The following is a 70,200-nucleotide window of genomic DNA, read 5'->3' as shown; positions in this document are numbered from 1 at the left end:
GAGGAGGACAGAAACGAGCAGATGTTGTCACACTGGAATATTTCCTGGCCAAGGAATGTGAGAATCCCCAGGCAGCGAAGGCTCCAGGCAAGAGGTGACGCATTCAATAATGTTGGCGCTCGTCAGGGCATGCCAGGTATCTGGCCCACGACATCCCGGGCTGGTAACTGGTTTCTTGACTCTGGTGACTCCAGAAAGTGGACTGTTAGACTGCCAGTTATACTGGAAGAGTCCAGTGATGACAGCGACAGTGCTGCCAGCACTGCTGAGGGCACGCTGGATGCCAGAGACAATGCAGTGAGAGATGAGGGCATGCACCCGCCCTCCTGTCCTTGCCCTTCAACACTGGAGAATGTGGAGGAAGACTGGGGATGTGACTCTGAGGAAGATGCTGCATCAGAGGCAGTCAGCATCACATCCAGCACATCCGATGAGCCATCTGGTGAGGTGGAGGCCATTTCTTCAGCTTCATCTGTAGCTGCAGATCCCATGACTGAGGAGCATGTGTCAGCATGTGAGGGAGCAGAAGATGTGGGCCCTCAGCATGAGGTGAGCAAGGTCAGCACCAGGCATGAATTGGAGGCAGAGGCAGGAGTGGTGCCTGGAGTGTGCGCTGTGGGGAGATGCCTGGAGATGCTGTCTCCTTTCCAACCAGCTCCATGCATTAGGGTGGACAGCCTCTCTGTTATTCCTGCCTTGCCTTCAATCAAAGGGCCTGGAAAGGGGATCCCTCCCCTGGACCCCTGGCACCCACACCATCAACAGCCAGTGGTATTACAGGTGTGTGGTTTTGTTCTCTTCACACAGGTTTCTGCAGAGGCTGAAGAACGTGCACAGAGCTCCGTGTGCTTCAGAGATGCACCGGAGGATGGCCCAGGTACATCCCCAGACAGAAAACAATCCCAGGGAGGGACCTGTCAAGCTCAGATGGCCCACCAAGCGGCATGGAGGCTGACAGCGTTCCATGCGCTGCCATATCCAGGCCAGTCCTCCCAGGGAAATTCCATGGTGGTGGGTGGCACGGCCAGACACCTACCTAGAGGAGACCAGGAGTGTCCCAGCTGGATCAGGGCTCCTCAGGTGTCTCACTGCAAAGGCTTGGGTATTCCCTACATTGACATCATCATTCCCCCTTATGAGGATATCATCAGTATACAGATAAATCCGGACACCGTGGTCCAACGTGAGCTTCTCCAGCTTCTGTGCCTATGCTCCAAGCGCCAGAGTGGGCGAGTGTCTGTACCCCTGGGGTAATCAGGTGACTGTGCCTTGCACTCCCTCCAAGTAAATGCAAAATTGATTGTCCTCCACCTTCTTCAAGGGGACCATAAAACAGCTGTCTTAGGCATCAATGGCAGTCAGAAAGGGATGAGCCTGTTCCTGTAGGGCAGTAATCAATTCTGAAACATTTGGGGCAGCTTTTGCTGAAGGGGCAGTCTTGGCCTCCAGATGCCTGTAGTCCACTGTAAGGATCGTGTCTGAGCCATACTGTGTGGGCACGCCCATGCTTCTCGTGCTCCAAGCAGCAGATGACGGGGCCAGTGCTGCCGACACTGCTTGGGGCATGCTGGACCTCTGCAACATGACATCGAGGGTGGATGGCCACTTCCCTGCATCTTGTGCTTCCCAAAGCCAGGATATTAGAATTAAGTACACACAGTAAGAGACCATTGACAGTGCTGCCAGCGATGCCAGCACTGATCACGGCATGCTGGATATGGATACCAGGAACACTGCAGTGATGGCTGAGAGCACGCCCACACTCTCCTGTTTTTGCCCTGATACTGTGGAGGGTGTGGAAGAAGAATGGGAAGACAGCCATGAGGAAGAAGCTGCTGAGGCAGCCAGTGTGCCACCAAGCATTTCTGGTTCTTCATATGGTGAGATGAAGACCATGCCTTCAGCTTCCCCTGTGGCTGCAGGACCCAGACCTGAGGGACATTCATCTGCATGCAAAGGAGCAGAAAGTACAGTCAATTTCAAGCACAAGGTGAGGGAAGTCCATGTGGTCAGGACCAAGTGTGAAATGAAGGCAAAGACAGGAGCTGTACTGGAGTGTGCACTGTGGGGAGATGCCTGGTACTGTCTTCTTTCCATCCAGCTCCATGCAGAAAGATGGACATCCATAACCCCCGGCTTACCTTCATGTGAGGGGCATGATTGACAAACCAGGAGAAGATAACCTGGAACTTGGAGTATTGCTGGCAAGGAACCTACAGGGCTGGTTTTGCTCTCCCCTCACAGGTTTCCGCAGAGGCCAGAGGAGGTGCACAGAACTCCAGTCGTATCAGAGAGACATCAGAAGATGTCCCAGATATGTCCCCAAATGGAGAGCCTGCTGAGCCTGATCAGCCTTGTGAGCAGCTCGGAGGCTGGCAGCACTCCATGCGCACCATTCTGCTGTGCCCAGGACAGCTTTCCCTCCCAGGGAAAAGCTGTGCTAGGGGAGCACGCAGGTCCTTGCCTGGTGCCCACCCTGCCCCTTGCCTATTGCTATCTGTCTCCCATAGCAACCGCTGCCAGACCACATGCTGCCAAGGTTTCTGCAGAGGACAGAGGACCTGCACAGAGCCCCAGGTGCTTCAGAGAGGCACCGGAGGATGGCCTAGGGACGTCCCCAGACAGAAAGCCATCCCAGGGAGGGCCTGCCCAGCTCAAATGTCCCACCAACTGGCACGGAGGCCAGCAGCGGTGTGCGCCCTGCCATATGCAGGCTCATTTTCCCAGGGAAAACCTGTGTACAGTGCAGGCAGGGCCTCGCCTCTGCCCCTTGCCTACAGCTCTCTGTCCCCCACAGGTACCACTGCCGCACCACACACAGCGGCTCGCCGCCGGATGCCAGCTGTCATCAGGAGTGGGCTCCCTGCTCTGTGCAGGGTTTGCACCTGCAGCTGCATCGGGGGACAGCGAGAGGAGAGGCACGAAGCTGCAAACACCAGGCAGCTCCCAGGGATGACAAACTCAGTCCTGTAGATGTAAAATTCTGATTCAGTGTTGTCTTTATTCTCTCCTGGTTGAGTGCTGGGCTCAGAGCACGGGGCAATGGATCCGTGTGTCGGTGGTGGCAGCAAGTGCAGAGAGCGAGGGCGTGCAAGCCATCCCAGGGAGGGCCTACCCAGCTCAGACGGCCACGAAGCAGCACGGAGGCCGGCAGCACTGCGTGCCCCGCCGTATCCAGGCCCACCGTCCCAGGGAGAGCCTGCAGCGGCCCCTGCCTGCAGCGCTCCGTGCCCCACACGCTGCCGCGACGTGCCGCCAGTGGCCCGCCGTCATCAGGACGACGCCGAGCCCCGGGCAGCCGGCTGCCCAGGCGGGCGCGGAGGGCTGCCGCAGTGCGCTGCGGAACCCGCCGGGGCTCTGTGACGCGGGCCGGCGTCGCGCCCCAAGGCCATTGTGACGCGGGGCCGCCGCGAGGGGCCGGAGTCCCCCGGAGAGAGTGCCGCTCACTCTCGGGAGAGCGGCTCCGCGAGGAGGACGCGGCTCCCCCGGGTGCGTGCGACCGAGCGTCTGCGCGAGGACGCGGCGATGAGCGAGGAGCGGGAGAAGAAGGACGACCGCCAGCCCGACGCGGGGCTGCCACGCGTGCGCGACCGCCGACAGGTGCGGGCCGGGGAGGGAGGCGCTCGGGCTCGGCCGGGCCGCCGGCGGCCGTCGAAGTCGCCGCCGCGGGGGACGCCGGCCGCGCCTTCGCCGCCTCCATCCCGGTTCTCCTTCTCCCCGCAGGTGGTGCCGCCGGGCGGCCGGAGCCCGGGCTCGTCCCTCCGCGGCGTCCGTCTGCCGCCGCTGCCCGGCCCGGAGAGCGCGCGGGCCTCCGGGAGCCGCCGCGCACAGGTAGGGAGCCCGAGGGAGGCGGGGCCGGACGTCTTCCCGCGCCGCGTGGGGACCGCCCTGTGCCGGTGCGGCTGTGGGGAGCGGGGCGGCAGCCGCCCGCGGGCTGAGCGCTGCCCTCGGTGCTGCGTGCGGCGCGAGCGGCGAGGACCGCGCTCACTCGGCCTTTCTCCTCGGCTTCTCTTGCAGGCGGGCGGGCGGCAGTTCCTGGAGTCGGCGACCGGCGGCGGTGCCAGTGGCCAAAGCAGACAGCCTCAGCCACCCTTGCTGCCTCGCTTAAGGCGGGCGGGGCTGCCGGCAGCAGCACCCAGGCGTGCAGCAGCAGCTTCTGGGGTCTGCAAGCTGCCTGCTCTGCCAGCGGCAGCCTCTTCCACAGCATCTCCAAGTGGCAGAGCACGTGCCGTGGGCATCAGGGGCAGCAGACTCCCAGTCCTTGCCCCGAGACCTCCGGGAACCTTGCATGTCCAGGACGGGACAGCAGGGGCTGAGAGCCGGGGTCCAGCCCTGGAAGTCCCCTCAACTGTTCTCGTGCCTCGGCATGCCAGACCCATTAGAGGCAGCAGACTCCCAGTACTTGCCCCGAGACCTCAGCACACACCGCAGATGTTGTCCAGTTGCAACACACGGTGGGCAAACTCTGTGAGCGTGCCCAGGCCCAGTGCTGCCAACACTGCTCAGGGAAACCTGGGCGTACGCTCCGCGACATCGAGGGCTGAGGCTCAGATTCCTGCCTCTGGTGGTTCCCGAACCAGGGATGCTGGAGTGCAGGTTGAGCTGCAAGAATTAGAAGAGACTGCTGAGAGGGAATCCGCAGGATGTTCACCTGGCAAACTGCGGAGCGCATCTCTTGCCTCACCTGATGAGGCAGGCAGCATGCCTTCGGCTTCTCTTCTGGCTGCGGACCCTGGGCCTGGAGGACACCTTGAGGCTTTGGCTGTAACAGGTCCTGAAGATGGGGAACACTCAACTTCTTCCAAGGCTGAATACTTTCCAGAGGAGGCCAATGCAGCACCTTTTTTCTGGAGAGCATGCGAGGGAGAAGAAGAAGAAACGGCTAGCACCATGCCTGAATTCTCCAACCAGTCTCTGGGAGAAGAACAGAGGTTGCAAGATCCCAGAGAGGTCTACGGGGAGGCATATGGATATCCTCCAGTTCACCCAGCAATCCAGAGAATCCGGGATGAGGCAAAGAAGGACCAGATGCTGTCCAACTGGAACATCTCCTGGCCAAATAGCATGAGCGTGCCCCCGCTGCTAAGGCCCCAAGCAACAGAAGACAGTGCCAGTGCAGCTGACAGTGCTCAGGACACGCTGAGCGTCTGCAGTGTGACATCGAGGGCTGAGGGCCAGTTTTCTGCTTCTGATGATTCCTCAGCCAGAGGTGTTATAGTCCAGGACTCGCAGCTAGAGTTGGAAGAGGCTGCAGAGATAGAAACGGCAGGACAGTCATCTGGCACCCTGCAAGTTGCATCTCTTGCCCCATCTGATGAGGTACGCACTGTGTGTTCACCATCTCTTCTGGATGCTGAGCCAGGGCCTGCAGGGCACCTTGAGCCTTTACCTGCATCAGTGCTGGAAGATGCAGAAAGCTCAGATTCTTCCGAGGCTGCAAGCTCTGCAGAGGAGACTGATGCAGTATCGCTCCCCTTGCCAATGTCCGAGGGAGGAGAAAGAGAAGAATCAGTTATGGCCATGCCTGAATCCTCCGGACAAGGTCTGGGAGAAGCACGGAGACTGCCAGATCCCAGCGAGATCAACAGGGAGCCCTCTGGGTACTCTCCTATGATCCCAGCAATGCGGAGAATTCGTGAGGAGGACAGAAACGAGCAGATGTTGTCACACTGGAATATTTCCTGGCCAAGGAATGTGAGAAGCCCCAGGCAGCGAAGGCTCCAGGCAAGAGGTGACACATTCAATAATGTTGGCGCTCTTCAGGGCACGCCAGGTATCTGGCCCACGACATCACGGGATGGGTTTCTTGACTCTGGTGACTCCAGAAAGTGGACTGTTAGACTGTCAGTTATACTGGAAGAGTCCAGTGATGACAGCGACAGTGCTGCCAGCACTGCTGAGGGCACGCTGGATGCCAGAGACAATGCAGTGAGAGATGAGGGCATGCACCCGCCCTCCTGTCCTTGCCCTTCAACACTGGAGAATGTGGAGGAAGACTGGGGATGTGACTCTGAGGAAGATGCTGCATCAGAGGCAGTCAGCATCACATCCAGCACATCTGATGAGCCATCTGGTGAGGTGGAGGCCATTTCTTCAGCTTCATCTGTAGCTGCAGATCCCATGACTGAGGAGCATGTGTCAGCATGTGAGGGAGCAGAAGATGTGGGCCCTCAGCATGAGGTGAGCAAGGTCAGCACCAGGCATGAATTGGAGGCAGAGGCAGGAGTGGTGCCTGGAGTGTGCGCTGTGGGGAGATGCCTGGAGATGCTGTCTCCTTTCCAACCAGCTCCATGCATTAGGGTGGACAGCCCCTCTGTTATTCCTGCCTTGCCTTCAATCAAAGGGGCCTGGAAAGGGGATCCCTCCCCTGGACCCCTGGCACCCACACCATCAACAGCCAGTGGTATTACAGGTGTGTGGTTTTGTTCTCTTCACACAGGTTTCTGCAGAGGCTGAAGAACGTGCACAGAGCTCCGTGTGCTTCAGAGATGCACCGGAGGATGGCCCAGGTACGTCCCCAGACAGAAAACAATCCCAGGGAGGGACCTGTCAAGCTCAGATGGCCCACCAAGTGGCATGGAGGCTGACAGCGTTCCATGCGCTGCCATATCCAGGCCAGTCCTCCCAGGGAAATTCCATGGTGGTGGGTGGCAGGCAGGAGCTCGCCTCTGCCCCTTGCCTACAGCTCTCTGTCCCCCACAGGTACCACAGCCGCACCACACACAGCAGCTCGCCGCCGGATGCCAGCTGTCATCAGGAGTGTGCTCCGGGCTCTGCGCAGGGTTTGCACCTGCAGCTGCATCAGGGGACAGCGAGAGGAGAGGCACGAGGCTGTAAACACCAGGCAGCACCCCAGAGATTGATTCCATCCTGTCAATGTAGAATTCTGATTCCATCATGTCAGTGAAGAATTTTGATTCCAACTTGTCAATGCAGAATTCTGATTCCATCTTGTCAACATAGAATTCTGATTAAATGCTATCTTTATTCTATCCTGCCTGAGTGCTGTCTCATCTGTGCACTCGTGCATGGTTGGTCTCTGAGTGCGACTACTGGGCTCAGAGCACGGGGCAATGGATCCATGTGTCGGTGGTGGCAGCAAGTGCAGAGAGCGTGGGCGTGCAAGGGAGAGTGATTTGTGACTTGCAAAGTGTGAGCTGGCTGAGCCGGTGTGTGTGTGAGGTGGGCTGTGATGATCGGGGTGAGGGGCTGTGAAAGGGGCAGCCCTGGTGGGAGAGCACCGGTGTGTCTGTAGGGGTGCGAGCACAGCCAGGCACCTACTGAGAGGAGACCAAAGTGTCCCGGCTGGCTCAGGGCTCCTCAGGTGTCTCACTGCGCAGGCTTGGGTATTCCCTACGTTGACATCATCATTCCCCCATATGAGGATGTCATCGGTATACAGACAAACCCAGACACCGTGGTCCAACGTGAGCTTCTCCAGCCTCCGTGCCAATGCTCCGAGCGCCAGAGTGGGCGAGTGTCTGTACCCCTGGGGTAATCGGGTGACTGTGCATTGCACTCCCTCCAAGTAAATGCAAATTGATTGTCCTCCACCTTCCTCAAGGGGACCATAAAACAGCTGTCTTAGGCATCAGTGGCAGCCAGAAAGGGATGAGGCTGTTCCCGTAGGGCAGTAATCAATTCTGAAACATTTGGGGCCGCTTTTGCTGAAGGGGCAGTCTCGGCACCCAGACGCCTGCAGTCCACTCTAAGTCTCCATTTGCCACAGGGCTCCCACACTGGCCATACAGGAAAGTTACAAGGAGAGTTTGCAGGTGCTGTAATCCCTTGATTGCATAGTTCAGCTACAAGGGGGGGCTGTGCCTTCCTTAGCTCCTAAAGGGAGTGGGTTGGGCTTCATGTTTGTTGTCTTGGAAGGAAGTGGGGCCGGGGCTGCCTACAGTAGTCTAAGAGTTGGCCTAGAGGCAGAAGGCCTCTTCCCTCCCCAAGCACTTCATCAGTGCTTCTGCCTGCTGACACTGCTGTTGCTCCTCAACCAGCTGCTCTTATAATTTTCCTACTTCCTCCTGCAAGGAGGAGATAATGCTGGCTCCTGAGAATCATGGCTGCCCATAGTACTTGTGAGTGTGACCAGCTGTGTCCCGAGTACTGCACAAACCACTGCTTTCCCTCTTCTTCAGCGATATTTGTATTCTGCCCTTAAGTCTGCTACCCAGTTGCATACTGCCTGTTGGTTCTGGGCAAGAGAAGAATCAAGGTCCCTCAACATTTTCAGAATATGCTCTGGGCTATTAGGATTGCCCATCCCTCCTTCCATGCTTGGCGCCAGCTACTCATAATGTACTTCAACAAACACTTTTTTTTTTTTTTATTCTTTTCTTTCCACATCCCTTGTTGAACTTTATACTGTCTGCGCCTTGGCCCTCCCGATGCCATCCCTGCACATCCAAACAACATCCCTCTGTTCCTCCCTGGCCACCTATCCCCACTTCCACTGCTTCCTTCTTTTCCCTCAGCCTTCCCAGCAGCCCCGTGCTCAGCTGAGCTGAGTTTCCTGCCACCCCTGCCTGATTTCTTTTTCTGGGGGATGGAGAGCTCTCGTGCTCTCAGAAGCATGTTCTTAACTGTGCTGCCAGCTGTGTTCCGTTCCTTTGTGCCTAAGGACAGTTTCCTAGGAGATCTCATTCAACCATTCCTTAAACAGGTCACTGAAGTTCACTCTCCTGAAGTTCAGTGTCTTGACTCCACTCTTTGCCAGGCCCATGTTCCTGGAGATCGCAAGCTCAACCAGGGCATGGTTGCTGCAGCTCAGGCTGCCTCCAATCTTAACGTCTTCGACCACCTCCTCTGCACGGATGAGCACCAAACTCGGCAACCACTGGTGACCAGCTGGTCCCCTCTGGTCCTGACCTGTCCAAGTCCGGTACCAGAAAGTTACCATTATTGGGCTCCAGGAGTCTCCTGGATCACTTGCAGCTAGCTCGCCATGTTCATTTCCCAGCAGGTATCTGGGTGGTTGAAATCCCCCAGAGGGATCAGAGTCTGGGAGCACAACAGCTCCTGCAGCTGAAGGAAGAAGGTCACACCTACAGGCTCCCCTTGATTTGGTGGCCTGTAGTATTCCCCGACCACCAGCTGTCTTTTGTTGGTCTCGTCCCTGGTTTTAACCCACAGGCTCCCCACGTGTGCCTGACTATTTCTCAGAGGCAGCTCTTTGCAGTCTGTCCTCTTTTTGTCGTAGGCGGCAATTCCCAACCTCTCCTACCTTGCCTATCCCTTCTAAAAAGCGTATAGCCCTCAATTCGGGTTACGCAGGTCATAGAATCGTGGAATTGCTCAGGTTGGAAAAGGCCTTCAAGATCATCAAGTCCAACCACAACCTAACCGTCCTACCCTCACTCTAACTACCCACCGCTGAATCATGTCCCCGAGCACCACATCCAAATGGATTTTAAACACATTCAGGGACGGTGACTCAACCACCGCCCTGGGGAGCCTGTTCCAGTGCTTAACACGCCCTTCTGTACACAGGATTTCCTGTGTTCCAACCTAAACCTCTGCTGGTGAAACTGCCTGCACGGCCTGCACTGCCAGCATTGCCAGCACTGCCTGCGCCTACAGCACTAACTGCCAGCACTGCCTGCACTAACTGCCTGCACTGCCAGCACTAACTACCAGCACGAACTACCAGGACTAACTGCCAGCACTAACTGCCAGCACTGCCTGCACTAACTGCCAGCACTAACTGCCAGCATGAACTACCAGCACGAACTGCCAGCACTAACTGCCAGCACTAACTGCCAGCACTAACTACCAGCACTAACTGCCAGCATGAACTACCAGGACTAACTGCCAGCACTAACTGCCAGCACTAACTGCCAGGGCCGAGGGCGGAGAGCAGCAGGGCCGGGCTCGGCCGGGCCGCTGGCGGCCTTTGAAGTCGCTGCTGCTGCTGGGCACGCTGCTGGCGACTTCGCCACCTCCATCCCACGCCTCCTTCTCCACACCGCCGTGTGTGAGGCAGATGCCGTGCGCTCAGCGTCGCTTCTGGCCACAGAACCTGGGCCTGCAGGACACCCTGAGCCTTTGCCTGCATCAGTGCCTCGGTATGCAGAAAGCTCAGATCCTCTCGGGACTGCACACTGTCCGGAGGAGGTCAGTGCAACGCAGGAATACCTGCTGTCAGTGTGTGCGGGAGGACAAGGAGAAGAAACAAGCGGCTATGGCCGTGTCTAAATTGTCCACGCAAGCTCTGGGAGATGCAGCGAGATCGCAATATCCCAGAGAGACCAACGGGTGGCATGTGGATATCCTCCAGTGCACCCAGAGATCCGGAGAATCCGAGATGAGGCGAGGAAGGAGCAGATGTTGTCCAGTAGGACCACATCCTGGCCACACAGCTTGAGCATGCCCATCTATGTCTCCAAGTGCAGAGCCGTCCCAGGGAGGGCCTGCTGGGCCCGAGCGGCCCGGCGAGCAGCTCCATGTACAGAGTCCTGCTGTGCCCGGGCCAGCCCTCCCAGGGAAAGCTGCGGTGCTTGGTGGCAGGCAGGGCCTTGCCTGGTGCCCGCCCTGCCCCTTGCCTACAGCTCTCTGCCCCCACAGGTACCGCTGCCACACCACACACAACATTCCTGCGAAGGCCACAGGAGGTGCACAGAGCTCCAAGTGCTTGAGTACAGGACTACAGGAGGATGGCCAGGGTACATCCCCGGGCAGAAAGCCTTCCCAGGGAGGGCTTCCCAGCTCAGATGGCCCACGAAGCGGCACAGAGGCCGGCAGCACTGCATGCCCTGCCGTACCCAGGCCCACCATCCCAGGGAAGACCTGGAGTGGTGGCGCGCAGGCAGGGCCTTGCCTCTGCCCCTGGCCTACAGCTCTCTGTCCTGCACACGCTGCCTCACCACACTCTGAAACTCGTTGCTGGTGGCCCCCAGCCAGCTGCCCAGGCATGCGTGCAGAGCTGCCACAATGGGCTGCCGTGCCGTGGGGGCTGCCATGTGGGGACCAGCCCTCCTCTGCTTCAGCTCCTCTGCACTCAGCTGCCCGTGGGCTGAGGGCTGCCCTCGATGCTCCGTGCAACGCGAGCGGGAAGGACCTCGCTCACTCGGCCTTTCTCCTCAGCTTCTCTTGCAGGCGGGCAGGCGGGAGTTTCCAGTGTTGGTGACCTGCGGCGGTGCCAGTGGCCAAAGCAGACAGCCTCAGCCACCCTTGCTGCCTCGCTTAAGGAGGGCAGGGTTGCCAACAGCTGCACCCCGGCGTGCAGCAGCAGCTTCTGGGATCTGTAAGCTGCCTGCTCTGCCAGCAGCAGCCTCTTCCACATCTTCTCCAAGTGGCAGAGCACGTGCCGTGGGCATTAGAGGCAGCAGACTCCCAGTCCTTGCCCCGAGACCTCCGGGAACCTTGCATGTCCAGGACGGGACAGCAAGGCCTGGGAGCCAGGGTCCAGCCCTGGAAGTCTCAGCTGTTCTCAGGCCTCGCCATGCCAGATCCAGACAAAACTGCGTGGTGTCCCTGAGCTGTGCTGCAGCCGCAAGCTCAAGCGTCGAAGTGCAGCTGGCAGTTCCAGGGTGCATGGCGCCCTGAGACCACCAGCAGGAACGGCCCAGGTGCTGTCCACCAAGGCTGGGAAGGTCCACGCAGCTTGGAGAGATGCTCAGGAGGGCAGCAGCGACACTCATGCTGCCACTACACCATCTTCCAGAGCAGCTCAGAAGGGCCCAGAAGGGCAGGCAGGTGGCAAAGAGCGAGACAAGGAGCCCCTGCCTGCATTAGTGCCTGAAGATGCAGGTAACCTAGATTCTCCCAAGGCTGCACACTCTCCAGAGGTGGCCAATAATGCAGTGCTGTTCCCAAGAGTGTGTGAGGGGGAAGAAAGAGAAGTAACTGCTACCACCGTGCCTGAAGTCTCTAGACAAGCTCTGGGAGCAGCACTGAGTCTGCAAGATGCCAGAGGGGTCAACCAGGAGGCCTACAGATGTTCTCCGGTTCACCCAGCAATCTGGAGAATTCAGGATGAGGCGAGGAAGGAGCAGATGTTGTCCAGCTGGACCATCTCCTGGCCAAACATGAGCATGCTCAGGCTGCTAAGACCCCAAGCAGCACATGCTTGTGCCAGTGCTATTGACATTGCTCAGGGTATGCTGGACACCCGCACCACAACATCGATGGTGGAGGGCCTCTTTCCTGCGGCAGGAGAGCTCCTATCCTGGGATGCTGGAGTGCGGGATGAACAGCATAATGTGGAAGAGATTGCTGAGACAGGAACTGCAGCACAGTCATCTGGAGAGCTGCAGAATGCATGTCTTGCCCTGTGTGATGAAGCAGAAACTGTGCGTTCAGCTTCTCTTCTGGGCGCTGGTCCTGGGCCTGCAGGACACCTTGAGCCATTGCCTGCATCTGTGCCAGAAGATGCAGAAAACGAGACCACGCACTGTCCAGAGGAGGTCAATGCAGCACCACTCCTCCAGTCAGCAATGCAAGGGAGGAGAAGACGAGATAGCTATGCCTGTGCTGGAATTGTTCAAAGAACCTCTGGGAGAAACACCAAAACTGCCAGATTGCAGAGAGCTCTACGGGGAGACCTATGGATATTCTCCAATTTTCCCAGCAATTCGTAGAATTCGGGATGAGGCGAGGAAGGAGCAGAGGTTGTCCATCTGGAACATCTCCTGGCCAAGCAGTGAGAGCATGCTCAGGCTGCTGAGACCCCATGCAGCACATGACAGTGCCAGCGTTACTGACACAGGTCAGGGAATGCTGGACACCTGCACCACAACATCGAGGGTAGAGGGCAACTTTCCTGATCTAAAAAATTAAGCTGTAACATATCCTTAGAAATAACTGATGCGGAAAGTAAGAATACCATATACATGTGAGTAACATTTTTAGAAACATAATTACCGAATTACCTAACAAATTATTTCCTACAAAACTGCTGTAGATTTTAAACGTTCTAGACAGTGTGGATATAGTATTGTGAACTAGGAAACACATTGTAATGTTGTTCATTCGACCGGCAGAAGCAAAATACATTTAACATACTTTCAAGGAGTCAGGGCCTTTACACAAATCAGTCCTACTCTGGAGCCGTATGCAGGCTCCAAAATATTCCCCTCTATCCTCCTTCCGAGCTTATCTCTACACAAGGACAGACGGATGACCAGAACAATGACCCTGTGTAAAATGGGCACAAATGTTAGGGGGGGTAATTGAACAATTAAGAGGCTATGCTTATGTTTATGTTGTAAAAAACAGACATCGGAAAGTTACGACCAAATGCTTGTTAAGAAAGCAATTGTTAGAAGGCAATTAACCAATTAAGATATTTGCGTTTGGGTGGTAAGGATTTGTGTTTACTTGGTATTTGTATGATTAGTGAAGCGTCGCGAAAGAGTGCGAACCTGCAGTACTCAGCCAATGAGGAAGCAGGGGGGAAAGAGATAAGCGTCAGGCAGTAGGGATAAAAGATGTAACACTGTTTTCTCTGTGCTCTCCTGCTTGCAGGAGGCCCGCTATTGCAATTGCGAATAAAATTTGCTTTATCAGAGAAACCGTCCTGAAAAATTATTTGGATATTTCCAACAATTTGGGGGCTCATCTGGGATAATTATCGCCTCTTTGAGGGTCTCCCTACTGCCCTGGACAGGATAGGTGCACCCTGCTGATTTCAGAGGTTCTGTCTGGGTGGCGAGGTGACTCCTTGGGACGGCCGATAAGAAACCGAGACTGTTAAAGACAGGCCGGGCTCTGTGAAAGCCAAGGGGCAGGCAGGCATGTGCTTTGACCCCTGGAGACCCGGTAACTTCATGCATGGACCAAGGTAAGGGAATTTAATTCTTGCCTTGGGGGTCGGTGGAGACTCGGGTGAGTCTCGGCAGGGAGCTGTTGGTGTGCGGTACCTGTGCACTTGACGAAGTGGCAGCAGCACACCCCTATTGAATCTGAGAATCGGAGCGAGGTGCTCCGGGGGGATTGGCCCCAAATCCAAGAATCGGATTCCGGAGGGATGGGGAATAGGAGCTCCGTAGAACAGGGAAAAGGGTCCCCAAATTCGTGCCTAGAGATAGCCCGTTGGGAAAGAAGCTTGGAAAATAATCCCCAGACCAGGGAAAAGAACAGGGAAAAGATGTTTAAATACTGTATACAGACATAGCCTAGAGAGCCACTACAGGGAAAACTCATGATTTTGACCAAAGTAGGGGTCTGACGAAGATGGGCCTGTCTGCCTTTGTATTTATATGTAATCAGTAAACTGACTCCTTTTTCTGAAACAGGATTGGCTTATCTCGCTTAATGGATGCAAGAAGTAAAAAAAATAAAATAAAATCTTCCTCACAAGGAGGAGTCAAACTTCAGAAGAAAAAGGAAAGAGAAGCAGAAAGATCATAAATGGGATCCCTTAGATAACTTCCCCCCTTAGATTTCTAAAGCAATGCAAGAGACAGAGAGGATGCACTCTCGATTAACTGAGCGAGTTGGAGTAATGTGAATGGGACCTAGAGAGCCTTCCTTTCTCTAACACTAACCTTACTAATACTTCACTTTATCCTTTAGGGCAGTGTCCTTAGCTCAAAGGGAAATAGGGTATGCTAATGCCTGCTGTTTTTACTAGAAGAAAAGTCAGGATTTTCAAGAAGAATTCCTTAATTGAGGATCCAATAAGTGTCGCAGAACAATTAGATCAATTTCTAGGGCCTAATTTCTACTCATGGATGGAAATGATGTTTATCATTGATGTGTTGTTTATTGGAGAAGGAGGTGGGCAGCTATGCAAGTGTGGGAAATGAATACAGAGGGAAGGTTGGGCCCTGGAGGGAGGCAGAGAGAGGAAGGATCCTGAGGATAAATTGTACTGATTATTGTCACTGTCTTTGTGATTGTTAAATGTTTATGTCGTGAAAGTGTTAAATTATGTTATGTCATGTCATGTATGAGGCTGTTATGCAACAGAGAGTGTCTAAAGTGATACCAAGAAGACCTCCCTGGGTTGTATTTTGACTCACTGGAAAAATATTGCTGGTGAGCCAGGGGGAATATTGGATAAGAAACCAGGAACATAAATGGAAGAATGAGACCAGTTTTATAACTGAGTACTCTAATCATGAGAGCAAATGCTGGGTGTTTGTGGAAATTGAAGAACTGTATTGTTTGATTTGTGGATTTTGAAGGGAGTGGTAGAAACTGTCTCGATGCTGTGTGGAAATCTATTTGTTAATGGTACATGGAAATGTAACTGAGGGTACAAATAGTGGAATTGTGGGGAAAACAAACGAAAAAAAACGGCAAAAAGGTTAAGGAAAACAGTGAGTTCGGGATATTAGAGTTTGGGTCTGCATGAGAACACATCCCCCGCACTAGCCCCCCCCCCCCCAACCCCCACGGTCTGTAAGAACAACTCTGAGTGAGAGAAAGAGCTGGGGGCGAGAGCTTCCCGCTGTAACTGTGCAGGGTGTGTGACTTGTGAATGGGGATGGGGCGGGACAGTGAGAGTGAGAATAGCCGTCATCTGCAGAGATCTCGGGAAACCCGATGTCCCAGTGTGAGCACCGGAATCCTGGGGAGGGGAGGGAGTGAAACAGAAATTACTAACATTGTATTTCAGTAATGATGAAAGTCTGGAAAGTGAAAAGGGTTTGGGAAAAACACAGGCTGAGGAAGGCAAAGTTGAGCAAGCTGTAACAGGGATGTCCTTACCTAGAAGAAGAGGTAAGGGGGAGCCTGGAAGGGCTCAGGGAGAGTTCCACCCCCACTGGACCGAAGGCAGCTGGGGAAGCAGGGTAAAGAGTTTACTTTCTGATACGGGTGGCTTTTACCCTGTGCTACATCAAGAATTATTACCCGTAGATGATTTTTGAAATAGTTGTAGGAGCTACTGGCAAGAGAAGGTTACTTTTTGGGGGGACCAATTAAATACAGGCTAGGAGAACAAGTAGGAATACATAAATTCTTGTACACACCAGGTTCTCCAAAACCATTACTTGGGCATGATGTATTAGAACAGTTGAATGTAGAGATTAAATTCAGTAGAGAAAATTGGAGCTAATTGTCAAGCAAGACCAATTGACTGAAAATTTTAGGTCTGGCTTTAACACAAACTGGCAAAAGCAATGTTGTACCCCCAGAAGTTAGGTAAATCCTAAATCAGGTATACACAGGACTGCAGGCATCAGGAGTGCCTGGCAGAGCCAAAAAAAAAACCAAAAAAACAGTGCAACTCAATAAAAGTTAAGTTATAGATGGGAGTCAGCCTAGCCAGGGTAAAGCAATGCCCTTTTCGGATACAAGATTGAAGGAGGATAAAAGAAATAATAAATAACTTTTTGGATTGGCAAGAGCTATGCTTTGGTAAAAGATTTGAGGGCAGTTAATAGAAATGTTGAAGACATGCAACCCATGGTGGTAAATCCATGCACTTTATTAACCAAGCTGAGGAATAAGTTGGTGGGGTTTGCCATTCTGGATTTGAAGTACACAAAAACAAAAATTCAGTTAACCTGGACAGTGAGACCCAGGGTTGCGAGAACAACCCAATGATGTTTGAGAACTGGTCAGCTTGTGAGCCTGAGATTTGGGTTCCTCTATTCCATGGTGGAACTTTACTGCAGTACGTGGATGCCACAGTATCAAAGGAGAACTGTGTACAACGGACTGTGAGTTTGCTGAATTTCTTGATTTAAATGGGTATCAAGTTTCTCAACAGAAAGCACAACTGATCAAAAAGAAGGAAGCAATTTGCTGAACACCCAGAACACCAACAAAGAGCTACCTCCAAGCCAGCAGTGTGCGACTGCATGAGGCTGTCTATACCAGTTGGTCAGACCTGCAGGAGGAACCACTGGACGACGCTGAGGACCCCTGGATTCATCGACAGAACCAGTTTTGTGAGACAAGGAAACTGTAAGGCAGGATATGCAGTAACTGCTACTGACAAGGTAAATGAAGCAAAACCATTAGCTGTGGGGACTTCCGCTCAGAAGGCTGAAATAACAAGAAACTTAAAAATATGGACAGATGCTAAATATGCATGTGTATATGGTACCCACTCGTGGTATCATCTGGAAAGAGCAAGGGTTGCTTACACACAAGGAAAACAAATTCAGCGTGATGTAAATCTACCAAAGAGCAGCATACACTGAAGGACATCAGAAGAGTGACACTGTACAGGAAACTGGGAATATGATGGTGGATCAGCTGGCAGAACAGGCAGCTGAAGGAAAAGAAATTGGTGAACTGGCTTTAATTCCAGACGGTAAACTTAAAACATCTGAACCTTAATCAGAGCCTATAAGGTATTCTAAAGAGGATAGGAATCTAATTAATGATTTAGAAGGGAAGAGAGCAAGCTGACAGATGGGTGTATATCCAGATGGACACCTTCTTGTGCCCTTTAGTATTTTATAGAATTTGGTTCTAAGGGAACATAATAAAACTTATGGGGGGGTACAGACACCAGAAAGTAACTGTATAATCCTGGTACCAGGAACGGGGTACAAGTGGGGTAGAGAAAGGGGATGACAGTACCACTTTTTGAAAACACTGAATTGAGATTAGGGAGTAAGACAGTAACAGGACAATTATTGTATGTACATGATGCTGGTACTAATTTATTGGGGAGAGATCTTATGATGAAATTGGGAATACAAATAACAATCTGTCAGGAGGGAATTACAGTATCAATGAATGTGTTAACTGAGACAGATGAGAAAGATATAGATCCCATGGTCTGGGCAAAGGAAGGGAATGGGGGGGAGGTTGAAAATAACCCCTTTAAAAATAAAGCTGAATAAAAAATGAGGTACCGCAGTTTGAAACTAAAGGTATGTTTCTTAAGAACTATATACTCGGATTGTCTTCCTCACTATCGTCTCTCAGAATCCAAGGACTGTTAGCACAGACATCACCTCTGGAATTTCCGATTCATCCATTCCAACCTGGAGACTGGGTCCTCATCCAGACCTGGAAGGAGGCAAAGCTGCAACCCGACTGAGAAGGACCGTTCCAAGTACTTCTGATAACAGAAACAGCCATCAGGACAGCCGAGAAAGGTTGGACTCACTACACCCGAGTAAAACCCTCCACTAACCCTGAAGTGTGGGAAACTGTTGCCATGAAGGATCCTCTATAGATAAAAATTAGAAAGAAATTGTAAATAAACTAATCTTTTTTTCCATTACTAATATAGACAGAGAGGCATTTAGGATATATTTGTATTTCTAGTGGAGTATATCCTGTTCTTCACTGTAGTAACGGTACAAATATTTATGAGTAAATAATGATGTGGGGGAAAGACCAATTAGTAATTTTGATTTTGACAGCAATCACCTTCAAAAAATGCCTTAGTCAACTGACTGCTTGGGAAAAGGATGACCTGCAGAGGGGAGCGGGAGGATACCCTGTGAAGATGTGGGTAAATGTAACAAGGAAAGAAATGCCTCAGACTGTCACATTTGATGCTTGCAATGCGATATCCTGTGGGGGCTTAAGTGCCCAACGACAATTGAGTCATGAAGAGAAATATCTGTGTCCTGAATTAGGCATGAACAAGAGATCCCCCTGTGGGGGATGGAATAATGTATGGTGGACGACTGTCTATCAAGGCTGGACATACACCCCAGGGATATCTGATACATTGCAATCACACACCCTGAAAGAACGGATTAGTACGTTCAAGGGAATTGTCCAACCAGACTGCCAGACTTTGCAGTGTAATCCGGTAACAATAACAATTAGCAAGGCCGATAGCCTTGTTAGCATCACTTTTGGCATTGGAATAAACATTCGGGGAAAGGACCCAGTAGCTAGATTCAGAGTAGCTGTATGGGATTCATTACCTGACTATACTCAAAAGGTTCAGGATGAGAAAAAAGGAGAGAAAATTCCTTCTAAAAGTCCTGCAACTCTGCTAATTACGGAAATAAAAGATCTCAGACAAACATTTGAAATTGAGACGGGATACAGGGATGTGAATGCCTGGGTAGAATGGATTAAGTAGACTGTCCGGAGTCTCAACCATAGCAACTGCTATGCTTGTGCATCAGGACGGCCTATAGCTCAGGTCGTATCCCTTCCTTTAGGGTGGACCAAGGATTCCCAAGGGATGCAATGTATGATTGCCCTGTACCAGGAGAAAACCGCCTGGGGAAATGAAGCCTGTAAATCACTGTCCCTGTTGTTTCCCCCCATATTGGAGATGGATGCCAAAATCCCTCCTGCATTCTCTAAGGCCATAGGTACCATACAGCTTGTCTCTCAAGACAGGGTGTGAAGGCTACCAGGCTTATAGGGAATTTCTCACTGTGCAGTGAAACCGTGGATGTTACAACGGATTTAGCGGGGAACTGTTCAAGGCTGGGAATCCCTAGAGCGGATCTCTGGTAGTGCTGCGGTGGGAAGATCTTATGGTCCACTCTCCCATCTAATTGGGGAGGTACCTGTGCACTTGTTCAACTGGCCATTCCGTTCACTCTGGCATTTGAGAAGGATCTATCTCACATTCACAAAAGGAACAGAAGAGGTTTAGGAGTCCCATTTGATGGTGATATAATACATATAGATTCCATTGGGGTGCCCAGAGGTGCCCCTGATGAATTTAAGGCTAGAAATCAAATTGCTGCAGGATTTGAGTCGCTATTCTGGTGGGTGACGATTAACAAGAACGTGGATTGGATAAACTACATCTATTACAATCAACAGAGATGTATAAACTATACAAAGAAGGCAATAAAGGGAATTGCAGAGCAATTGGATGCTACAAGTAGGATGGCCTGGGAGAATTACCTGGACTTGAGCAAGGCCTTTGACATGGTCCCCCACCACATCCTTCTCTCCAAACTGGAGGGATGTGGATTTGATGGGTGGACCACTCGATGGATAAGAAACTGGTTGAAAGGCCGCAGACAGAGGGTGATCATCAATGGCTCTATGTCCAGGTGGAGGCTGGTAACGAGCGGCGTCCCCCAGGGATCTGTCTTGGGACCGGTGCTCTTTAACATCTTTATCAATGACATTGACGACGGAATTGAGTGCACCCTCAGCAAGTTTGCTGACGACACCAAGCTGAGTGGTGTGGTTGACACAGTTGAAGGACGGGATGCCATTCAGAGGGACCTCGAGAGGCTAGAAAGGTGGGCCCGGGTGAACCTGATGAGGTTCAACACTGCAAAGTGCAGAGTTTTGCACTTGGGCCGGAGGAATCCCAGGCATCCCTACAGACTGGAAGGAGCAGTCCTTGAGAGCAGCCCTGTGGAGAAGGACCTGGGGGTCTTGGTAGACGAAAAACTTAACATGAGCCAGCAGTGTGCCCTTGCGGCTCGGAAGGCAAATGGGATCCTGGGCTCCATCAGAAGAGGGGTGGCCAGCAGGGACAGAGAGGTGATTGTTCCCCTCTACTCTGCTCTTGTGAGGCCCCATCTGGAATACTGCGTCCAGGTCTGGAGCCCCCAGTACAAGAAAGACAGGGAGCTGTTGGAGAGGGTCCAGAGGAGGGCCACAAAGATGATCAGGGGACTGGAGCACCTCCCCTATGAGGACAGGCTGAGGGAGCTGGGCTTGTTCAGCCTGGAGAAAAGAAGGCTGCGGGGTGACCTCATTGCAGCCTTTCAGTACCTAAAGGGAGCCTACAAAGAGGAGGGGAATCAACTCTTTGAAAGGGTGAGTGACAGCAGGACAAGGGGAAATGGTTTTAAGCTGAGGGAAGGGAGATATAGGTTGGATGTCAGGGGGAAATTCTTTACGGAGAGAGTGGTGAGGTACTGGAACAGGCTGCCCAGGGAGGTTGTGGATGCCCCGTCCCTGGAGGTGTTCAAAGCCAGATTGGATGGGGCCCTGGGCAGTCTGGTCTAGCATTAGGTGGAATGGTGGTGGCCCTGCATGTGGCAGGGGGGTTGGAGATTCATGATCCTTGAGGTCCCTTCCAACCCTGGCAATTCTGTGATTCTGTAATAGGATCGCCCTAGACATGATATTAGCAGAAAAATCGCTTCACTAATCATGCAAATACCAAGTAAACACAAATTCTTACCACCCAAACACAAATACCTTAATTGGTTAATTGCCTTCTAACAATTGCTTTCTTAACAAGCATTTGGCCGTAACTTTCCGATGTCTGCTTTACAACATAAACATAAGCATAGCCTCTTAATTGTTCAATTACCCCCTAGCATTTGTGCCCTTTTACACTGGGTCATTGTTCTGGTCATCCGTCTGTCCTTGCGTAGAGAAAAGCTTGGAAGGAGGATAGAGGGGAGTATCTTGGAGCCTGCCTACGGCATCCTAACGTTCCCACAGGGTAGGACAGTTCTGCTTTGTGTAAAGGCTCTGACTCCTTGAAAGTCTGTTAAATGCATTTCATTTCTGCTGGCCTAATGAACAACCTTACAGTGCGTTTCCTAGTTCAGAATACTATACCCACATTCTTTAGAACATTTAAAGTCCATTGCAGCTTTGTGCTGCAATAATTTGTCACGTAATTCAGTAACTGTTTCTAAAATACGTTACGAACATGTATATGGTATTCATACCTTTCACATCAGCTATTTCTAAGGATATGCTGGGGTTATATAGGTTACGCAGGTCATAGAATCATTAAATTGCTCAGGTTGGAAAAGGCCTTCAAGATCATCAAGTCCAACCACAACCTAACCATCCTACCCTCACTCTAACTACCCACCGCTGAATCATGTCCCCGAGCACCACATCCAAATGGATTTTAAACACATTCAGGGACGGTGACTCAACCACCGCCCTGGGGAGCCTGTTCCAGTGCTTAACACGCCCTTCTGTACACAGGATTTCCTGTGCTCCAACCTAAACCTCTGCTGGTGAAACTGCCCGCACTGCCTGCACTGCCAGCATTGCCAGCACTGCCTGCTGCCAGCACTAACTACCAGGCGTCTCACTGCGCAGGCTTGGGTAATCCCTACGTTGACATCGTCATTCCCCCATATGAGGACGTCAGCAGTATACAGATAAATCCGGACACCGTGGTCCAGCGTGAGCTTCTCCAGCTTCTGTGCCTATGCTCCGAGCGCCAGAGTGGGCGAGTGTCTGTACCCCTGGGGTAATCGGGTGACTGTGCATTGCACTCCCTCCAAGTAAATGCAAATTGATTGTCCTCCACCTTCCTCAAGGGGACCATAAAACAGCTGTCTTAGGCATCAGTGGCAGCCAGAAAGGGATGAGGCTGTTCCCGTAGGGCAGTAATCAATTCTGAAACATTTGGGGCCGCTTTTGCTGAAGGGGCAGTCTCGGCACCCAGACGCCTGCAGTCCACTCTAAGTCTCCATTTGCCACAGGGCTCCCACACTGGCCATACAGGAAAGTTACAAGGAGAGTTTGCAGGTGCTGTAATCCCTTGATTGCATAGTTCAGCTACAAGGGGGGCTGTGCCTTCCTTAGCTCCTAAAGGGAGAGGGTTGGGCTTCATGTTTGTTGTCTTGGAAGGAAGTGGGGCCGGGGCTGCCTACAGTAGTCTAAGAGCTGGACTAGCCCAGTGGGGAACTGGGGGGAGAGTGCCTAAACAGCACCATCATCCACAACGGAACTGTTCGCATACACAAGGGTTAGTAAATACCCACATGTCCCATCTCCCCCGTTGCTTAACAGAGATGGGAAAGGCAGTTTCTCACTCCAGTGCCTAGATCTAACTTAACTCACTCTTCTGAGGGTCAACTTCTGAGGGAGTTAGCATTGATGAGGTTGTGATTTACTGTAGGGTCTGCTCCAAGGGAGCAGTCGAAAGAAGGGTCCATCCTCAAGAATAATTTCTCTGTGCCTGTGCTAGTTTGGTGCTGGGAAGGAGCGGGGGCAGAAGGCCGCTCCTCTTCCCTCCCTGAGCACTTCATCAGTGCTTCTGCCTGCTGAGACTGCTGCTGCTCCTCACCAGCTGCTCTTGTAATTTTCCTACTATCTCCTGCAAGGAGGAGATAATGCTGGCTCCTGAGAATCATTGCTGTGCGTAGCACTTGTGGGTGTGACCAGCACTGTCCTGAGTACTGCACAAACCACTGCTTTCCCTTCAGCAATATTTGTATTCTGCCCTTAAGTCTGGTACCCAGTTGCATACTGCCTGCTGGTTCTGCCAGTTATGTCTTGTCCAACTGAGCCCAGTGGCGCAAGACAAGAATCAAGCAATGTGATATTCCCTAGCGAATATGCCAGTACATATTCAAGTACACGAGTGTCTCAGTGTAACCTTCTTCCCCAAAAATGTCATGAATATCATGTGAAGTTTTGAACATCTTCATAGAAGCAAGCCCTATTTACTGCAGGTTATATTTGATGCCCATGTTATACTGCCATACTTTCACAGACTCTCACATGATCCAGAAGCCAGAGCAGTTCGTTAACAACAATTTGCTCTTTATAAATCAAGCTGGGTGGCCATTAAATAGTTCCAGACAACTGAAATCTCTTATGCCATGAAGAATGCTGCTGTCAAAACTTGTCAGGTAGAAATCTTGCACCACTTTCATTTGAATGTCTTCAAAACTCGCTCTCCCTACAGATCATACCTGGATTTGTTAAAAGTATATTCCGTATTATTCTGCAGGTGTATTATGTCAAACCACTTTTGTCTCAGAGCACTTTGCTGAGTTTTTGTTGAGTCTTAAAAATAATGCCAAATGATTTTGTGTGAAGATCCAGTATGTCACTGGGTAAAGGATGACATTTGTCATCGCTAAAAAATCAGAGGGGAGAGTGCTTGCACACCAGCTTTTTGTTGCATGCAGATAAGCTGAGTAAAACTTACATGAAAAGGTATATACTGGAGAATAATGAAAAGAGGGGCCTTCCCCTGGATTTCGTTGTTGGATGTGAAAAGAAATTCTTCTTATTCTTTGCCAGTTACTAGTTACACTCTTAATAATTCTATTTCAAAGAGTACCTGACAGTAAAATAAAATAGACTACACAATGTAAAAAATTAGTTGGTATCTTCTGTGATATAAAAGTGACAACTGTCAAAAAGAAAGAAAACATTAGCTCAAATTAAGAAAGAGAACATTCTTAAGAGTTTTGAAATAACTCTGTTATAACTCGAGATTTTCACACTTGATATTCACTATTCCTGTTAATCTAAGAAAACCAGCAAAACTAGAGACGTTGAGATCATCTGCTTAAATAACACAGAAGGACATCTTTAGGTCTGAAATATCTCAAACGTTTCTGGTAAACATATATAGATTCTCACTTTACAATCTGGAACATTGTCTCTCCTATAGTAAAAGAAAAGGTCTGTAATGACACTACTTAAGACTCTAAAAGTTATTTATCATCTTCTGTCAGAGCAGACATATTTCTAGTGCTCCTGTACTAAAATATCAGAGCTTATACAGCAAAAATAAGAGAAAACAGAGTAAATTTAGTAGTATGACTTCATACTATTCTTTTATTCTGGAAAGGGATAATCTGCAGTAATTGCTTATACACGTAAAGAAGGCTTCCCTGTGGTAGCTGACTATGTACTGACTGGTATCAAAAAATATTCATGCAGTTTTCTCTGAAACATCTGTTCAGCTATGGCAGAATCAAGATAGTGCATTAATTCAACCATAGGTTACTTTAATAATGTTTTATTGCTTTTTCTTATAAACAACTTTTTCCGAGCTTAGCAATTAGATATATCTGTGTGTCCTATTTTTATCACAGATGATCTTCTTCAGATCATCTGGTACTATGTTTTGGCTTTAGGAGAAAAAACAACGTTGGTAACACACCAACGCCTTAGTTGTTGCTGAGCAGTGCTGCACAGAGCCAAAACATTTTGGTTGCTCAGCTTCTCATCCTTTGTTGCCAGCGAGGGCCCTGGAGGAGCACAAGGAGTTGAGAGGGAACAGAACCAGGAGAGTCGATCTAAACTGCCAAAGGGATATTCCATACCATATGGCATCGTGTCAAAAAACTATAAAACCATGGGGAATTGGCTGAGAGGGCCACCGCTGCTTGGGGATGGACTGGGCATTGCCCATGGGTGGTGAGCAATTATGTTGTGCATCACTTGTTTTCAAAACATTTATAACTATATATATATATATTATTATTACTATCATTTTTTTTCACTATCTTTTCTGTCTTAGTAAAGAGTTTTTATCTCTCCATCCCACTGATGGAGCAGGGAGCAAACACCTGTGTTGCACTGAGCTTCCTGAGGGTTTAAATCACAACACGGTGAATGTCATTTTCCTGGAAAAAAATATAGAAGCAGACTTCATTTTGATCTAGATTGGTTATCTTAAAAATATTCCCTGGACTAAGTAGAACTCTGTAACTGCTCCCACTACAATTTTGCCAAGGAGCTCAGAACTGCAAAAACATTGCTAGAACATGCAGAATATACACACTGATAAAAACAGACCCGCTGAGCTGAACCTGAATGCCTAATGTACTTCAGTATGAAAGAAATACTTTCTGCTCTATCATGGTTTCATGACTTTCGCTATAGGTATTCCACATCATAAAATCATGTAGTGCACGGGGAGTTAAAGAGTTAATGCTCCAGTTCCGTGGGTAGTGGATAGTTCCGTCTATACGTGTCTCAGAAGAGAAGAAGAACGACATATCCCAGAGGACTGTTCACTGTTCTGTTTCTGTTTTCCATTCAGAGGGAAAGATAAAACTGTTCATAGACCATGAGATGTGCCCTTTTCCCTTTCTGCTCATCTCGGCAGTGTGCACTCCCTAGCCGTCTGGTCTTCAGCAGTAGAGTAAGGCCTTCAGTTTTTTGAACACACTCTCTCTCACTTTATTTGATTTATTAGCTTCGATTCCTTTTATACTGTGTTATGCTGTGTTACCTTGCATTCCGCTATCCTATTTAGTAAATTAACTTTCCTCCTCAGATAGTTGCTGCTGTTCTGTTTTCAGGCCCATTTCCCACCCTTTTTCCCCTCTCCCCTTCCCTTTTTCCTAGGATGTAGATCTGTTGCCCCCTGCTCCATTAGTCATGGAACCAGGCTGAACTGGCCCATAAACCACTGACATGCTCAAAATTGAAAACTGCAACTAAGAAACTAAGAATCAGTTGAGATACCATGAAAATGGTGATTAATGGTTCTATACGTGATTAATGGTTCTACTGGTGATTAGTGGTTCTATGTCCAGATGGAGGCTGGTAACAAGCGGTGTCCCCCAGGGCTCTGTCTTGGGACAGGGCTCTTTAACATCTTTATCAGTGACATCGACGACAAAATCGAGTGCACCCTCAGCAAGTTTGCTGACGACACCGAGCTGAGTGGTGCGGTTGACACGGTGGAAGGAAGGGATGCCACTCAGAGGGACCTCGATGGACTTGAAAGGTGGGCCCGGATGAACCTGATGAATTTCAACACAAAAAAGTGCAAGGTTTCGCACTTGGGCCGAGGAATCCCAGGCATCCCTACAGACTCGAAGAGCAGTCCTTGAGAGCAGACCTGCAGAGAAGGACCTGGGGGTCCTGGTGGATGAAAATCTTAACATGAGCCAGCAGTGTGCCCTTGCAGCTTGTAAAGCAAATGGTATCCTGGGCTCCATCAGAAGAGGGGTTACCAGCAGGGACAGGGAGGTGATTGTCCCTCTCTGCTCTTGTGAGGCCCCATCTGGAGTACTGTGTCCAGGTCTGGAGCCCCCAGTACAAAAACGACAGAGAGCTGTTGGAGAGGGTCCAGAGGAGGGCCACGAAGATGAGCGGAGGGCTGAAGCGCCTCTCCTTTGAAGACAGGCTGAGGGAGCAGGGCTTGTTCAGCCTGGAGAAAAGGTGGCTGCGGGGCGACTCATTGCAGCGTTTCAATACCTAAAGGGAACCTACAAACAGGAGGGGAGTAAAGGAGAAGGGGAAATGGTTTTAAATCGAGGGAGGGAAGATTGAGGTTGGATGTCAGGGGGAAGTTCTCTACTGTGAGAGTGGTGAGGTGCTGGAACAGGTTGCCCAGAGAGGCTGTGGATGCTCCATCCCTGGAGGTGTTCAAGGCCAGGTTGAATGGGGCCCTGGGCAGCCTGGTCTAGTATTAAATGTGGAAGTTGGTAGCCCTGCATGTGGCAGGGGGGTTGGAGATTCATGATCTTTGGAGTCCCTTCCAACCCGGGCCATTCTGTGATTCTGTGTGATTCAGTGAAAATGCAATTGTTGTGAGAAGCTGTTTCTGAGTATTGAGGCAAAATTTAGCTCATAACTTTTTTATTCAATAGCAGTCTATACAATTAAATTACCTTCACATTTGTTTTAGTTTCCAAGTTGATACGTAACAGCTAATTAGACAAAGGCCTACTCCAAAATATATCCTGAAATATGTGTGCCTTGTGGCAATCAGGAGATGTTTAAGAAGTAAACCAATTGCTGGAGCTGGGGAATTAGGGACTGTGGACAGATAATGAAGCTTCGCCTCTGCAGCCGGTTCATCCTCGCCTTGTGCCCAGCTCCAGCACGAAGCCCCTCATCTGGGATGTGCTCCTTCCCAAAGTGATCCAGAGAGGACTTCCCAAAGACAGCAGTTTATAAAGAATCAATCCAATCCGGATTCAAGCCAAGGACTAAAGTCATTCTGTCACAGACTGCTCCACCATGGGTCTCATTATGAGATGCAGCTCCCACCACAACTCTTGCTCCACAGCGAGCTCATCTCCAGAGACTTGAGCTGCGTCCCGCACGCTGCTCCACAGAGCGCGGCACATCCGAGCGCTAAGCGGGGCCGGAGAGCCGCAACACGAAGACGGGGCCGAGGTGCGGACGGGCCGCTCGGGCCGGGTGGACTCGGCCGGGCTGGGCGACGAGACGAGGGCAGGGGCCGCTCCGTGCCGGACGCGGCCGCTTCCAGCCGCTTCGACGGCCCCGGCGCGGCCGAGGGCGAGCCCGTCAGCGACGGCGACGGCGACGGCGACGGCGACGGCGACGGCGCCGCCGGGAAAGGCGCGGGGCGGCCGCGGAGACGGCCGAGGGGAGCGGGGAGAGGGGAGCCCGGCGCCGGGGCTCCGTGACGCGGGCCGGCGTCGCGCCCCAAGGCCATTGTGACGCGGGGCCGCCGCGAGGGGCCGGAGTCCCCCGGAGAGAGTGCCGCTCACTCTCGGGAGAGCGGCTCCGCGAGGAGGACGCGGCTCCCCCGGGTGCGTGCGACCGAGCGTCTGCGCGAGGACGCGGCGATGAGCGAGGAGCGGGAGAAGAAGGACGACCGCCAGCCCGACGCGGGGCTGCCACGCGTGCGCGACCGCCGACAGGTGCGGGCCGGGGAGGGAGGCGCTCGGGCTCGGCCGGGCCGCCGGCGGCCGTCGAAGTCGCCGCCGCGGGGGACGCCGGCCGCGCCTTCGCCGCCTCCATCCCGGTTCTCCTTCTCCCCGCAGGTGGTGCCGCCGGGCGGCCGGAGCCCGGGCTCGTCCCTCCGCGGCGTCCGTCTGCCGCCGCTGCCCGGCCCGGAGAGCGCGCGGGCCTCCGGGAGCCGCCGCGCACAGGTAGGGAGCCCGAGGGAGGCGGGGCCGGACGTCTTCCCGCGCCGCGTGGGGACCGCCCTGTGCCGGTGCGGCTGTGGGGAGCGGGGCGGCAGCCGCCCGCGGGCTGAGCGCTGCCCTCGGTGCTGCGTGCGGCGCGAGCGGCGAGGACCGCGCTCACTCGGCCTTTCTCCTCGGCTTCTCTTGCAGGCGGGCGGGCGGCAGTTCCTGGAGTCGGCGACCGGCGGCGGTGCCAGTGGCCAAAGCAGACAGCCTCAGCCACCCTTGCTGCCTCGCTTAAGGCGGGCGGGGCTGCCGGCAGCAGCACCCAGGCGTGCAGCAGCAGCTTCTGGGGTCTGCAAGCTGCCTGCTCTGCCAGCGGCAGCCTCTTCCACAGCATCTCCAAGTGGCAGAGCACGTGCCGTGGGCATCAGGGGCAGCAGACTCCCAGTCCTTGCCCCGAGACCTCCGGGAACCTTGCATGTCCAGGACGGGACAGCAGGGGCTGAGAGCCGGGGTCCAGCCCTGGAAGTCCCCTCAACTGTTCTCGTGCCTCGGCATGCCAGACCCATTAGAGGCAGCAGACTCCCAGTACTTGCCCCGAGACCTCAGCACACACCGCAGATGTTGTCCAGTTGCAACACACGGTGGGCAAACTCTGTGAGCGTGCCCAGGCCCAGTGCTGCCAACACTGCTCAGGGAAACCTGGGCGTACGCTCCGCGACATCGAGGGCTGAGGCTCAGATTCCTGCCTCTGGTGGTTCCCGAACCAGGGATGCTGGAGTGCAGGTTGAGCTGCAAGAATTAGAAGAGACTGCTGAGAGGGAATCCGCAGGATGTTCACCTGGCAAACTGCGGAGCGCATCTCTTGCCTCACCTGATGAGGCAGGCAGCATGCCTTCGGCTTCTCTTCTGGCTGCAGACCCTGGGCCTGGAGGACACCTTGAGGCTTTGGCTGTAACAGGTCCTGAAGATGGGGAACACTCAACTTCTTCCAAGGCTGAATACTTTCCAGAGGAGGCCAATGCAGCACCTTTTTTCTGGAGAGCATGCGAGGGAGAAGAAGAAGAAACGGCTAGCACCATGCCTGAATTCTCCAACCAGTCTCTGGGAGAAGAACAGAGGTTGCAAGATCCCAGAGAGGTCTACGGGGAGGCATATGGATATCCTCCAGTTCACCCAGCAATCCAGAGAATCCGGGATGAGGCGAAGAAGGACCAGATGCTGTCCAACTGGAACATCTCCTGGCCAAATAGCATGAGCGTGCCCCCGCTGCTAAGGCCCCAAGCAACAGAAGACAGTGCCAGTGCAGCTGACAGTGCTCAGGACACGCTGAGCGTCTGCAGTGTGACATCGAGGGCTGAGGGCCAGTTTTCTGCTTCTGATGATTCCTCAGCCAGAGGTGTTATAGTCCAGGACTCGCAGCTAGAGTTGGAAGAGGCTGCAGAGATAGAAACGGCAGGACAGTCATCTGGCACCCTGCAAGTTGCATCTCTTGCCCCATCTGATGAGGTACGCACTGTGTGTTCACCATCTCTTCTGGATGCTGAGCCAGGGCCTGCAGGGCACCTTGAGCCTTTACCTGCATCAGTGCTGGAAGATGCAGAAAGCTCAGATTCTTCCGAGGCTGCAAGCTCTGCAGAGGAGACTGATGCAGTATCGCTCCCCTTGCCAATGTCCGAGGGAGGAGAAAGAGAAGAATCAGCTATGGCCATGCCTGAATCCTCCGGACAAGGTCTGGGAGAAGCACGGAGACTGCCAGATCCCAGCGAGATCAACAGGGAGCCCTCTGGGTACTCTCCTATGATCCCAGCAATGCGGAGAATTCGTGAGGAGGACAGAAACGAGCAGATGTTGTCACACTGGAATATTTCCTGGCCAAGGAATGTGAGAAGCCCCAGGCAGCGAAGGCTCCAGGCAAGAGGTGACACATTCAATAATGTTGGCGCTCTTCAGGGCACGCCAGGTATCTGGCCCACGACATCACGGGATGGGTTTCTTGACTCTGGTGACTCCAGAAAGTGGACTGTTAGACTGTCAGTTATACTGGAAGAGTCCAGTGATGACAGCGACAGTGCTGCCAGCACTGCTGAGGGCACGCTGGATGCCAGAGACAATGCAGTGAGAGATGAGGGCATGCACCCGCCCTCCTGTCCTTGCCCTTCAACACTGGAGAATGTGGAGGAAGACTGGGGATGTGACTCTGAGGAAGATGCTGCATCAGAGGCAGTCAGCATCACATCCAGCACATCCGATGAGCCATCTGGTGAGGTGGAGGCCATTTCTTCAGCTTCATCTGTAGCTGCAGATCCCATGACTGAGGAGCATGTGTCAGCATGTGAGGGAGCAGAAGATGTGGGCCCTCAGCATGAGGTGAGCAAGGTCAGCACCAGGCATGAATTGGAGGCAGAGGCAGGAGTGGTGCCTGGAGTGTGCGCTGTGGGGAGATGCCTGGAGATGCTGTCTCCTTTCCAACCAGCTCCATGCATTAGGGTGGACAGCCCCTCTGTTATTCCTGCCTTGCCTTCAATCAAAGGGGCCTGGAAAGGGGATCCCTCCCCTGGACCCCTGGCACCCACACCATCAACAGCCAGTGGTATTACAGGTGTGTGGTTTTGTTCTCTTCACACAGGTTTCTGCAGAGGCTGAAGAACGTGCACAGAGCTCCGTGTGCTTCAGAGATGCACCGGAGGATGGCCCAGGTACGTCCCCAGACAGAAAACAATCCCAGGGAGGGACCTGTCAAGCTCAGATGGCCCACCAAGTGGCATGGAGGCTGACAGCGTTCCATGCGCTGCCATATCCAGGCCAGTCCTCCCAGGGAAATTCCATGGTGGTGGGTGGCAGGCAGGAGCTCGCCTCTGCCCCTTGCCTACAGCTCTCTGTCCCCCACAGGTACCACAGCCGCACCACACACAGCAGCTCGCCGCCGGATGCCAGCTGTCATCAGGAGTGTGCTCCGGGCTCTGCGCAGGGTTTGCACCTGCAGCTGCATCAGGGGACAGCGAGAGGAGAGGCACGAGGCTGTAAACACCAGGCAGCTCCCCAGAGATTGATTCCATCCTGTCAATGTAGAATTCTGATTCCATCATGTCAGTGAAGAATTTTGATTCCAACTTGTCAATGCAGAATTCTGATTCCATCTTGTCAACATAGAATTCTGATTAAATGCTATCTTTATTCTATCCTGCCTGAGTGCTGTCTCATCTGTGCACTCGTGCATGGTTGGTCTCTGAGTGCGACTACTGGGCTCAGAGCACGGGGCAATGGATCCATGTGTCGGTGGTGGCAGCAAGTGCAGAGAGCGTGGGCGTGCAAGGGAGAGTGATTTGTGACTTGCAAAGTGTGAGCTGGCTGAGCCGGTGTGTGTGTGAGGTGGGCTGTGATGATCGGGGTGAGGGGCTGTGAAAGGGGCAGCCCTGGTGGGAGAGCACCGGTGTGTCTGTAGGGGTGCGAGCACAGCCAGGCACCTACTGAGAGGAGACCAAAGTGTCCCGGCTGGCTCAGGGCTCCTCAGGTGTCTCACTGCGCAGGCTTGGGTATTCCCTACGTTGACATCATCATTCCCCCATATGAGGACGTCATCAGTATACAGACAAACCCAGACACCGTGGTCCAACGTGAGCTTCTCCAGCCTCCGTGCCAATGCTCCGAGCGCCAGAGTGGGCGAGTGTCTGTACCCCTGGGGTAATCGGGTGACTGTGCATTGCACTCCCTCCAAGTAAATGCAAATTGATTGTCCTCCACCTTCCTCAAGGGGACCATAAAACAGCTGTCTTAGGCATCAGTGGCAGCCAGAAAGGGATGAGGCTGTTCCCGTAGGGCAGTAATCAATTCTGAAACATTTGGGGCCGCTTTTGCTGAAGGGGCAGTCTCGGCACCCAGACGCCTGCAGTCCACTCTAAGTCTCCATTTGCCACAGGGCTCCCACACTGGCCATACAGGAAAGTTACAAGGAGAGTTTGCAGGTGCTGTAATCCCTTGATTGCATAGTTCAGCTACAAGGGGGGGCTGTGCCTTCCTTAGCTCCTAAAGGGAGTGGGTTGGGCTTCATGTTTGTTGTCTTGGAAGGAAGTGGGGCCGGGGCTGCCTACAGTAGTCTAAGAGTTGGCCTAGAGGCAGAAGGCCTCTTCCCTCCCCAAGCACTTCATCAGTGCTTCTGCCTGCTGACACTGCTGTTGCTCCTCAACCAGCTGCTCTTATAATTTTCCTACTTCCTCCTGCAAGGAGGAGATAATGCTGGCTCCTGAGAATCATGGCTGCCCATAGTACTTGTGAGTGTGACCAGCTGTGTCCCGAGTACTGCACAAACCACTGCTTTCCCTCTTCTTCAGCGATATTTGTATTCTGCCCTTAAGTCTGCTACCCAGTTGCATACTGCCTGTTGGTTCTGGGCAAGAGAAGAATCAAGGTCCCTCAACATTTTCAGAATATGCTCTGGGCTATTAGGATTGCCCATCCCTCCTTCCATGCTTGGCGCCAGCTACTCATAATGTACTTCAACAAACACTTTTTTTTTTTTTTTATTCTTTTCTTTCCACATCCCTTGTTGAACTTTATACTGTCTGCGCCTTGGCCCTCCCGATGCCATCCCTGCACATCCAAACAACATCCCTCTGTTCCTCCCTGGCCACCTATACCTATCCCCACTTCCACTGCTTCCTTCTTTTCCCTCAGCCTTCCCAGCAGCCCCGTGCTCAGCTGAGCTGAGTTTCCTGCCACCCCTGCCTGATTTCTTTTTCTGGGGGATGGAGAGCTCTCGTGCTCTCAGAAGCATGTTCTTAACTGTGCTGCCAGCTGTGTTCCGTTCCTTTGTGCCTAAGGACAGTTTCCTAGGAGATCTCATTCAACCATTCCTTAAACAGGTCACTGAAGTTCACTCTCCTGAAGTTCAGTGTCTTGACTCCACTCTTTGCCAGGCCCATGTTCCTGGAGATCGCAAGCTCAACCAGGGCATGGTTGCTGCAGCTCAGGCTGCCTCCAATCTTAACGTCTTCGACCACCTCCTCTGCACGGATGAGCACCAAACTCGGCAACCACTGGTGACCAGCTGGTCCCCTCTGGTCCTGACCTGTCCAAGACCGGTACCAGAAAGTTACCATTATTGGGCTCCAGGAGTCTCCTGGATCACTTGCAGCTAGCTCGCCCTGTTCATTTCCCAGCAGGTATCTGGGTGGTTGAAATCCCCCAGAGGGATCAGAGTCTGGGAGCACAACAGCTCCTGCAGCTGAAGGAAGAAGGTCACACCTACAGGCTCCCCTTGATTTGGTGGCCTGTAGTATTCCCCGACCACCAGCTGTCTTTTGTTGGTCTCGTCCCTGGTTTTAACCCACAGGCTCCCCACGTGTGCCTGACTATTTCTCAGAGGCAGCTCTTTGCAGTCTGTCCTCTTTTTGTCGTAGGCGGCAATTCCCAACCTCTCCTACCTTGCCTATCCCTTCTAAAAAGCGTATAGCCCTCAATTCGGGTTACGCAGGTCATAGAATCGTGGAATTGCTCAGGTTGGAAAAGGCCTTCAAGATCATCAAGTCCAACCACAACCTAACCATCCTACCCTCACTCTAACTACCCACCGCTGAATCATGTCCCCGAGCACCACATCCAAATGGATTTTAAACACATTCAGGGACGGTGACTCAACCACCGCCCTGGGGAGCCTGTTCCAGTGCTTAACACGCCCTTCTGTACACAGGATTTCCTGTGTTCCAACCTAAACCTCTGCTGGTGAAACTGCCTGCACGGCCTGCACTGCCAGCATTGCCAGCACTGCCTGCGCCTACAGCACTAACTGCCAGCACTGCCTGCACTAACTGCCAGCACTAACTGCCAGCACAGCCAGCACTAACTGCCAGCACTAACTGCCAGCACAGCCAGCACTAACTACCAGCACTAACTGCCAGCATGAACTACCAGGACTAACTGCCAGCACTAACTGCCAGCACTAACTGCCAGGGCCGAGGGCGGAGAGCAGCAGGGCCGGGCTCGGCCGGGCCGCTGGCGGCCTTTGAAGTCGCTGCTGCTGCTGGGCACGCTGCTGGCGACTTCGCCACCTCCATCCCACGCCTCCTTCTCCACACCGCCGTGTGTGAGGCAGATGCCGTGCGCTCAGCGTCGCTTCTGGCCACAGAACCTGGGCCTGCAGGACACCCTGAGCCTTTGCCTGCATCAGTGCCTCGGTATGCAGAAAGCTCAGATCCTCTCGGGACTGCACAGTGTCCGGAGGAGGTCAGTGCAACGCAGGAATACCTGCTGTCAGTGTGTGCGGGAGGACAAGGAGAAGAAACAAGCGGCTATGGCCGTGTCTAAATTGTCCACGCAAGCTCTGGGAGATGCCGCGAGATCGCCGTATCCCAGAGAGACCAACAGGTGGCGTGTGGATATCCTCCAGATCACCCAGCGATCCGGAGAATCCGAGATGAGGCGAGGAAGGAGCAGATGTTGTCCAGTAGGACCACATCCTGGCCACACAGCTTGAGCATGCCCATCTATGTCTCCAAGTGCAGAGCCGTCCCAGGGAGGGCCTGCTGGGCCCGAGCGGCCCGGCGAGCAGCTCCATGTACAGAGTCCTGCTGTGCCCGGGCCAGCCCTCCCAGGGAAAGCTGCGGTGCTTGGTGGCAGGCAGGGCCTTGCCTGGTGCCCGCCCTGCCCCTTGCCTACAGCTCTCTGCCCCCACAGGTACCGCTGCCACACCACACACAACATTCCTGCGAAGGCCACAGGAGGTGCACAGAGCTCCAAGTGCTTGAGTACAGGACTACAGGAGGATGGCCAGGGTACATCCCCGGGCAGAAAGCCATCCCAGGCAGGGCTTCCCAGCTCAGATGGCCCACGAAGCGGCACAGAGGCCGGCAGCACTGCATGCCCTGCCGTACCCAGGCCCACCATCCCAGGGAAGACCTGGAGTGGTGGCGCGCAGGCAGGGCCTTGCCTCCGCCCCTAGCCTACAGCTCTCTGTCCTGCACACGCTGCCTCACCACACTCTGAAACTCGTTGCTGGTGGCCCCCAGCCAGCTGCCCAGGCATGCGTGCAGAGCTGCCACAATGGGCTGCCGTGCCGTGGGGGCTGCCATGTGGGGACCAGCCCTCCTCTGCTTCAGCTCCTCTGCACTCAGCTGCCCGTGGGCTGAGGGCTGCCCTCGATGCTCCGTGCAACGCGAGCGGGAAGGACCTCGCTCACTCGGCCTTTCTCCTCAGCTTCTCTTGCAGGCGGGCAGGCGGGAGTTTCCAGTGTTGGTGACCTGCGGCGGTGCCAGTGGCCAAAGCAGACAGCCTCAGCCACCCTTGCTGCCTCGCTTAAGGAGGGCAGGGTTGCCAACAGCTGCACCCCGGCGTGCAGCAGCAGCTTCTGGGATCTGTAAGCTGCCTGCTCTGCCAGCAGCAGCCTCTTCCACATCTTCTCCAAGTGGCAGAGCACGTGCCGTGGGCATTAGAGGCAGCAGACTCCCAGTCCTTGCCCCGAGACCTCCGGGAACCTTGCATGTCCAGGACGGGACAGCAAGGCCTGGGAGCCAGGGTCCAGCCCTGGAAGTCTCAGCTGTTCTCAGGCCTCGCCATGCCAGATCCAGACAAAACTGCGTGGTGTCCCTGAGCTGTGCTGCAGCCGCAAGCTCAAGCGTCGAAGTGCAGCTGGCAGTTCCAGGGTGCATGGCGCCCTGAGACCACCAGCAGGAACGGCCCAGGTGCTGTCCACCAAGGCTGGGAAGGTCCACGCAGCTTGGAGAGATGCTCAGGAGGGCAGCAGCGACACTCATGCTGCCACTACACCATCTTCCAGAGCAGCTCAGAAGGGCCCAGAAGGGCAGGCAGGTGGCAAAGAGCGAGACAAGGAGCCCCTGCCTGCATTAGTGCCTGAAGATGCAGGTAACCTAGATTCTCCCAAGGCTGCACACTCTCCAGAGGTGGCCAATAATGCAGTGCTGTTCCCAAGAGTGTGTGAGGGGGAAGAAAGAGAAGTAACTGCTACCACCGTGCCTGAAGTCTCTAGACAAGCTCTGGGAGCAGCACTGAGTCTGCAAGATGCCAGAGGGGTCAACCAGGAGGCCTACAGATGTTCTCCGGTTCACCCAGCAATCTGGAGAATTCAGGATGAGGCGAGGAAGGAGCAGATGTTGTCCAGCTGGACCATCTCCTGGCCAAACATGAGCATGCTCAGGCTGCTAAGACCCCAAGCAGCACATGCTTGTGCCAGTGCTATTGACATTGCTCAGGGTATGCTGGACACCCGCACCACAACATCGATGGTGGAGGGCCTCTTTCCTGCGGCAGGAGAGCTCCTATCCTGGGATGCTGGAGTGCGGGATGAACAGCATAATGTGGAAGAGATTGCTGAGACAGGAACTGCAGCACAGTCATCTGGAGAGCTGCAGAATGCATGTCTTGCCCTGTGTGATGAAGCAGAAACTGTGCGTTCAGCTTCTCTTCTGGGCGCTGGTCCTGGGCCTGCAGGACACCTTGAGCCATTGCCTGCATCTGTGCCAGAAGATGCAGAAAACGAGACCACGCACTGTCCAGAGGAGGTCAATGCAGCACCACTCCTCCAGTCAGCAATGCAAGGGAGGAGAAGACGAGATAGCTATGCCTGTGCTGGAATTGTTCAAAGAACCTCTGGGAGAAACACCAAAACTGCCAGATTGCAGAGAGCTCTACGGGGAGACCTATGGATATTCTCCAATTTTCCCAGCAATTCGTAGAATTCGGGATGAGGCGAGGAAGGAGCAGAGGTTGTCCATCTGGAACATCTCCTGGCCAAGCAGTGAGAGCATGCTCAGGCTGCTGAGACCCCATGCAGCACATGACAGTGCCAGCGTTACTGACACAGGTCAGGGAATGCTGGACACCTGCACCACAACATCGAGGGTAGAGGGCAACTTTCCTGATCTAAAAAATTAAGCTGTAACATATCCTTAGAAATAACTGATGCGGAAAGTAAGAATACCATATACATGTGAGTAACATTTTTAGAAACATAATTACCGAATTACCTAACAAATTATTTCCTACAAAACTGCTGTAGATTTTAAACGTTCTAGACAGTGTGGATATAGTATTGTGAACTAGGAAACACATTGTAATGTTGTTCATTCGACCGGCAGAAGCAAAATACATTTAACATACTTTCAAGGAGTCAGGGCCTTTACACAAATCAGTCCTACTCTGGAGCCGTATGCAGGCTCCAAAATATTCCCCTCTATCCTCCTTCCGAGCTTATCTCTACACAAGGACAGACGGATGACCAGAACAATGACCCTGTGTAAAATGGGCACAAATGTTAGGGGGGGTAATTGAACAATTAAGAGGCTATGCTTATGTTTATGTTGTAAAAAACAGACATCGGAAAGTTACGACCAAATGCTTGTTAAGAAAGCAATTGTTAGAAGGCAATTAACCAATTAAGATATTTGCGTTTGGGTGGTAAGGATTTGTGTTTACTTGGTATTTGTATGATTAGTGAAGCGTCGCGAAAGAGTGCGAACCTGCAGTACTCAGCCAATGAGGAAGCAGGGGGGAAAGAGATAAGCGTCAGGCAGTAGGGATAAAAGATGTAACACTGTTTTCTCTGTGCTCTCCTGCTTGCAGGAGGCCCGCTATTGCAATTGCGAATAAAATTTGCTTTATCAGAGAAACCGTCCTGAAAAATTATTTGGATATTTCCAACAATTTGGGGGCTCATCTGGGATAATTATCGCCTCTTTGAGGGTCTCCCTACTGCCCTGGACAGGATAGGTGCACCCTGCTGATTTCAGAGGTTCTGTCTGGGTGGCGAGGTGACTCCTTGGGACGGCCGATAAGAAACCGAGACTGTTAAAGACAGGCCGGGCTCTGTGAAAGCCAAGGGGCAGGCAGGCATGTGCTTTGACCCCTGGAGACCCGGTAACTTCATGCATGGACCAAGGTAAGGGAATTTAATTCTTGCCTTGGGGGTCGGTGGAGACTCGGGTGAGTCTCGGCAGGGAGCTGTTGGTGTGCGGTACCTGTGCACTTGACGAAGTGGCAGCAGCACACCCCTATTGAATCTGAGAATCGGAGCGAGGTGCTCCGGGGGGATTGGCCCCAAATCCAAGAATCGGATTCCGGAGGGATGGGGAATAGGAGCTCCGTAGAACAGGGAAAAGGGTCCCCAAATTCGTGCCTAGAGATAGCCCGTTGGGAAAGAAGCTTGGAAAATAATCCCCAGACCAGGGAAAAGAACAGGGAAAAGATGTTTAAATACTGTATACAGACATAGCCTAGAGAGCCACTACAGGGAAAACTCATGATTTTGACCAAAGTAGGGGTCTGACGAAGATGGGCCTGTCTGCCTTTGTATTTATATGTAATCAGTAAACTGACTCCTTTTTCTGAAACAGGATTGGCTTATCTCGCTTAATGGATGCAAGAAGTAAAAAAAATAAAATAAAATCTTCCTCACAAGGAGGAGTCAAACTTCAGAAGAAAAAGGAAAGAGAAGCAGAAAGATCATAAATGGGATCCCTTAGATAACTTCCCCCCTTAGATTTCTAAAGCAATGCAAGAGACAGAGAGGATGCACTCTCGATTAACTGAGCGAGTTGGAGTAATGTGAATGGGACCTAGAGAGCCTTCCTTTCTCTAACACTAACCTTACTAATACTTCACTTTATCCTTTAGGGCAGTGTCCTTAGCTCAAAGGGAAATAGGGTATGCTAATGCCTGCTGTTTTTACTAGAAGAAAAGTCAGGATTTTCAAGAAGAATTCCTTAATTGAGGATCCAATAAGTGTCGCAGAACAATTAGATCAATTTCTAGGGCCTAATTTCTACTCATGGATGGAAATGATGTTTATCATTGATGTGTTGTTTATTGGAGAAGGAGGTGGGCAGCTATGCAAGTGTGGGAAATGAATACAGAGGGAAGGTTGGGCCCTGGAGGGAGGCAGAGAGAGGAAGGATCCTGAGGATAAATTGTACTGATTATTGTCACTGTCTTTGTGATTGTTAAATGTTTATGTCGTGAAAGTGTTAAATTATGTTATGTCATGTCATGTATGAGGCTGTTATGCAACAGAGAGTGTCTAAAGTGATACCAAGAAGACCTCCCTGGGTTGTATTTTGGCTCACTGGAAAAATATTGCTGGTGAGCCAGGGGGAATATTGGATAAGAAACCAGGAACATAAATGGAAGAATGAGACCGGTTTTATAACTGAGTACTCTAATCATGAGAGCAAATGCTGGGTGTTTGTGGAAATTGAAGAACTGTATTGTTTGATTTGTGGATTTTGAAGGGAGTGGTAGAAACTGTCTCGATGCTGTGTGGAAATCTATTTGTTAATGGTACATGGAAATGTAACTGAGGGTACAAATAGTGGAATTGTGGGGAAAACAAACGAAAAAAAACGGCAAAAAGGTTAAGGAAAACAGTGAGTTCGGGATATTAGAGTTTGGGTCTGCATGAGAACACATCCCCCGCACTAGCCCCCCCCCCCCCAACCCCCACGGTCTGTAAGAACAACTCTGAGTGAGAGAAAGAGCTGGGGGCGAGAGCTTCCCGCTGTAACTGTGCAGGGTGTGTGACTTGTGAATGGGGATGGGGCGGGACAGTGAGAGTGAGAATAGCCGTCATCTGCAGAGATCTCGGGAAACCCGATGTCCCAGTGTGAGCACCGGAATCCTGGGGAGGGGAGGGAGTGAAACAGAAATTACTAACATTGTATTTCAGTAATGATGAAAGTCTGGAAAGTGAAAAGGGTTTGGGAAAAACACAGGCTGAGGAAGGCAAAGTTGAGCAAGCTGTAACAGGGATGTCCTTACCTAGAAGAAGAGGTAAGGGGGAGCCTGGAAGGGCTCAGGGAGAGTTCCACCCCCACTGGACCGAAGGCAGCTGGGGAAGCAGGGTAAAGAGTTTACTTTCTGATACGGGTGGCTTTTACCCTGTGCTACATCAAGAATTATTACCCGTAGATGATTTTTGAAATAGTTGTAGGAGCTACTGGCAAGAGAAGGTTACTTTTTGGGGGGACCAATTAAATACAGGCTAGGAGAACAAGTAGGAATACATAAATTCTTGTACACACCAGGTTCTCCAAAACCATTACTTGGGCATGATGTATTAGAACAGTTGAATGTAGAGATTAAATTCAGTAGAGAAAATTGGAGCTAATTGTCAAGCAAGACCAATTGACTGAAAATTTTAGGTCTGGCTTTAACACAAACTGGCAAAAGCAATGTTGTACCCCCAGAAGTTAGGTAAATCCTAAATCAGGTATACACAGGACTGCAGGCATCAGGAGTGCCTGGCAGAGCCAAAAAAAAAACCAAAAAAACAGTGCAACTCAATAAAAGTTAAGTTATAGATGGGAGTCAGCCTAGCCAGGGTAAAGCAATGCCCTTTTCGGATACAAGATTGAAGGAGGATAAAAGAAATAATAAATAACTTTTTGGATTGGCAAGAGCTATGCTTTGGTAAAAGATTTGAGGGCAGTTAATAGAAATGTTGAAGACATGCAACCCATGGTGGTAAATCCATGCACTTTATTAACCAAGCTGAGGAATAAGTTGGTGGGGTTTGCCATTCTGGATTTGAAGTACACAAAAACAAAAATTCAGTTAACCTGGACAGTGAGACCCAGGGTTGCGAGAACAACCCAATGATGTTTGAGAACTGGTCAGCTTGTGAGCCTGAGATTTGGGTTCCTCTATTCCATGGTGGAACTTTACTGCAGTACGTGGATGCCACAGTATCAAAGGAGAACTGTGTACAACGGACTGTGAGTTTGCTGAATTTCTTGATTTAAATGGGTATCAAGTTTCTCAACAGAAAGCACAACTGATCAAAAAGAAGGAAGCAATTTGCTGAACACCCAGAACACCAACAAAGAGCTACCTCCAAGCCAGCAGTGTGCGACTGCATGAGGCTGTCTATACCAGTTGGTCAGACCTGCAGGAGGAACCACTGGACGACGCTGAGGACCCCTGGATTCATCGACAGAACCAGTTTTGTGAGACAAGGAAACTGTAAGGCAGGATATGCAGTAACTGCTACTGACAAGGTAAATGAAGCAAAACCATTAGCTGTGGGGACTTCCGCTCAGAAGGCTGAAATAACAAGAAACTTAAAAATATGGACAGATGCTAAATATGCCTTTGGGGTGGTACCCACTCGTGGTATCATCTGGAAAGAGCAAGGGTTGCTTACACACAAGGAAAACAAATTCAGCGTGATGTAAATCTACCAAAGAGCAGCATACACTGAAGGACATCAGAAGAGTGACACTGTACAGGAAACTGGGAATATGATGGTGGATCAGCTGGCAGAACAGGCAGCTGAAGGAAAAGAAATTGGTGAACTGGCTTTAATTCCAGACGGTAAACTTAACACATCTGAACCTTAATCAGAGCCTATAAGGTATTCTAAAGAGGATAGGAATCTAATTAATGATTTAGAAGGGAAGAGAGCAAGCTGACAGATGGGTGTATATCCAGATGGACACCTTCTTGTGCCCTTTAGTATTTTATAGAATTTGGTTCTAAGGGAACATAATAAAACTTATGGGGGGGTACAGACACCAGAAAGTAACTGTATAATCCTGGTACCAGGAACGGGGTACAAGTGGGGTAGAGAAAGGGGATGACGGTACCACTTTTTGAAAACACTGAATTGAGATTAGGGAGTAAGACAGTAACAGGACAATTATTGTATGTACATGATGCTGGTACTAATTTATTGGGGAGAGATCTTATGATGAAATTGGTAATACAAATAACAATCTGTCAGGAGGGAATTACAGTATCAATGAATGTGTTAACTGAGACAGATGAGAAAGATATAGATCCCATGGTCTGGGCAAAGGAAGGGAATGGGGGGGAGGTTGAAAATAACCCCTTTAAAAATAAAGCTGAATAAAAAATGAGGTACCGCAGTTTGAAACTAAAGGTATGTTTCTTAAGAACTATATACTCGGATTGTCTTCCTCACTATCGTCTCTCAGAATCCAAGGACTGTTAGCACAGACATCACCTCTGGAATTTCCGATTCATCCATTCCAACCTGGAGACTGGGTCCTCATCCAGACCTGGAAGGAGGCAAAGCTGCAACCCGACTGAGAAGGACCGTTCCAAGTACTTCTGATAACAGAAACAGCCATCAGGACAGCCGAGAAAGGTTGGACTCACTACACCCGAGTAAAACCCTCCACTAACCCTGAAGTGTGGGAAACTGTTGCCATGAAGGATCCTCTATAGATAAAAATTAGAAAGAAATTGTAAATAAACTAATCTTTTTTTCCATTACTAATATAGACAGAGAGGCATTTAGGATATATTTGTATTTCTAGTGGAGTATATCCTGTTCTTCACTGTAGTAACGGTACAAATATTTATGAGTAAATAATGATGTGGGGGAAAGACCAATTAGTAATTTTGATTTTGACAGCAATCACCTTCAAAAAATGCCTTAGTCAACTGACTGCTTGGGAAAAGGATGACCTGCAGAGGGGAGCGGGAGGATACCCTGTGAAGATGTGGGTAAATGTAACAAGGAAAGAAATGCCTCAGACTGTCACATTTGATGCTTGCAATGCGATATCCTGTGGGGGCTTAAGTGCCCAACGACAATTGAGTCATGAAGAGAAATATCTGTGTCCTGAATTAGGCATGAACAAGAGATCCCCCTGTGGGGGATGGAATAATGTATGGTGGACGACTGTCTATCAAGGCTGGACATACACCCCAGGGATATCTGATACATTGCAATCACACACCCTGAAAGAACGGATTAGTACGTTCAAGGGAATTGTCCAACCAGACTGCCAGACTTTGCAGTGTAATCCGGTAACAATAACAATTAGCAAGGCCGATAGCCTTGTTAGCATCACTTTTGGCATTGGAATAAACATTCGGGGAAAGGACCCAGTAGCTAGATTCAGAGTAGCTGTATGGGATTCATTACCTGACTATACTCAAAAGGTTCAGGATGAGAAAAAAGGAGAGAAAATTCCTTCTAAAAGTCCTGCAACTCTGCTAATTACGGAAATAAAAGATCTCAGACAAACATTTGAAATTGAGACGGGATACAGGGATGTGAATGCCTGGGTAGAATGGATTAAGTAGACTGTCCGGAGTCTCAACCATAGCAACTGCTATGCTTGTGCATCAGGACGGCCTATAGCTCAGGTCGTATCCCTTCCTTTAGGGTGGACCAAGGATTCCCAAGGGATGCAATGTATGATTGCCCTGTACCAGGAGAAAACCGCCTGGGGAAATGAAGCCTGTAAATCACTGTCCCTGTTGTTTCCCCCCATATTGGAGATGGATGCCAAAATCCCTCCTGCATTCTCTAAGGCCATAGGTACCATACAGCTTGTCTCTCAAGACAGGGTGTGAAGGCTACCAGGCTTATAGGGAATTTCTCACTGTGCAGTGAAACCGTGGATGTTACAACGGATTTAGCGGGGAACTGTTCAAGGCTGGGAATCCCTAGAGCGGATCTCTGGTAGTGCTGCGGTGGGAAGATCTTATGGTCCACTCTCCCATCTAATTGGGGAGGTACCTGTGCACTTGTTCAACTGGCCATTCCGTTCACTCTGGCATTTGAGAAGGATCTATCTCACATTCACAAAAGGAACAGAAGAGGTTTAGGAGTCCCATTTGATGGTGATATAATACATATAGATTCCATTGGGGTGCCCAGAGGTGCCCCTGATGAATTTAAGGCTAGAAATCAAATTGCTGCAGGATTTGAGTCGCTATTCTGGTGGGTGACGATTAACAAGAACGTGGATTGGATAAACTACATCTATTACAATCAACAGAGATGTATAAACTATACAAAGAAGGCAATAAAGGGAATTGCAGAGCAATTGGATGCTACAAGTAGGATGGCCTGGGAGAATAGGATCGCCCTAGACATGATATTAGCAGAAAAATCGCTTCACTAATCATGCAAATACCAAGTAAACACAAATTCTTACCACCCAAACACAAATACCTTAATTGGTTAATTGCCTTCTAACAATTGCTTTCTTAACAAGCATTTGGCCGTAACTTTCCGATGTCTGCTTTACAACATAAACATAAGCATAGCCTCTTAATTGTTCAATTACCCCCTAGCATTTGTGCCCTTTTACACTGGGTCATTGTTCTGGTCATCCGTCTGTCCTTGCGTAGAGAAAAGCTTGGAAGGAGGATAGAGGGGAGTATCTTGGAGCCTGCCTACGGCATCCTAACGTTCCCACAGGGTAGGACAGTTCTGCTTTGTGTAAAGGCTCTGACTCCTTGAAAGTCTGTTAAATGCATTTCATTTCTGCTGGCCTAATGAACAACCTTACAGTGCGTTTCCTAGTTCAGAATACTATACCCACATTCTTTAGAACATTTAAAGTCCATTGCAGCTTTGTGCTGCAATAATTTGTCACGTAATTCAGTAACTGTTTCTAAAATACGTTACGAACATGTATATGGTATTCATACCTTTCACATCAGCTATTTCTAAGGATATGCTGGGGTTATATAGGTTACGCAGGTCATAGAATCATTAAATTGCTCAGGTTGGAAAAGGCCTTCAAGATCATCAAGTCCAACCACAACCTAACCATCCTACCCTCACTCTAACTACCCACCGCTGAATCATGTCCCCGAGCACCACATCCAAATGGATTTTAAACACATTCAGGGACGGTGACTCAACCACCGCCCTGGGGAGCCTGTTCCAGTGCTTAACACGCCCTTCTGTACACAGGATTTCCTGTGCTCCAACCTAAACCTCTGCTGGTGAAACTGCCCGCACTGCCTGCACTGCCAGCATTGCCAGCACTGCCTGCTGCCAGCACTAACTACCAGGCGTCTCACTGCGCAGGCTTGGGTATTCCCTACGTTGACATCGTCATTCCCCCATATGAGGACGTCAGCAGTATACAGATAAATCCGGACACCGTGGTCCAGCGTGAGCTTCTCCAGCTTCTGTGCCTATGCTCCGAGCGCCAGAGTGGGCGAGTGTCTGTACCCCTGGGGTAATCGGGTGACTGTGCATTGCACTCCCTCCAAGTAAATGCAAATTGATTGTCCTCCACCTTCCTCAAGGGGACCATAAAACAGCTGTCTTAGGCATCAGTGGCAGCCAGAAAGGGATGAGGCTGTTCCCGTAGGGCAGTAATCAATTCTGAAACATTTGGGGCCGCTTTTGCTGAAGGGGCAGTCTCGGCACCCAGACACCTGCAGTCCACTCTAAGTCTCCATTTGCCACAGGGCTCCCACACTGGCCATACAGGAAAGTTACAAGGAGAGTTTGCAGGTGCTGTAATCCCTTGATTGCATAGTTCAGCTACAAGGGGGGCTGTGCCTTCCTTAGCTCCTAAAGGGAGAGGGTTGGGCTTCATGTTTGTTGTCTTGGAAGGAAGTGGGGCCGGGGCTGCCTACAGTAGTCTAAGAGCTGGACTAGCCCAGTGGGGAACTGGGGGGAGAGTGCCTAAACAGCACCATCATCCACAACGGAACTGTTCGCATACACAAGGGTTAGTAAATACCCACATGTCCCATCTCCCCCGTTGCTTAACAGAGATGGGAAAGGCAGTTTCTCACTCCAGTGCCTAGATCTAACTTAACTCACTCTTCTGAGGGTCAACTTCTGAGGGAGTTAGCATTGATGAGGTTGTGATTTACTGTAGGGTCTGCTCCAAGGGAGCAGTCGAAAGAAGGGTCCATCCTCAAGAATAATTTCTCTGTGCCTGTGCTAGTTTGGTGCTGGGAAGGAGCGGGGGCAGAAGGCCGCTCCTCTTCCCTCCCTGAGCACTTCATCAGTGCTTCTGCCTGCTGAGACTGCTGCTGCTCCTCACCAGCTGCTCTTGTAATTTTCCTACTATCTCCTGCAAGGAGGAGATAATGCTGGCTCCTGAGAATCATTGCTGTGCGTAGCACTTGTGGGTGTGACCAGCACTGTCCTGAGTACTGCACAAACCACTGCTTTCCCTTCAGCAATATTTGTATTCTGCCCTTAAGTCTGGTACCCAGTTGCATACTGCCTGCTGGTTCTGCCAGTTATGTCTTGTCCAACTGAGCCCAGTGGCGCAAGACAAGAATCAAGCAATGTGATATTCCCTAGCGAATATGCCAGTACATATTCAAGTACACGAGTGTCTCAGTGTAACCTTCTTCCCCAAAAATGTCATGAATATCATGTGAAGTTTTGAACATCTTCATAGAAGCAAGCCCTATTTACTGCAGGTTATATTTGATGCCCATGTTATACTGCCATACTTTCACAGACTCTCACATGATCCAGAAGCCAGAGCAGTTCGTTAACAACAATTTGCTCTTTATAAATCAAGCTGGGTGGCCATTAAATAGTTCCAGACAACTGAAATCTCTTATGCCATGAAGAATGCTGCTGTCAAAACTTGTCAGGTAGAAATCTTGCACCACTTTCATTTGAATGTCTTCAAAACTCGCTCTCCCTACAGATCATACCTGGATTTGTTAAAAGTATATTCCGTATTATTCTGCAGGTGTATTATGTCAAACCACTTTTGTCTCAGAGCACTTTGCTGAGTTTTTGTTGAGTCTTAAAAATAATGCCAAATGATTTTGTGTGAAGATCCAGTATGTCACTGGGTAAAGGATGACATTTGTCATCGCTAAAAAATCAGAGGGGAGAGTGCTTGCACACCAGCTTTTTGTTGCATGCAGATAAGCTGAGTAAAACTTACATGAAAAGGTATATACTGGAGAATAATGAAAAGAGGGGCCTTCCCCTGGATTTCGTTGTTGGATGTGAAAAGAAATTCTTCTTATTCTTTGCCAGTTACTAGTTACACTCTTAATAATTCTATTTCAAAGAGTACCTGACAGTAAAATAAAATAGACTACACAATGTAAAAAATTAGTTGGTATCTTCTGTGATATAAAAGTGACAACTGTCAAAAAGAAAGAAAACATTAGCTCAAATTAAGAAAGAGAACATTCTTAAGAGTTTTGAAATAACTCTGTTATAACTCGAGATTTTCACACTTGATATTCACTATTCCTGTTAATCTAAGAAAACCAGCAAAACTAGAGACGTTGAGATCATCTGCTTAAATAACACAGAAGGACATCTTTAGGTCTGAAATATCTCAAACGTTTCTGGTAAACATATATAGATTCTAACTTTACAATCTGGAACATTGTCTCTCCTATAGTAAAAGAAAAGGTCTGTAATGACACTACTTAAGACTCTAAAAGTTATTTATCATCTTCTGTCAGAGCAGACATATTTCTAGTGCTCCTGTACTAAAATATCAGAGCTTATACAGCAAAAATAAGAGAAAACAGAGTAAATTTAGTAGTATGACTTCATACTATTCTTTTATTCTGGAAAGGGATAATCTGCAGTAATTGCTTATACACGTAAAGAAGGCTTCCCTGTGGTAGCTGACTATGTACTGACTGGTATCAAAAAATATTCATGCAGTTTTCTCTGAAACATCTGTTCAGCTATGGCAGAATCAAGATAGTGCATTAATTCAACCATAGGTTACTTTAATAATGTTTTATTGCTTTTTCTTATAAACAACTTTTTCCGAGCTTAGCAATTAGATATATCTGTGTGTCCTATTTTTATCACAGATGATCTTCTTCAGATCATCTGGTACTATGTTTTGGCTTTAGGAGAAAAAACAACGTTGGTAACACACCAACGCCTTAGTTGTTGCTGAGCAGTGCTGCACAGAGCCAAAACATTTTGGTTGCTCAGCTTCTCATCCTTTGTTGCCAGCGAGGGCCCTGGAGGAGCACAAGGAGTTGAGAGGGAACAGAACCAGGAGAGTCGATCTAAACTGCCAAAGGGATATTCCATACCATATGGCATCGTGTCAAAAAACTATAAAACCATGGGGAATTGGCTGAGAGGGCCACCGCTGCTTGGGGATGGACTGGGCATTGCCCATGGGTGGTGAGCAATTATGTTGTGCATCACTTGTTTTCAAAACATTTATAACTATATATATATATATTATTATTACTATCATTTTTTTTCACTATCTTTTCTGTCTTAGTAAAGAGTTTTTATCTCTCCATCCCACTGATGGAGCAGGGAGCAAACACCTGTGTTGCACTGAGCTTCCTGAGGGTTTAAATCACAACACGGTGAATGTCATTTTCCTGGAAAAAAATATAGAAGCAGACTTCATTTTGATCTAGATTGGTTATCTTAAAAATATTCCCTGGACTAAGTAGAACTCTGTAACTGCTCCCACTACAATTTTGCCAAGGAGCTCAGAACTGCAAAAACATTGCTAGAACATGCAGAATATACACACTGATAAAAACAGACCCGCTGAGCTGAACCTGAATGCCTAATGTACTTCAGTATGAAAGAAATACTTTCTGCTCTATCATGGTTTCATGACTTTCGCTATAGGTATTCCACATCATAAAATCATGTAGTGCACGGGGAGTTAAAGAGTTAATGCTCCAGTTCCGTGGGTAGTGGATAGTTCCGTCTATACGTGTCTCAGAAGAGAAGAAGAACGACATATCCCAGAGGACTGTTCACTGTTCTGTTTCTGTTTTCCATTCAGAGGGAAAGATAAAACTGTTCATAGACCATGAGATGTGCCCTTTTCCCTTTCTGCTCATCTCGGCAGTGTGCACTCCCTAGCCGTCTGGTCTTCAGCAGTAGAGTAAGGCCTTCAGTTTTTTGAACACACTCTCTCTCACTTTATTTGATTTATTAGCTTCGATTCCTTTTATACTGTGTTATACTGTGTTACCTTGCATTCCGCTATCCTATTTAGTAAATTAACTTTCCTCCTCAGATAGTTGCTGCTGTTCTGTTTTCAGGCCCATTTCCCACCCTTTTTCCCCTCTCCCCTTCCCTTTTTCCTAGGATGTAGATCTGTTGCCCCCTGCTCCATTAGTCATGGAACCAGGCTGAACTGGCCCATAAACCACTGACATGCTCAAAATTGAAAACTGCAACTAAGAAACTAAGAATCAGTTGAGATACCATGAAAATGGTGATTAATGGTTCTATACGTGATTAATGGTTCTACTGGTGATTAGTGGTTCTATGTCCAGATGGAGGCTGGTAACAAGCGGTGTCCCCCAGGGCTCTGTCTTGGGACAGGGCTCTTTAACATCTTTATCAGTGACATCGACGACAAAATCGAGTGCACCCTCAGCAAGTTTGCTGACGACACCGAGCTGAGTGGTGCGGTTGACACGGTGGAAGGAAGGGATGCCACTCAGAGGGACCTCGATGGACTTGAAAGGTGGGCCCGGATGAACCTGATGAATTTCAACACAAAAAAGTGCAAGGTTTCGCACTTGGGCCGAGGAATCCCAGGCATCCCTACAGACTCGAAGAGCAGTCCTTGAGAGCAGACCTGCAGAGAAGGACCTGGGGGTCCTGGTGGATGAAAATCTTAACATGAGCCAGCAGTGTGCCCTTGCAGCTTGTAAAGCAAATGGTATCCTGGGCTCCATCAGAAGAGGGGTTACCAGCAGGGACAGGGAGGTGATTGTCCCTCTCTGCTCTTGTGAGGCCCCATCTGGAGTACTGTGTCCAGGTCTGGAGCCCCCAGTACAAAAACGACAGAGAGCTGTTGGAGAGGGTCCAGAGGAGGGCCACGAAGATGAGCGGAGGGCTGAAGCGCCTCTCCTTTGAAGACAGGCTGAGGGAGCAGGGCTTGTTCAGCCTGGAGAAAAGGTGGCTGCGGGGCGACTCATTGCAGCGTTTCAATACCTAAAGGGAACCTACAAACAGGAGGGGAGTAAAGGAGAAGGGGAAATGGTTTTAAATCGAGGGAGGGAAGATTGAGGTTGGATGTCAGGGGGAAGTTCTCTACTGTGAGAGTGGTGAGGTGCTGGAACAGGTTGCCCAGAGAGGCTGTGGATGCTCCATCCCTGGAGGTGTTCAAGGCCAGGTTGAATGGGGCCCTGGGCAGCCTGGTCTAGTATTAAATGTGGAAGTTGGTAGCCCTGCATGTGGCAGGGGGGTTGGAGATTCATGATCTTTGGAGTCCCTTCCAACCCGGGCCATTCTGTGATTCTGTGTGATTCAGTGAAAATGCAATTGTTGTGAGAAGCTGTTTCTGAGTATTGAGGCAAAATTTAGCTCATAACTTTTTTATTCAATAGCAGTCTATACAATTAAATTACCTTCACATTTGTTTTAGTTTCCAAGTTGATACGTAACAGCTAATTAGACAAAGGCCTACTCCAAAATATATCCTGAAATATGTGTGCCTTGTGGCAATCAGGAGATGTTTAAGAAGTAAACCAATTGCTGGAGCTGGGGAATTAGGGACTGTGGACAGATAATGAAGCTTCGCCTCTGCAGCCGGTTCATCCTCGCCTTGTGCCCAGCTCCAGCACGAAGCCCCTCATCTGGGATGTGCTCCTTCCCAAAGTGATCCAGAGAGGACTTCCCAAAGACAGCAGTTTATAAAGAATCAATCCAATCCGGATTCAAGCCAAGGACTAAAGTCATTCTGTCACAGACTGCTCCACCATGGGTCTCATTATGAGATGCAGCTCCCACCACAACTCTTGCTCCACAGCGAGCTCATCTCCAGAGACTTGAGCTGCGTCCCGCACGCTGCTCCACAGAGCGCGGCACATCCGAGCGCTAAGCGGGGCCGGAGAGCCGCAACACGAAGACGGGGCCGAGGTGCGGACGGGCCGCTCGGGCCGGGTGGACTCGGCCGGGCTGGGCGACCAGACGAGGGCAGGGGCCGCTCCGTGCCGGACGCGGCCGCTTCCAGCCGCTTCGACGGCCCCGGCGCGGCCGAGGGCGAGCCCGTCAGCGACGGCGACGGCGACGGCGACGGCGACGGCGACGGCGCCGCCGGGAAAGGCGCGGGGCGGCCGCGGAGACGGCCGAGGGGAGCGGGGAGAGGGGAGCCCGGCGCCGGGGCTCCGTGACGCGGGCCGGCGTCGCGCCCCAAGGCCATTGTGACGCGGGGCCGCCGCGAGGGGCCGGAGTCCCCCGGAGAGAGTGCCGCTCACTCTCGGGAGAGCGGCTCCGCGAGGAGGACGCGGCTCCCCCGGGTGCGTGCGACCGAGCGTCTGCGCGAGGACGCGGCGATGAGCGAGGAGCGGGAGAAGAAGGACGACCGCCAGCCCGACGCGGGGCTGCCACGCGTGCGCGACCGCCGACAGGTGCGGGCCGGGGAGGGAGGCGCTCGGGCTCGGCCGGGCCGCCGGCGGCCGTCGAAGTCGCCGCCGCGGGGGACGCCGGCCGCGCCTTCGCCGCCTCCATCCCGGTTCTCCTTCTCCCCGCAGGTGGTGCCGCCGGGCGGCCGGAGCCCGGGCTCGTCCCTCCGCGGCGTCCGTCTGCCGCCGCTGCCCGGCCCGGAGAGCGCGCGGGCCTCCGGGAGCCGCCGCGCACAGGTAGGGAGCCCGAGGGAGGCGGGGCCGGACGTCTTCCCGCGCCGCGTGGGGACCGCCCTGTGCCGGTGCGGCTGTGGGGAGCGGGGCGGCAGCCGCCCGCGGGCTGAGCGCTGCCCTCGGTGCTGCGTGCGGCGCGAGCGGCGAGGACCGCGCTCACTCGGCCTTTCTCCTCGGCTTCTCTTGCAGGCGGGCGGGCGGCAGTTCCTGGAGTCGGCGACCGGCGGCGGTGCCAGTGGCCAAAGCAGACAGCCTCAGCCACCCTTGCTGCCTCGCTTAAGGCGGGCGGGGCTGCCGGCAGCAGCACCCAGGCGTGCAGCAGCAGCTTCTGGGGTCTGCAAGCTGCCTGCTCTGCCAGCGGCAGCCTCTTCCACAGCATCTCCAAGTGGCAGAGCACGTGCCGTGGGCATCAGGGGCAGCAGACTCCCAGTCCTTGCCCCGAGACCTCCGGGAACCTTGCATGTCCAGGACGGGACAGCAGGGGCTGAGAGCCGGGGTCCAGCCCTGGAAGTCCCCTCAACTGTTCTCGTGCCTCGGCATGCCAGACCCATTAGAGGCAGCAGACTCCCAGTACTTGCCCCGAGACCTCAGCACACACCGCAGATGTTGTCCAGTTGCAACACACGGTGGGCAAACTCTGTGAGCGTGCCCAGGCCCAGTGCTGCCAACACTGCTCAGGGAAACCTGGGCGTACGCTCCGCGACATCGAGGGCTGAGGCTCAGATTCCTGCCTCTGGTGGTTCCCGAACCAGGGATGCTGGAGTGCAGGTTGAGCTGCAAGAATTAGAAGAGACTGCTGAGAGGGAATCCGCAGGATGTTCACCTGGCAAACTGCGGAGCGCATCTCTTGCCTCACCTGATGAGGCAGGCAGCATGCCTTCGGCTTCTCTTCTGGCTGCAGACCCTGGGCCTGGAGGACACCTTGAGGCTTTGGCTGTAACAGGTCCTGAAGATGGGGAACACTCAACTTCTTCCAAGGCTGAATACTTTCCAGAGGAGGCCAATGCAGCACCTTTTTTCTGGAGAGCATGCGAGGGAGAAGAAGAAGAAACGGCTAGCACCATGCCTGAATTCTCCAACCAGTCTCTGGGAGAAGAACAGAGGTTGCAAGATCCCAGAGAGGTCTACGGGGAGGCATATGGATATCCTCCAGTTCACCCAGCAATCCAGAGAATCCGGGATGAGGCAAAGAAGGACCAGATGCTGCCACACTGGAACATCTCCTGGCCAAATAGCATGAGCGTGCCCCCGCTGCTAAGGCCCCAAGCAACAGAAGACAGTGCCAGTGCAGCTGACAGTGCTCAGGACACGCTGAGCGTCTGCAGTGTGACATCGAGGGCTGAGGGCCAGTTTTCTGCTTCTGATGATTCCTCAGCCAGAGGTGTTATAGTCCAGGACTCGCAGCTAGAGTTGGAAGAGGCTGCAGAGATAGAAACGGCAGGACAGTCATCTGGCACCCTGCAAGTTGCATCTCTTGCCCCATCTGATGAGGTACGCACTGTGTGTTCACCATCTCTTCTGGATGCTGAGCCAGGGCCTGCAGGGCACCTTGAGCCTTTACCTGCATCAGTGCTGGAAGATGCAGAAAGCTCAGATTCTTCCGAGGCTGCAAGCTCTGCAGAGGAGACTGATGCAGTATCGCTCCCCTTGCCAATGTCCGAGGGAGGAGAAAGAGAAGAATCAGCTATGGCCATGCCTGAATCCTCCGGACAAGGTCTGGGAGAAGCACGGAGACTGCCAGATCCCAGCGAGATCAACAGGGAGCCCTCTGGGTACTCTCCTATGATCCCAGCAATGCGGAGAATTCGTGAGGAGGACAGAAACGAGCAGATGTTGTCACACTGGAATATTTCCTGGCCAAGGAATGTGAGAAGCCCCAGGCAGCGAAGGCTCCAGGCAAGAGGTGACACATTCAATAATGTTGGCGCTCTTCAGGGCACGCCAGGTATCTGGCCCACGACATCACGGGATGGGTTTCTTGACTCTGGTGACTCCAGAAAGTGGACTGTTAGACTGTCAGTTATACTGGAAGAGTCCAGTGATGACAGCGACAGTGCTGCCAGCACTGCTGAGGGCACGCTGGATGCCAGAGACAATGCAGTGAGAGATGAGGGCATGCACCCGCCCTCCTGTCCTTGCCCTTCAACACTGGAGAATGTGGAGGAAGACTGGGGATGTGACTCTGAGGAAGATGCTGCATCAGAGGCAGTCAGCATCACATCCAGCACATCCGATGAGCCATCTGGTGAGGTGGAGGCCATTTCTTCAGCTTCATCTGTAGCTGCAGATCCCATGACTGAGGAGCATGTGTCAGCATGTGAGGGAGCAGAAGATGTGGGCCCTCAGCATGAGGTGAGCAAGGTCAGCACCAGGCATGAATTGGAGGCAGAGGCAGGAGTGGTGCCTGGAGTGTGCGCTGTGGGGAGATGCCTGGAGATGCTGTCTCCTTTCCAACCAGCTCCATGCATTAGGGTGGACAGCCCCTCTGTTATTCCTGCCTTGCCTTCAATCAAAGGGGCCTGGAAAGGGGATCCCTCCCCTGGACCCCTGGCACCCACACCATCACCAGCCAGTGGTATTACAGGTGTGTGGTTTTGTTCTCTTCACACAGGTTTCTGCAGAGGCTGAAGAACGTGCACAGAGCTCCGTGTGCTTCAGAGATGCACCGGAGGATGGCCCAGGTACGTCCCCAGACAGAAAACAATCCCAGGGAGGGACCTGTCAAGCTCAGATGGCCCACCAAGTGGCATGGAGGCTGACAGCGTTCCATGCGCTGCCATATCCAGGCCAGTCCTCCCAGGGAAATTCCATGGTGGTGGGTGGCAGGCAGGAGCTCGCCTCTGCCCCTTGCCTACAGCTCTCTGTCCCCCACAGGTACCACAGCCGCACCACACACAGCAGCTCGCCGCCGGATGCCAGCTGTCATCAGGTGTGTGCTCCGGGCTCTGCGCAGGGTTTGCACCTGCAGCTGCATCAGGGGACAGCGAGAGGAGAGGCACGAGGCTGCAAACACCAGGCAGCTCCCCAGAGATTGATTCCATCCTGTCAATGTAGAATTCTGATTCCATCATGTCAGTGAAGAATTTTGATTCCAACTTGTCAATGCAGAATTCTGATTCCATCTTGTCAACATAGAATTCTGATTAAATGCTATCTTTATTCTATCCTGCCTGAGTGCTGTCTCATCTGTGCACTCGTGCATGGTTGGTCTCTGAGTGCGACTACTGGGCTCAGAGCACGGGGCAATGGATCCATGTGTCGGTGGTGGCAGCAAGTGCAGAGAGCGTGGGCGTGCAAGGGAGAGTGATTTGTGACTTGCAAAGTGTGAGCTGGCTGAGCCGGTGTGTGTGTGAGGTGGGCTGTGATGATCGGGGTGAGGGGCTGTGAAAGGGGCAGCCCTGGTGGGAGAGCACCGGTGTGTCTGTAGGGGTGCGAGCACAGCCAGGCACCTACTGAGAGGAGACCAAAGTGTCCCGGCTGGCTCAGGGCTCCTCAGGTGTCTCACTGCGCAGGCTTGGGTATTCCCTACGTTGACATCATCATTCCCCCATATGAGGATGTCATCGGTATACAGACAAACCCAGACACCGTGGTCCAACGTGAGCTTCTCCAGCCTCCGTGCCAATGCTCCGAGCGCCAGAGTGGGCGAGTGTCTGTACCCCTGGGGTAATCGGGTGACTGTGCATTGCACTCCCTCCAAGTAAATGCAAATTGATTGTCCTCCACCTTCCTCAAGGGGACCATAAAACAGCTGTCTTAGGCATCAATGGCAGCCAGAAAGGCATGAGCCTGTTCCCGTAGGGCAGTAATCAATTCTGAAACATTTTGGGCAGCTTTTGCTGAAGGGGCAGTCTCGGCACCCAGACGCCTGCAGTCCACTCTAAGTCTCCATTTGCCACAGGGCTCCCACACTGGCCATACAGGAAAGTTACAAGGAGAGTTTGCAGGTGCTGTAATCCCTTGATTGCATAGTTCAGCTACAAGGGGGGGCTGTGCCTTCCTTAGCTCCTAAAGAGAGAGGGTTGGGCTTCATGTTTGTTGTCTTGGAAGGAAGTGGGGCCGGGGCTACCTACAGTAGTCTAAGAGTTGGCCTAGAGGCAGAAGGCCTCTTCTCTTCCCTCCCCAAGCACTTCATCAGTGCTTCTGCCTGCTGAGACTGCTGCTGCTCCTCAACCAGCTGCTCTTGTAATTTTTTTACTTCCTCCTGCAAGGAGGAGATAATGCTGGCTCCTGAGAATCATGGCTGCCCATAGTACTTGTGAGTGTGACCAGCTGTGTCCCGAGTACTGCACAAACCACTGCTTTCCCTCTTCTTCAGCGATACTTGTATTCTGCCCTTAAGTCTGCTACCCAGTTGCATACTGCCTGTTGGTTCTGGGCAAGAGAAGAATCAAGGTCCCTCAACGTTTTCAGAATATGCTCTGGGCTATTAGGATTGCCCATCCCTCCTTCCATGCTTGGCGCCAGCTACTCATAATGTACTTCAACAAACACTTTTTTTTTATTATTATTTTTTTCTTTCCACATCCCTTGTTGAACTTTATACTGTCTGCGCCTTGGCCCTCCCGATGCCATCCCTGCACATCCAAACAACATCCCTCTGTTCCTCCCTGGCCACCTATCCCCACTTCCACTGCTTCCTTCTTTTCCCTCAGCCTTCCCAGCAGACCCGTGCTCAGCTGAGCTGAGTTTCCTGCCACCCCTGCCTGATTTCTTTTTCTGGGGGATGGAGAGCTCTCGTGCTCTCAGAAGCATGTTCTTAACTGTGCTGCCAGCTGTGTTCCGTTCCTTTGTGCCTAAGGACAGTTTCCTAGGAGATCTCATTCAACCATTCCTTAAACAGGTCACTGAAGTTCACTCTCCTGAAGTTCAGTGTCTTGACTCCACTCTTTGCCAGGCCCATGTTCCTGGAGATCGCAAGCTCAACCAGGGCATGGTTGCTGCAGCTCAGGCTGCCTCCAATCTTAACGTCTTCGACCACCTCCTCTGCACGGATGAGCACCAAACTCGGCAACCACTGGTGACCAGCTGGTCCCCTCTGGTCCTGACCTGTCCAAGACCGGTACCAGAAAGTTACCATTATTGGGCTCCAGGAGTCTCCTGGATCACTTGCAGCTAGCTCGCCCTGTTCATTTCCCAGCAGGTATCTGGGTGGTTGAAATCCCCCAGAGGGATCAGAGTCTGGGAGCACAACAGCTCCTGCAGCTGAAGGAAGAAGGTCACACCTACAGGCTCCCCTTGATTTGGTGGCCTGTAGTATTCCCCGACCACCAGCTGTCTTTTGTTGGTCTCGTCCCTGGTTTTAACCCACAGGCTCCCCACGTGTGCCTGACTATTTCTCAGAGGCAGCTCTTTGCAGTCTGTCCTCTTTTTGTCGTAGGCGGCAATTCCCAACCTCTCCTACCTTGCCTATCCCTTCTAAAAAGCGTATAGCCCTCAATTCGGGTTACGCAGGTCATAGAATCGTGGAATTGCTCAGGTTGGAAAAGGCCTTCAAGATCATCAAGTCCAACCACAACCTAACCATCCTACCCTCACTCTAACTACCCACCGCTGAATCATGTCCCCGAGCACCACATCCAAATGGATTTTAAACACATTCAGGGACGGTGACTCAACCACCGCCCTGGGGAGCCTGTTCCAGTGCTTAACACGCCCTTCTGTACACAGGATTTCCTGTGTTCCAACCTAAACCTCTGCTGGTGAAACTGCCTGCACGGCCTGCACTGCCAGCATTGCCAGCACTGCCTGCGCCTACAGCACTAACTGCCAGCACTGCCTGCACTAACTGCCAGCACTAACTGCCAGCACAGCCAGCACTAACTGCCAGCACTAACTGCCAGCACAGCCAGCACTAACTACCAGCACTAACTGCCAGCATGAACTACCAGGACTAACTGCCAGCACTAACTGCCAGCACTAACTGCCAGGGCCGAGGGCGGAGAGCAGCAGGGCCGGGCTCGGCCGGGCCGCTGGCGGCCTTTGAAGTCGCTGCTGCTGCTGGGCACGCTGCTGGCGACTTCGCCACCTCCATCCCACGCCTCCTTCTCCACACCGCCGTGTGTGAGGCAGATGCCGTGCGCTCAGCGTCGCTTCTGGCCACAGAACCTGGGCCTGCAGGACACCCTGAGCCTTTGCCTGCATCAGTGCCTCGGTATGCAGAAAGCTCAGATCCTCTCGGGACTGCACAGTGTCCGGAGGAGGTCAGTGCAACGCAGGAATACCTGCTGTCAGTGTGTGCGGGAGGACAAGGAGAAGAAACAAGCGGCTATGGCCGTGTCTAAATTGTCCACGCAAGCTCTGGGAGATGCCGCGAGATCGCCGTATCCCAGAGAGACCAACGGGTGGCGTGTGGATATCCTCCAGTGCACCCAGCGATCCGGAGAATCCGAGATGAGGCGAGGAAGGAGCAGATGTTGTCCAGTAGGACCACATCCTGGCCACACAGCTTGAGCATGCCCATCTATGTCTCCAAGTGCAGAGCCGTCCCAGGGAGGGCCTGCTGGGCCCGAGCGGCCCGGCGAGCAGCTCCATGTACAGAGTCCTGCTGTGCCCGGGCCAGCCCTCCCAGGGAAAGCTGCGGTGCTTGGTGGCAGGCAGGGCCTTGCCTGGTGCCCGCCCTGCCCCTTGCCTACAGCTCTCTGCCCCCACAGGTACCGCTGCCACACCACACACAACATTCCTGCGAAGGCCACAGGAGGTGCACAGAGCTCCAAGTGCTTGAGTACAGGACTACAGGAGGATGGCCAGGGTACATCCCCGGGCAGAAAGCCATCCCAGGCAGGGCTTCCCAGCTCAGATGGCCCACGAAGCGGCACAGAGGCCGGCAGCACTGCATGCCCTGCCGTACCCAGGCCCACCATCCCAGGGAAGACCTGGAGTGGTGGCGCGCAGGCAGGGCCTTGCCTCTGCCCCTAGCCTACAGCTCTCTGTCCTGCACACGCTGCCTCACCACACTCTGAAACTCGTTGCTGGTGGCCCCCAGCCAGCTGCCCAGGCATGCGTGCAGAGCTGCCACAATGGGCTGCCGTGCCGTGGGGGCTGCCATGTGGGGACCAGCCCTCCTCTGCTTCAGCTCCTCTGCACTCAGCTGCCCGTGGGCTGAGGGCTGCCCTCGATGCTCCGTGCAACGCGAGCGGGAAGGACCTCGCTCACTCGGCCTTTCTCCTCAGCTTCTCTTGCAGGCGGGCAGGCGGGAGTTTCCAGTGTTGGTGACCTGCGGCGGTGCCAGTGGCCAAAGCAGACAGCCTCAGCCACCCTTGCTGCCTCGCTTAAGGAGGGCAGGGTTGCCAACAGCTGCACCCCGGCGTGCAGCAGCAGCTTCTGGGATCTGTAAGCTGCCTGCTCTGCCAGCAGCAGCCTCTTCCACATCTTCTCCAAGTGGCAGAGCACGTGCCGTGGGCATTAGAGGCAGCAGACTCCCAGTCCTTGCCCCGAGACCTCCGGGAACCTTGCATGTCCAGGACGGGACAGCAAGGCCTGGGAGCCAGGGTCCAGCCCTGGAAGTCTCAGCTGTTCTCAGGCCTCGCCATGCCAGATCCAGACAAAACTGCGTGGTGTCCCTGAGCTGTGCTGCAGCCGCAAGCTCAAGCGTCGAAGTGCAGCTGGCAGTTCCAGGGTGCATGGCGCCCTGAGACCACCAGCAGGAACGGCCCAGGTGCTGTCCACCAAGGCTGGGAAGGTCCACGCAGCTTGGAGAGATGCTCAGGAGGGCAGCAGCGACACTCATGCTGCCACTACACCATCTTCCAGAGCAGCTCAGAAGGGCCCAGAAGGGCAGGCAGGTGGCAAAGAGCGAGACAAGGAGCCCCTGCCTGCATTAGTGCCTGAAGATGCAGGTAACCTAGATTCTCCCAAGGCTGCACACTCTCCAGAGGTGGCCAATAATGCAGTGCTGTTCCCAAGAGTGTGTGAGGGGGAAGAAAGAGAAGTAACTGCTACCACCGTGCCTGAAGTCTCTAGACAAGCTCTGGGAGCAGCACTGAGTCTGCAAGATGCCAGAGGGGTCAACCAGGAGGCCTACAGATGTTCTCCGGTTCACCCAGCAATCTGGAGAATTCAGGATGAGGCGAGGAAGGAGCAGATGTTGTCCAGCTGGACCATCTCCTGGCCAAACATGAGCATGCTCAGGCTGCTAAGACCCCAAGCAGCACATGCTTGTGCCAGTGCTATTGACATTGCTCAGGGTATGCTGGACACCCGCACCACAACATCGATGGTGGAGGGCCTCTTTCCTGCGGCAGGAGAGCTCCTATCCTGGGATGCTGGAGTGCGGGATGAACAGCATAATGTGGAAGAGATTGCTGAGACAGGAACTGCAGCACAGTCATCTGGAGAGCTGCAGAATGCATGTCTTGCCCTGTGTGATGAAGCAGAAACTGTGCGTTCAGCTTCTCTTCTGGGCGCTGGTCCTGGGCCTGCAGGACACCTTGAGCCATTGCCTGCATCTGTGCCAGAAGATGCAGAAAACGAGACCACGCACTGTCCAGAGGAGGTCAATGCAGCACCACTCCTCCAGTCAGCAATGCAAGGGAGGAGAAGACGAGATAGCTATGCCTGTGCTGGAATTGTTCAAAGAACCTCTGGGAGAAACACCAAAACTGCCAGATTGCAGAGAGCTCTACGGGGAGACCTATGGATATTCTCCAATTTTCCCAGCAATTCGTAGAATTCGGGATGAGGCGAGGAAGGAGCAGAGGTTGTCCATCTGGAACATCTCCTGGCCAAGCAGTGAGAGCATGCTCAGGCTGCTGAGACCCCATGCAGCACATGACAGTGCCAGCGTTACTGACACAGGTCAGGGAATGCTGGACACCTGCACCACAACATCGAGGGTAGAGGGCAACTTTCCTGATCTAAAAAATTAAGCTGTAACATATCCTTAGAAATAACTGATGCGGAAAGTAAGAATACCATATACATGTGAGTAACATTTTTAGAAACATAATTACCGAATTACCTAACAAATTATTTCCTACAAAACTGCTGTAGATTTTAAACGTTCTAGACAGTGTGGATATAGTATTGTGAACTAGGAAACACATTGTAATGTTGTTCATTCGACCGGCAGAAGCAAAATACATTTAACATACTTTCAAGGAGTCAGGGCCTTTACACAAATCAGTCCTACTCTGGAGCCGTATGCAGGCTCCAAAATATTCCCCTCTATCCTCCTTCCGAGCTTATCTCTACACAAGGACAGACGGATGACCAGAACAATGACCCTGTGTAAAATGGGCACAAATGTTAGGGGGGGTAATTGAACAATTAAGAGGCTATGCTTATGTTTATGTTGTAAAAAACAGACATCGGAAAGTTACGACCAAATGCTTGTTAAGAAAGCAATTGTTAGAAGGCAATTAACCAATTAAGATATTTGCGTTTGGGTGGTAAGGATTTGTGTTTACTTGGTATTTGTATGATTAGTGAAGCGTCGCGAAAGAGTGCGAACCTGCAGTACTCAGCCAATGAGGAAGCAGGGGGGAAAGAGATAAGCGTCAGGCAGTAGGGATAAAAGATGTAACACTGTTTTCTCTGTGCTCTCCTGCTTGCAGGAGGCCCGCTATTGCAATTGCGAATAAAATTTGCTTTATCAGAGAAACCGTCCTGAAAAATTATTTGGATATTTCCAACAATTTGGGGGCTCATCTGGGATAATTATCGCCTCTTTGAGGGTCTCCCTACTGCCCTGGACAGGATAGGTGCACCCTGCTGATTTCAGAGGTTCTGTCTGGGTGGCGAGGTGACTCCTTGGGACGGCCGATAAGAAACCGAGACTGTTAAAGACAGGCCGGGCTCTGTGAAAGCCAAGGGGCAGGCAGGCATGTGCTTTGACCCCTGGAGACCCGGTAACTTCATGCATGGACCAAGGTAAGGGAATTTAATTCTTGCCTTGGGGGTCGGTGGAGACTCGGGTGAGTCTCGGCAGGGAGCTGTTGGTGTGCGGTACCTGTGCACTTGACGAAGTGGCAGCAGCACACCCCTATTGAATCTGAGAATCGGAGCGAGGTGCTCCGGGGGGATTGGCCCCAAATCCAAGAATCGGATTCCGGAGGGATGGGGAATAGGAGCTCCGTAGAACAGGGAAAAGGGTCCCCAAATTCGTGCCTAGAGATAGCCCGTTGGGAAAGAAGCTTGGAAAATAATCCCCAGACCAGGGAAAAGAACAGGGAAAAGATGTTTAAATACTGTATACAGACATAGCCTAGAGAGCCACTACAGGGAAAACTCATGATTTTGACCAAAGTAGGGGTCTGACGAAGATGGGCCTGTCTGCCTTTGTATTTATATGTAATCAGTAAACTGACTCCTTTTTCTGAAACAGGATTGGCTTATCTCGCTTAATGGATGCAAGAAGTAAAAAAAATAAAATAAAATCTTCCTCACAAGGAGGAGTCAAACTTCAGAAGAAAAAGGAAAGAGAAGCAGAAAGATCATAAATGGGATCCCTTAGATAACTTCCCCCCTTAGATTTCTAAAGCAATGCAAGAGACAGAGAGGATGCACTCTCGATTAACTGAGCGAGTTGGAGTAATGTGAATGGGACCTAGAGAGCCTTCCTTTCTCTAACACTAACCTTACTAATACTTCACTTTATCCTTTAGGGCAGTGTCCTTAGCTCAAAGGGAAATAGGGTATGCTAATGCCTGCTGTTTTTACTAGAAGAAAAGTCAGGATTTTCAAGAAGAATTCCTTAATTGAGGATCCAATAAGTGTCGCAGAACAATTAGATCAATTTCTAGGGCCTAATTTCTACTCATGGATGGAAATGATGTTTATCATTGATGTGTTGTTTATTGGAGAAGGAGGTGGGCAGCTATGCAAGTGTGGGAAATGAATACAGAGGGAAGGTTGGGCCCTGGAGGGAGGCAGAGAGAGGAAGGATCCTGAGGATAAATTGTACTGATTATTGTCACTGTCTTTGTGATTGTTAAATGTTTATGTCGTGAAAGTGTTAAATTATGTTATGTCATGTCATGTATGAGGCTGTTATGCAACAGAGAGTGTCTAAAGTGATACCAAGAAGACCTCCCTGGGTTGTATTTTGGCTCACTGGAAAAATATTGCTGGTGAGCCAGGGGGAATATTGGATAAGAAACCAGGAACATAAATGGAAGAATGAGACCGGTTTTATAACTGAGTACTCTAATCATGAGAGCAAATGCTGGGTGTTTGTGGAAATTGAAGAACTGTATTGTTTGATTTGTGGATTTTGAAGGGAGTGGTAGAAACTGTCTCGATGCTGTGTGGAAATCTATTTGTTAATGGTACATGGAAATGTAACTGAGGGTACAAATAGTGGAATTGTGGGGAAAACAAACGAAAAAAAACGGCAAAAAGGTTAAGGAAAACAGTGAGTTCGGGATATTAGAGTTTGGGTCTGCATGAGAACACATCCCCCGCACTAGCCCCCCCCCCCCCCAACCCCCACGGTCTGTAAGAACAACTCTGAGTGAGAGAAAGAGCTGGGGGCGAGAGCTTCCCGCTGTAACTGTGCAGGGTGTGTGACTTGTGAATGGGGATGGGGCGGGACAGTGAGAGTGAGAATAGCCGTCATCTGCAGAGATCTCGGGAAACCCGATGTCCCAGTGTGAGCACCGGAATCCTGGGGAGGGGAGGGAGTGAAACAGAAATTACTAACATTGTATTTCAGTAATGATGAAAGTCTGGAAAGTGAAAAGGGTTTGGGAAAAACACAGGCTGAGGAAGGCAAAGTTGAGCAAGCTGTAACAGGGATGTCCTTACCTAGAAGAAGAGGTAAGGGGGAGCCTGGAAGGGCTCAGGGAGAGTTCCACCCCCACTGGACCGAAGGCAGCTGGGGAAGCAGGGTAAAGAGTTTACTTTCTGATACGGGTGGCTTTTACCCTGTGCTACATCAAGAATTATTACCCGTAGATGATTTTTGAAATAGTTGTAGGAGCTACTGGCAAGAGAAGGTTACTTTTTGGGGGGACCAATTAAATACAGGCTAGGAGAACAAGTAGGAATACATAAATTCTTGTACACACCAGGTTCTCCAAAACCATTACTTGGGCATGATGTATTAGAACAGTTGAATGTAGAGATTAAATTCAGTAGAGAAAATTGGAGCTAATTGTCAAGCAAGACCAATTGACTGAAAATTTTAGGTCTGGCTTTAACACAAACTGGCAAAAGCAATGTTGTACCCCCAGAAGTTAGGTAAATCCTAAATCAGGTATACACAGGACTGCAGGCATCAGGAGTGCCTGGCAGAGCCAAAAAAAAAACCAAAAAAACAGTGCAACTCAATAAAAGTTAAGTTATAGATGGGAGTCAGCCTAGCCAGGGTAAAGCAATGCCCTTTTCGGATACAAGATTGAAGGAGGATAAAAGAAATAATAAATAACTTTTTGGATTGGCAAGAGCTATGCTTTGGTAAAAGATTTGAGGGCAGTTAATAGAAATGTTGAAGACATGCAACCCATGGTGGTAAATCCATGCACTTTATTAACCAAGCTGAGGAATAAGTTGGTGGGGTTTGCCATTCTGGATTTGAAGTACACAAAAACAAAAATTCAGTTAACCTGGACAGTGAGACCCAGGGTTGCGAGAACAACCCAATGATGTTTGAGAACTGGTCAGCTTGTGAGCCTGAGATTTGGGTTCCTCTATTCCATGGTGGAACTTTACTGCAGTACGTGGATGCCACAGTATCAAAGGAGAACTGTGTACAACGGACTGTGAGTTTGCTGAATTTCTTGATTTAAATGGGTATCAAGTTTCTCAACAGAAAGCACAACTGATCAAAAAGAAGGAAGCAATTTGCTGAACACCCAGAACACCAACAAAGAGCTACCTCCAAGCCAGCAGTGTGCGACTGCATGAGGCTGTCTATACCAGTTGGTCAGACCTGCAGGAGGAACCACTGGACGACGCTGAGGACCCCTGGATTCATCGACAGAACCAGTTTTGTGAGACAAGGAAACTGTAAGGCAGGATATGCAGTAACTGCTACTGACAAGGTAAATGAAGCAAAACCATTAGCTGTGGGGACTTCCGCTCAGAAGGCTGAAATAACAAGAAACTTAAAAATATGGACAGATGCTAAATATGCCTTTGGGGTGGTACCCACTCGTGGTATCATCTGGAAAGAGCAAGGGTTGCTTACACACAAGGAAAACAAATTCAGCGTGATGTAAATCTACCAAAGAGCAGCATACACTGAAGGACATCAGAAGAGTGACACTGTACAGGAAACTGGGAATATGATGGTGGATCAGCTGGCAGAACAGGCAGCTGAAGGAAAAGAAATTGGTGAACTGGCTTTAATTCCAGACGGTAAACTTAACACATCTGAACCTTAATCAGAGCCTATAAGGTATTCTAAAGAGGATAGGAATCTAATTAATGATTTAGAAGGGAAGAGAGCAAGCTGACAGATGGGTGTATATCCAGATGGACACCTTCTTGTGCCCTTTAGTATTTTATAGAATTTGGTTCTAAGGGAACATAATAAAACTTATGGGGGGGTACAGACACCAGAAAGTAACTGTATAATCCTGGTACCAGGAACGGGGTACAAGTGGGGTAGAGAAAGGGGATGACGGTACCACTTTTTGAAAACACTGAATTGAGATTAGGGAGTAAGACAGTAACAGGACAATTATTGTATGTACATGATGCTGGTACTAATTTATTGGGGAGAGATCTTATGATGAAATTGGGAATACAAATAACAATCTGTCAGGAGGGAATTACAGTATCAATGAATGTGTTAACTGAGACAGATGAGAAAGATATAGATCCCATGGTCTGGGCAAAGGAAGGGAATGGGGGGGAGGTTGAAAATAACCCCTTTAAAAATAAAGCTGAATAAAAAATGAGGTACCGCAGTTTGAAACTAAAGGTATGTTTCTTAAGAACTATATACTCGGATTGTCTTCCTCACTATCGTCTCTCAGAATCCAAGGACTGTTAGCACAGACATCACCTCTGGAATTTCCGATTCATCCATTCCAACCTGGAGACTGGGTCCTCATCCAGACCTGGAAGGAGGCAAAGCTGCAACCCGACTGAGAAGGACCGTTCCAAGTACTTCTGATAACAGAAACAGCCATCAGGACAGCCGAGAAAGGTTGGACTCACTACACCCGAGTAAAACCCTCCACTAACCCTGAAGTGTGGGAAACTGTTGCCATGAAGGATCCTCTATAGATAAAAATTAGAAAGAAATTGTAAATAAACTAATCTTTTTTTCCATTACTAATATAGACAGAGAGGCATTTAGGATATATTTGTATTTCTAGTGGAGTATATCCTGTTCTTCACTGTAGTAACGGTACAAATATTTATGAGTAAATAATGATGTGGGGGAAAGACCAATTAGTAATTTTGATTTTGACAGCAATCACCTTCAAAAAATGCCTTAGTCAACTGACTGCTTGGGAAAAGGATGACCTGCAGAGGGGAGCGGGAGGATACCCTGTGAAGATGTGGGTAAATGTAACAAGGAAAGAAATGCCTCAGACTGTCACATTTGATGCTTGCAATGCGATATCCTGTGGGGGCTTAAGTGCCCAACGACAATTGAGTCATGAAGAGAAATATCTGTGTCCTGAATTAGGCATGAACAAGAGATCCCCCTGTGGGGGATGGAATAATGTATGGTGGACGACTGTCTATCAAGGCTGGACATACACCCCAGGGATATCTGATACATTGCAATCACACACCCTGAAAGAACGGATTAGTACGTTCAAGGGAATTGTCCAACCAGACTGCCAGACTTTGCAGTGTAATCCGGTAACAATAACAATTAGCAAGGCCGATAGCCTTGTTAGCATCACTTTTGGCATTGGAATAAACATTCGGGGAAAGGACCCAGTAGCTAGATTCAGAGTAGCTGTATGGGATTCATTACCTGACTATACTCAAAAGGTTCAGGATGAGAAAAAAGGAGAGAAAATTCCTTCTAAAAGTCCTGCAACTCTGCTAATTACGGAAATAAAAGATCTCAGACAAACATTTGAAATTGAGACGGGATACAGGGATGTGAATGCCTGGGTAGAATGGATTAAGTAGACTGTCCGGAGTCTCAACCATAGCAACTGCTATGCTTGTGCATCAGGACGGCCTATAGCTCAGGTCGTATCCCTTCCTTTAGGGTGGACCAAGGATTCCCAAGGGATGCAATGTATGATTGCCCTGTACCAGGAGAAAACCGCCTGGGGAAATGAAGCCTGTAAATCACTGTCCCTGTTGTTTCCCCCCATATTGGAGATGGATGCCAAAATCCCTCCTGCATTCTCTAAGGCCATAGGTACCATACAGCTTGTCTCTCAAGACAGGGTGTGAAGGCTACCAGGCTTATAGGGAATTTCTCACTGTGCAGTGAAACCGTGGATGTTACAACGGATTTAGCGGGGAACTGTTCAAGGCTGGGAATCCCTAGAGCGGATCTCTGGTAGTGCTGCGGTGGGAAGATCTTATGGTCCACTCTCCCATCTAATTGGGGAGGTACCTGTGCACTTGTTCAACTGGCCATTCCGTTCACTCTGGCATTTGAGAAGGATCTATCTCACATTCACAAAAGGAACAGAAGAGGTTTAGGAGTCCCATTTGATGGTGATATAATACATATAGATTCCATTGGGGTGCCCAGAGGTGCCCCTGATGAATTTAAGGCTAGAAATCAAATTGCTGCAGGATTTGAGTCGCTATTCTGGTGGGTGACGATTAACAAGAACGTGGATTGGATAAACTACATCTATTACAATCAACAGAGATGTATAAACTATACAAAGAAGGCAATAAAGGGAATTGCAGAGCAATTGGATGCTACAAGTAGGATGGCCTGGGAGAATAGGATCGCCCTAGACATGATATTAGCAGAAAAATCGCTTCACTAATCATGCAAATACCAAGTAAACACAAATTCTTACCACCCAAACACAAATACCTTAATTGGTTAATTGCCTTCTAACAATTGCTTTCTTAACAAGCATTTGGCCGTAACTTTCCGATGTCTGCTTTACAACATAAACATAAGCATAGCCTCTTAATTGTTCAATTACCCCCTAGCATTTGTGCCCTTTTACACTGGGTCATTGTTCTGGTCATCCGTCTGTCCTTGCGTAGAGAAAAGCTTGGAAGGAGGATAGAGGGGAGTATCTTGGAGCCTGCCTACGGCATCCTAACGTTCCCACAGGGTAGGACAGTTCTGCTTTGTGTAAAGGCTCTGACTCCTTGAAAGTCTGTTAAATGCATTTCATTTCTGCTGGCCTAATGAACAACCTTACAGTGCGTTTCCTAGTTCAGAATACTATACCCACATTCTTTAGAACATTTAAAGTCCATTGCAGCTTTGTGCTGCAATAATTTGTCACGTAATTCAGTAACTGTTTCTAAAATACGTTACGAACATGTATATGGTATTCATACCTTTCACATCAGCTATTTCTAAGGATATGCTGGGGTTATATAGGTTACGCAGGTCATAGAATCATTAAATTGCTCAGGTTGGAAAAGGCCTTCAAGATCATCAAGTCCAACCACAACCTAACCATCCTACCCTCACTCTAACTACCCACCGCTGAATCATGTCCCCGAGCACCACATCCAAATGGATTTTAAACACATTCAGGGACGGTGACTCAACCACCGCCCTGGGGAGCCTGTTCCAGTGCTTAACACGCCCTTCTGTACACAGGATTTCCTGTGCTCCAACCTAAACCTCTGCTGGTGAAACTGCCCGCACTGCCTGCACTGCCAGCATTGCCAGCACTGCCTGCTGCCAGCACTAACTACCAGGCGTCTCACTGCGCAGGCTTGGGTATTCCCTACGTTGACATCGTCATTCCCCCATATGAGGACGTCAGCAGTATACAGATAAATCCGGACACCGTGGTCCAGCGTGAGCTTCTCCAGCTTCTGTGCCTATGCTCCGAGCGCCAGAGTGGGCGAGTGTCTGTACCCCTGGGGTAATCGGGTGACTGTGCATTGCACTCCCTCCAAGTAAATGCAAATTGATTGTCCTCCACCTTCCTCAAGGGGACCATAAAACAGCTGTCTTAGGCATCAGTGGCAGCCAGAAAGGGATGAGGCTGTTCCCGTAGGGCAGTAATCAATTCTGAAACATTTGGGGCCGCTTTTGCTGAAGGGGCAGTCTCGGCACCCAGACACCTGCAGTCCACTCTAAGTCTCCATTTGCCACAGGGCTCCCACACTGGCCATACAGGAAAGTTACAAGGAGAGTTTGCAGGTGCTGTAATCCCTTGATTGCATAGTTCAGCTACAAGGGGGGCTGTGCCTTCCTTAGCTCCTAAAGGGAGAGGGTTGGGCTTCATGTTTGTTGTCTTGGAAGGAAGTGGGGCCGGGGCTGCCTACAGTAGTCTAAGAGCTGGACTAGCCCAGTGGGGAACTGGGGGGAGAGTGCCTAAACAGCACCATCATCCACAACGGAACTGTTCGCATACACAAGGGTTAGTAAATACCCACATGTCCCATCTCCCCCGTTGCTTAACAGAGATGGGAAAGGCAGTTTCTCACTCCAGTGCCTAGATCTAACTTAACTCACTCTTCTGAGGGTCAACTTCTGAGGGAGTTAGCATTGATGAGGTTGTGATTTACTGTAGGGTCTGCTCCAAGGGAGCAGTCGAAAGAAGGGTCCATCCTCAAGAATAATTTCTCTGTGCCTGTGCTAGTTTGGTGCTGGGAAGGAGCGGGGGCAGAAGGCCGCTCCTCTTCCCTCCCTGAGCACTTCATCAGTGCTTCTGCCTGCTGAGACTGCTGCTGCTCCTCACCAGCTGCTCTTGTAATTTTCCTACTATCTCCTGCAAGGAGGAGATAATGCTGGCTCCTGAGAATCATTGCTGTGCGTAGCACTTGTGGGTGTGACCAGCACTGTCCTGAGTACTGCACAAACCACTGCTTTCCCTTCAGCAATATTTGTATTCTGCCCTTAAGTCTGGTACCCAGTTGCATACTGCCTGCTGGTTCTGCCAGTTATGTCTTGTCCAACTGAGCCCAGTGGCGCAAGACAAGAATCAAGCAATGTGATATTCCCTAGCGAATATGCCAGTACATATTCAAGTACACGAGTGTCTCAGTGTAACCTTCTTCCCCAAAAATGTCATGAATATCATGTGAAGTTTTGAACATCTTCATAGAAGCAAGCCCTATTTACTGCAGGTTATATTTGATGCCCATGTTATACTGCCATACTTTCACAGACTCTCACATGATCCAGAAGCCAGAGCAGTTCGTTAACAACAATTTGCTCTTTATAAATCAAGCTGGGTGGCCATTAAATAGTTCCAGACAACTGAAATCTCTTATGCCATGAAGAATGCTGCTGTCAAAACTTGTCAGGTAGAAATCTTGCACCACTTTCATTTGAATGTCTTCAAAACTCGCTCTCCCTACAGATCATACCTGGATTTGTTAAAAGTATATTCCGTATTATTCTGCAGGTGTATTATGTCAAACCACTTTTGTCTCAGAGCATTTTGCTGAGTTTTTGTTGAGTCTTAAAAATAATGCCAAATGATTTTGTGTGAAGATCCAGTAT

The 70,200-nt window shown here is 50.9% G+C and overlaps 3 protein-coding genes across 3 annotated transcripts; all 3 read left to right on the top strand.

Annotated features, from left to right (window-relative positions):
* The first annotated feature begins 3,525 nt into the window (after positions 1-3,525).
* On the top strand, positions 3,526-7,498 carry LOC149916760 (uncharacterized). Its single transcript, XM_090145780.1, has 3 exons — positions 3,526-3,896; positions 4,110-6,180; positions 7,256-7,498. Exons 1-3 carry the CDS (start codon positions 3,526-3,528, stop codon positions 7,496-7,498), a joined length of 2,685 nt encoding a protein of 894 aa, XP_090001906.1.
* Positions 7,499-28,073: 20,575 nt separating this feature from the next.
* Positions 28,074-31,411, top strand: LOC149916759 (uncharacterized). Its single transcript, XM_090145779.1, has 4 exons — positions 28,074-28,791; positions 28,933-30,728; positions 30,988-31,057; positions 31,251-31,411. Exons 1-4 carry the CDS (start codon positions 28,074-28,076, stop codon positions 31,409-31,411), a joined length of 2,745 nt encoding a protein of 914 aa, XP_090001905.1.
* Positions 31,412-51,368: 19,957 nt separating this feature from the next.
* LOC149916758 (uncharacterized) lies at positions 51,369-54,706 on the top strand. The gene is made up of 4 exons (XM_090145778.1): positions 51,369-52,086; positions 52,228-54,023; positions 54,283-54,352; positions 54,546-54,706. Exons 1-4 carry the CDS (start codon positions 51,369-51,371, stop codon positions 54,704-54,706), a joined length of 2,745 nt encoding a protein of 914 aa, XP_090001904.1.
* Positions 54,707-70,200: the final 15,494 nt, after the last annotated feature.

This window comes from Phasianus colchicus, chromosome 9, assembly GCF_987193195.1.
Source record: "Phasianus colchicus chromosome 9, bPhaCol1.hap1.1, whole genome shotgun sequence".
Lineage (NCBI taxonomy): Eukaryota > Metazoa > Chordata > Aves > Galliformes > Phasianidae > Phasianus > Phasianus colchicus.
This window is presented reverse-complemented; position numbering and strand designations above follow the sequence as displayed.

What these genes read in the sequence shown, in the direction of transcription:
- LOC149916759 (XM_090145779.1), top strand. Translation starts at nt 28,074, where the DNA reads ATGAGCGAGGAGCGGGAGAAGAAGGACGACCGCCAGCCCGACGCGGGG. An exon ending in ATGTGGGCCCTCAGCATGAG is followed by an intron (nt 30,729 to 30,987) that starts GTGAGCAAGGTC and finishes CTCTTCACACAG; the next exon opens with GTTTCTGCAGAGGCTGAAGA. An exon ending in TGCACCGGAGGATGGCCCAG is followed by an intron (nt 31,058 to 31,250) that starts GTACGTCCCCAG and finishes TGTCCCCCACAG; the next exon opens with GTACCACAGCCGCACCACAC.
- LOC149916758 (XM_090145778.1), top strand. Translation starts at nt 51,369, where the DNA reads ATGAGCGAGGAGCGGGAGAAGAAGGACGACCGCCAGCCCGACGCGGGG. An exon ending in ACGTGCCGTGGGCATCAGGG is followed by an intron (nt 52,087 to 52,227) that starts GCAGCAGACTCC and finishes GACCCATTAGAG; the next exon opens with GCAGCAGACTCCCAGTACTT. An exon ending in ATGTGGGCCCTCAGCATGAG is followed by an intron (nt 54,024 to 54,282) that starts GTGAGCAAGGTC and finishes CTCTTCACACAG; the next exon opens with GTTTCTGCAGAGGCTGAAGA.
- LOC149916760 (XM_090145780.1), top strand. Translation starts at nt 3,526, where the DNA reads ATGAGCGAGGAGCGGGAGAAGAAGGACGACCGCCAGCCCGACGCGGGG. An exon ending in GTGGGGACCGCCCTGTGCCG is followed by an intron (nt 3,897 to 4,109) that starts GTGCGGCTGTGG and finishes GCCTCGCTTAAG; the next exon opens with GCGGGCGGGGCTGCCGGCAG. An exon ending in ATGTGGGCCCTCAGCATGAG is followed by an intron (nt 6,181 to 7,255) that starts GTGAGCAAGGTC and finishes GTGTGTCTGTAG; the next exon opens with GGGTGCGAGCACAGCCAGGC.